Source organism: Emys orbicularis, chromosome 6 (assembly GCF_028017835.1).
Source record: "Emys orbicularis isolate rEmyOrb1 chromosome 6, rEmyOrb1.hap1, whole genome shotgun sequence".
NCBI lineage: Eukaryota > Metazoa > Chordata > Testudines > Emydidae > Emys > Emys orbicularis.
Genome location: NC_088688.1, coordinates 12,736,268 through 12,808,356, shown reverse-complemented (window position 1 = coordinate 12,808,356; position 72,089 = coordinate 12,736,268). Strand labels below are relative to the sequence as shown.

The 72,089-nt window shown below is 41.4% G+C and overlaps 1 protein-coding gene across 2 annotated transcripts; it reads right to left on the bottom strand.

Moving 5' to 3' along the window:
- Window positions 1-14,641: 14,641 nt before the first annotated feature.
- On the bottom strand, window positions 14,642-71,717 carry ARK2N (arkadia (RNF111) N-terminal like PKA signaling regulator 2N). Of its 2 annotated transcripts, XM_065406821.1 has the most exons (4): window positions 70,994-71,717; window positions 48,898-49,080; window positions 35,325-35,451; window positions 14,642-14,831 (listed from the first exon to the last, which is right to left on the bottom strand). In XM_065406821.1, exons 1-4 carry the CDS (start codon window positions 71,715-71,717, stop codon window positions 14,642-14,644), a joined length of 1,224 nt encoding a protein of 407 aa, XP_065262893.1. The 2 variants fall into 2 exon arrangements, with proteins under 2 accessions (XP_065262893.1, XP_065262894.1); XM_065406822.1 differs by lacking the exon at window positions 48,898-49,080.
- Between the last annotated feature and the right edge of the window lie 372 nt (window positions 71,718-72,089).

Below are 72,089 nucleotides of genomic sequence, written 5' to 3'. Positions count from 1 at the left end.
TGAGGAGAGATTAATAAGATTGGGAATTTTCAGCTTGGAAAAGAGACGACTAAGGGGGGGGGGATATGAGAGAGGTCTATAAAATCATGACTGGTGTGGAGAAAGTAAATAAGGAAATGTTATTTACTCCTTCTCATAACACAAGAACTAGCGGGCACCAAATGAAATTAATAGGCAGCAGGTTTAAAACAAACCAAACCAAGTATTTCTTCACACAACACACAGTCAACCTATGGAACTCTTTGCAAGAGGATGTTGTGAAGGCAAAGACTATAACAGGGTTCAAAAAAGAACTAGATGAATACATGGAGGATAGGTCCATGAATGGCTATTAGCCAGGATGGGCAGGGATGGTGTCCCTAGCCTCAGTTTGCCAGAAGCTGGGAATGGGCGACAGGGGATGGATCACTTGATGATTACCTGTTCTGTCCATTCCCTCTGGGGGCACCTGGCATTGGCCACTGTCAGAAGACAGGATACGGAGCTAGATGGACCTTTGGTATGACACAGTATGGCCAGTCTTATGTTCTTAAGTGGGAGCTGAGATCTTTTGAAAATCTGCTCTGAAAAGTCTCCTATGGGTACTGTCCTGACCCCCCACCCCCAGTCAAAACGTTCTCTAATGCCTTGTTTTCACTGGGGAACAAAAATTGTATCTCAACACTGGTTAGCTGGTAAATCCTAGGCTTCTGCTAGGATTTACCTAGACCAGCTAACAAATGTTAAAATGGCAACTGTTCTTGTCCACATGAGGCTTTTAACACTTGCTAGTTAACCTGTGTTAAAAATATACAGTTTTCCCTCAAGTGGACATGGTCTTATTCTTCATTTTGCGTTTTATGCCATCACTGCAACACCTGAGCACACTCCTCTAGATTCCCTTTTCCTTCCTTCACTTTGAAAAGCTTTCCTGGTGTTTCACTTTGAAAATCTGACCACCCTGTGTCTCCCTGACATTTAATATTCATTCTAGGATTGGAAAAGCTCACACTAGCAGCCCAGGGCCAAGACCTTGATACACAGAAGAAAGGTGCTAAAAAGATGAGTGATTTGACAAAAAAAACCCCACAGAGAGCTGATTTCTTTTTCTTCTTCGCTTGTTTCATTCAGCTTCATCACATACAGATGACTTCAAATACTACTTTTAATGCTCAGGGCCGCCCAGAGGATTCAGGGGGCCTGGGGCAAAGCAATTTCGGGGGCCCCTTCCATAAAAAAAAGTTGCAATACTATAGAATACTATATTCTCGTGGGGGCCCCTGCGGGGCCCGGGGCAAATTGCCCCACTTGTCCCGTCCCCCCCGGGCAGCCCTGTTAATGCTAAGATCCCAGTTTTGCCACCCTAAGTCAGGGTGAACTGCCCCTGACTCTGTGCAGAAGCCCTGTTGATAATCCACAGGCAGAACACAATCACGAAGCTCCGAGAGGATGCAGCTGTGTCCTGCATCTCCTCATTCAACACTCCAATGATATTTACAGGCACTCCTCCTGTGTACAAAGGCTAGGTCATCCAATCAAAGAACAGAAACCAGAACCTAGCTGAAGCTTGACAAATTCAGACTAGAAATAAGGTGCAATTTTTTTTAAATCAGGGAGGGTCATTAATCACTAGAACAACTTACTAAGGCACAAAGTGGATGGTACCATGGTGGTCCATCACTTGTAGTCTTTAAATCAAGACTGGATGTCTTTCTAAATGACATATAGCTCAAAGGGAAGTTATGGGCTTGATGCAGGAATTACTGGGTGAGTTTCTATGGCTTGCATTATGCAGGAGGTCAGATTAGATGAGCATAATGGTCCCTTCCAGCCTTACTGTATATGAATCGTGTGATTTAAATTACTAATCACACAGCTCAGTATCTAACCCCAAATGCTCAGAAGAGTCCACAGTATGAACTGTTTGCCCAAACCATAGAATCAGAGAATATCAGGGTTGGAAGGGACCTCAGGAGGTCATCTAGTCCAACCCCCTGCTCAAAGTAGGACCAATCCCCACACAGATTTTTGCCCTAGATCCCTAAATGACCCCCTCAAGGATTAGAACTCACAACCCTGGGTTTAGCAGGCCAATGCTCAAACCACTGAGCTATCCCTCCCCCCCCATCTATTCTGAATAATGAAAAAGTCACAATCTGTTCAGGGACAATGCACAACCAGAAGAAAACTCCGCAAAGAAAATAGCTTGTAATGAGTAGTCAGCCAGTTCTCTGCATTGTTAAACAGGGCTCCTCTTTGGCTATTTGTGCAGGTTACAGAACCCATTAAAGCTGTAAAATGTTGGCAGGACCAAGGTGTTACTAAGATGTCTGACAATAGAGCACCAGTGTTTAGCTTGTGATTTGTAGCTGGCTGCTCATATCCCATCAAGGAGTATTTTTATTAGGTGTTTTTGTCACACAGACCCCAGGGAGAGTGTTAACAAATGGCCACAAATGGGAAATGTAATCATGTGGAAAAGCAATACAATTATCCTTTCATGAATCCCGGTCGTATCCTGCACATCCACTCGAGCAGATGAGATGAGCTTAGAGTAAGAACACATCTCATAAAGCAGTATAATAGCAACACATTGCTCATCAGGCTCTTAAAAGCATAACTCCAAGACAAATATCTCTGACACTAATGGTCCCCTTTGGGTTCATATAATAATGAGGCCATCACCAGAGCATAATACAAAGGATAACAGAAACACATCCCGATGGAGAATTTAAAATGTATACCTGCTGTTACAAAGTCAGTTAGTCCTCAGCCTTATCCTGGAGGTTACAATTTGCAGAGCTGTAGGGTTTTCCAAAGGGTTATCATTAGGAGTATTGGGATGAAATTGGGCTATTTAAGGCTATCATTAAAATCTGAAAGATCTTCCAAAGAAAATGGCAGGAAGACTATTGCTTAACTCATTTAAAACATGCCTGACAACACATCATGAGAGGAACAATGGTTTTGTGATTAGGACGCTGGACTGGGATTCAGGGGATTTGGGTACAAATTTGTGGCTCCACCAGACTGCCTGTGTGATCTTGGGCAAGTCACTTCATTTTTCTAGATCTCAGGTCTCCATCTGTCCGTCATGTAAACACTTTGGGGAAGGGACTGTCTCCCTTAGGTGTATGTGCCGTATCTAGCACAAAGGGGCCCTGATATTGAATGGAGCCCTTAAGGCAACTACGGTAATACAAATTATCATCATCCAAACTAGAGGGAAAAGTTCTATGATGTTATCTAGTCCATTTCCCCAAATAGCACCCAGAGTAAACCCAGGATTATTCTAGTATTTAAATAAGAGAGAATAAACTTGCAATGGGCAAGGGACATACCAGATGATGTTAGGCCTTTTCCACCTCTTTCAACTAACGGTAACTAACAAAGTCAGAGGGCTTGACATAGTTGTTTTAATAAGGTGAAGGCCAAATGAGTGAAAGGCTACATCTGCTGAACAGGAAGCGATCTAGCTAGGTTTCTACATTACATTCAAGGCCATAGTACTTGAATGCCTACTGGAATACGTGAGCCCTTACACACAACTATAAACTAAGTGTGGAAACAGATACTGTAATTTTCTGCATCTTCACTTGAGGATTATGGTTTAAAAAGAGCAAAGTGGGACTTCAGCAGGTCTGTGTGAGATTGGTGGCTGGGAGGATGAGGGAGTCTTGGGGAGAAAGCAGGGGGTTTGAACTGCCATGTATAATAAGCACCATTTTCCAACAGGCACCATCTATCTATATCTATATCTATCTATACACACACACACACACACACACACATATACATGCCTCAGTTTTAAACAGGGCTGATGCTTTTTTCATCATTCAGCAGCCATGTTAGCTCTTGAATGTGTGTTTTTAATTTATTGTCTCAGACATACAGTGCTCATGAGAGGTATCCATCGGACAGCCCTGCAGATGGAAACTCCTTTATTTAGCCACAGAAGAGATACTGCCGGCTTCCTTACGTTGCCTCTCCAAAACATGCCTCAATCCTGAGCTGGAGGGACTCACCGCAAAGAATGAGAAGATAATTTCATACCAAGAAAGGTGCCAGTTGTGCTGCAGATACTTATCAGTTAGAAACTAGACAGACTGTAACTCCCTTCACATTGGCCATCCAACAACCAGCAAAATGACTTTCAGTTACTACCACCTTAGTGGGATTCAAACAAGAATCCTAGGTAATAGGCTCCATACCCAATTACCTTTCCCTAGCCACTGAACACACAAGAAACACCTTTAAATAAAATCTTTCGGCAGTATGACACAATAAAGGTCCTGGGAGGGCAGCAGTTTTAACGTGATGGAAAGGCAGGACCTTCAGTAGGTTAGGAACGTGTAGTAACTCCCTGATGGATGGATGGCACGTTGTGATTCTCCCTTTCTTAGGGTATGTCTACACTACAGGATTAATTCGAATTTATATAATTCGAATTTAGGAAACCGATTTTATAAATTCGAATGTATTCGGCCACACTAGGCACCATTAATTCGGTGGTGTGCGTCCAAGCTACCATAGTAGCATCGATTTCCAGAGCGTTGCATTGTGGGTATCTTTTACATAGCTATCCCATAGTTCCCGCAGTCTCCACCCCCCTTGGAATTCTGGGTTGAGACCCCAGTGCATGATGGGGCAAAAAACATTGTCGCAGGTAGTTCTGGGTACAGCCTCCCCCTCCCTCCCTGAAAGCAACGGCAGACAACCATTTCGCGCCTTTTTTCCTGAGTGAACTCTGCAGACTCCATTCTGCATCAAGCATGGATCCCGTTGTGCTCCAGAACGCAGTCTTGAACATTATAAACACCTCGCGCTTTCTCGTGGAGTTTATGCTTACACAGGACCAGAAAAAAGAGGCGAGGAGGAGGAGGAGGCGGCGATTGCAGCGCAGCGACCAGCGTGATGAGGACATGGACACGGACACAGAATTCTCTGAGACCGCGGGCCCCGGTGCTTTGGAGATTATGATGTTAATGGGCCAGGTTATAGGCTTTGAACGCCGATTCTGGGCCCGGGAAACAAGCACAGACTGGTGGGACCGCATAGTGTTGCAGGTGTGGGACGATTCCCAGTGGCTGAGAAACTTTCGCATGCGTAAGGGCACTTTCATGGAACTTTGTGACTTGCTTTCCCCTGCCCTGAAGCGCCAGAATACCAAGATGAGAGCAGCCCTCACAGTTGAGAAGCGAGTGGCGATAGCCCTGTGGAAGCTTGCAACGCCAGACAGCTACCGGTCAGTCGGGAATCAATTTGGAGTGGGCAAATCTACTGTGGGGGCTGCTGTGATGCAAGTAGCCAAAGCAATCACGGAGGTGCTGCTACGAAAGGTAGTGACTCTGGGAAATGTGCAGGTCATAGTGGATGGCTTTGCTGCAATGGGATTCCCTAACTGTGGTGGGGCAATAGATGGAACCCATATTCCTATCTTGGCACCGGAGCACCAGGGTACCCAGTACATAAACCGCAAGGGGTACTTCTCAATGGTGCTGCAAGCACTTGTGGATCACAAGGGACGTTTCACCAACATCCATGTGGGCTGGCCGGGAAGGGTTCATGACGCTCGCGTCTTCAGGAACACCAATCTGTTTAAACGGCTGCAGCAAGGGACTTACTTTCCGGACCAGAAAATAACCGTGGGGGATGTTGAAATGCCAATTGTTATTCTTGGGGACCCAGCCTACCCCTTAATGCCATGGCTCATGAAGCCATACACAGGCAGCCTGGACAGGAGTCAGGAGTTGTTCAACTACAGGCTGAGCAAGTGCAGAATGGTGGTAGAATGTGCATTTGGCCGTTTAAAAGGTCGCTGGCGATCCTTATTGACTCGCTCAGACCTCAGCCAAACCAATATCCCCATTGTTATTACTGCTTGCTATGTGCTTCACAATCTCTGTGAGAGCAAGGGGGAGACCTTTATGGCAGGGTGGGAGGCTGAGGCAAATCGCCTGGCTGCTGATTACTCGCAGCCAGACACCAGGGCGATTAGAAGAGCACACGATGAAGCGCTGCGCATTAGGGAAGCTTTGAAAACCAGTTTCATGACTGGCCAGGCTACAGTGTGAAATTTATGTTTGTTTATCCTTCCTGAAAACCCGCCCCCTTTATTGACTCATTCTCTGTAAGGAACCCACCCTCCCCCTTCCCCCAGCTTGCTTTCAAAGGAAATAAAGTCACCATTGTTTAAAAATCATTTATTCTTTATGAATTGATTATAAAAAGAGGGAGAGAACCTGAGTGGGGTTTGGGAGGAGGATCAGCGGGAAGGAAAAGCCCAGTAAAAAAAGGTTAAGAAAATGGCAGCCTTTTGCTTGGGCTGTCCACTGGGGTGGAATGGGAGGGTGTACGGAGCCTCCCCCCCCGTGTTCTTACACATCTGGGTGGGGAGGCTATGGAAAATGGTGAGGAGGTAGGGGGGTTATACAGGGGCTGTAGCGGCACAGAACCTGAGTGGGGTTTGGGAGGAGGATCAGCGGGAAGGAAAAGCCCAGTAAAAAAAGGTTAAAAAAATGGCAGCCTTTTGCTTGGGCTGTCCACTGGGGTGGAATGGGAGGGTGTATGGAGCCTCCCCCCCCGTGTTCTTACACGTCTGGGTGTGGAGGCTATGGAACATGGTGAGGAGGTAGGGGGGTTATACAGGGGCTGTAGCGGCACTCGGTTCTCCAGCAGCCGTTCCTGAAGCTCCACCAGACGCCGGAGCATGTCTGTTTGCTCACGCAGCAGCCCCAGCGTTGCTTCCCGACTCCTCTGATCTTCCTGCCGCCATCTCTCATCTCGAGCGTCTCTCCTCTCCTCACGTTGGTCCCTTCTGTCCTCACGTTGGTCCCTCATGTCCTCACGTTGGTCCCTCCTGTCCTCACGGTCACTGGCTTCTTTCCTATACTTGCAAACCGTCTCCTTCCACTCATTCAGATGAGCTCTTTCATTCCTGGTGGATTGCATGATTTCGGAAAACATCTCTTCTCTCGTTTTTTTTTTACGACGCCTTATCTGGGATAGCCTTCGGGAAGGAGGAGGGAGGCTTGAAACATTTGCACCTGCTGGAGGGAGTGAAAAAAGGAGAGAATTTTTTTAAAAGATACATTTTTCAGAACAATGCTTATACTCTTTCACGGTGTATACTATTCACATTACATAGCACATGTGATTTCTGTGCAAGGTCGCATTTTGCCTCTTAATATTGAGTGCCTGTGGCTTTGCTGCTAGAGATCACAGACGCAGGTCGGGGCAACAGAATTCACCTTGCATGCTGCCATGGTAAGCCACTGTCTTTAGGCTTCTGCGCCCTGCTTTCCCACATACCAAGCAAAGCCCGTTGTGCTGCAGTTTTCCTGTTAGCTTGTTTTCTGCTGCTGAAGGTTAACACCCCCCCCCCCCCATCCAATTCTCTGGGATGAGTGCTTTATCCCTCCCCCCACCGCCTGGCTGGTATCAGGGAAGATCCCAGCAGGAACCAAACTAACACCCCCCCCCCACCCGCCATGAATTCTCTGGGATGAGTGCTTTATCCCTCCCCCCACCGCGTGGCTGGTATCAGGGAAGATCCCTGCAGGAACCAAACTAACACCCCCCCCCCACCCGCCATGAATTCTCTGGGATGAGTGCTTTATCCCTCCCCCCACCGCGTGGCTGGTATCAGGGAACATCCCTGCAGGAACCAAACTAACACCCCCCCCCCCACCCGCCATGAATTCTCTGGGATGAGTGCTTTCTCCCTCCCCCCACCGCGTGGCTGGTATCAGGGAAGATCCCTGCAGGAACCAAACTAACACCCCCCCCCCACCCGCCATGAATTCTCTGGGATGAGTGCTTTATCCCTCCCCCCACCGCCTGGCTGGTATCAGGGAAGATCCCTGCTAGCAAAACGCGAAAAGCTCTGGGCCAATCCTCCCCCCCCCCCTTGCACTTGGCTAAATGCAGGGAAGGATTTCTTTTCAGCCACAGGCAAACAGCCCAGTAGGAACGGCCACCTCAGTCCCCTTAATTAAATTCCCTTATTTCAACCAGGTTACCCTAAGCGATATCACTCTCCTGAGGATTACACAGCAAGATAAAGAACGGATGTTGCTTGAATGCCAGCAAACACCGGGACCATACGCTGCCAGGCTCTGTCAGGCAATGATACCAGATTACTTGCTACTAGCATGGCGTGGTCAAGTGTCCTACCATGGAGGACGGAATAAGGCTGCACTGCCCAGAAACCTTGTGGCAAGGCTTTTGGAGTACCTCCAGGAGAGCTTCATGGAGATGTCCCTGGAGGATTTCCGCTCCATCCCCAGACATGTTAACAGACTTTTCCAGTAGCTGTACTGGCTGCGAATGCATCCCAAGTGCTCAGGGCAAATTAATCATTAAAAATGCTTGCTTTTAAACCATGTTTTATATTTTAAAAGGTAAACTCACCTGAGGTCCCTTCCATGGGGTCATGGTCTTGGGTGCTGGCTTGGGAGGCTTGGGAGGGTACTTCAGTCAGGGTGAGAAACAGTTCCTGGCTGTTGGGGAGAACGGAGAGCTGGGTGCTCTCTGCCAGCTCGTCCTCCTCCTCCTCCTCTTCCCCTTCCGCGGAATCATCAGGTGTCCCTGATGAGATTATCCCCAGCTCGGAATCCACAGTCAGAGGTGGGGTAGTGGTGGCGGCCCCCCCTAGAAATGCATTTAGCTCAGCGTAGAAGCGGCATGTCCGCGGCTCTGACCCGGAGCGACCGTTTGCCTCCTTTGCTTTTTGATAGGCTTGTCTGAGCTCCTTGACTTTCACGCGGCACTGATCTGTGTCCCTATTGTGGCCTCTCTCCATCATGCCCTTGGAAATTTTTTCATAAGTTTTGGCATTTCGTCTTTTCGAACGCAGTTCAGCTAGCACTGAATCCTCTCCCCATATAGAGATCAAATCCAGTACCTCCTGTACGGTCCATGCTGGTGCTCTTTTTCGATTATCAGCCTGCATGGTTACCTGTGCAGATGAGCTCTCTGTGGTCACCTGTGCTCTCCACGCTGTGCAAACAGGAAATGAAATTCAAATGTTCCCGGGGCTTTTCCTGTCCACCTGGCCAGTGCATGCGAGTTCAGATTGCTGGCCAGAGCGGTCACAATGGTGCACTGTGGGATAGCTCCTGGAGGCCAATAACATCGAATTGCGGCCACACTAACGCTAATTCGAATTGACAAATTCGATTTTGGCGCTACTCCGCTCGTCGGGGTGGAGTACAGAAATCGAATTAAAGGGCCCTTTAATTCGAATTAAATGGCTTCGTTGTGTGGACGGTTCCAGAGTTAATTCGAATTAAAGCCACTAAATCCGAATTAAAGGTGTAGTGTAGACCAGGTCTTAGTGTTCTGCAGAACTTTGCTTTCTAAACATTCAGTCTAATCAGGGCTTCCCACTGGAAGCAACAGCAGATCAAACACTTAAGATTTTTCATCAGGAACTTGGGAAAAACAACATGTGCTCTAGTTCTTTTGCCCTTTCATCTCTGGCATGGTTTCTCACTTGCCTCTTGCCAATTTCTCACGTGCGATCCCTAAATCGGCAAATCAAGGCAGCAACATGGGAGGTTTATCGGGGGTTAAATGAGTTCATCGGGTTTACCGCTTCCCATTTCACCCCTTTTGCCCCCTTAGAATTACCCTTTGAAAAATGCCATCCCCCCTATCAGCAGCTGGCAGCCAATTTTAATTTTAAGCTGAATTGTAAATACAGCTGAATAACCATCTCCAAGAGAATGCAGGCAGGGTGTGCGGGGGTGTTTTCTACACGCCAGTGTTCTCATCGAGTCTGTACAGAACACACCCATCTGCTCAGGAACACTTGTGAATTTTGCTCAGCCCTGGTATCAGGAAAGACTCAGGGCTCTGAACTCCTGGACTTTGCCATCTGATTTCAATATTAGGTGGAGACTATTCTTCTTTTTACCTGTTCCAGATCACTTTAAATGCAGGACCTGTTGGTGGTAACCCAGTACTTGGTGGAGTGCTGCTCTTTTCCCAATGTAAACTGTAGTCGTAATTCATTGATGCTCTGGGAAACAAAGTGATAGCAATTGTCATTCAGACTATGACACTAAGAAGGCGGGAGGGAGGGGAACAGCATTTCACCAAAGGACACAGAGGTATTTACAAATGCTACTGTGAAAATAGACCACCTTTCAATCCATTTACTTTCAATTCCCATTTCATAGCAGATGGAACAGCTTTTCAGCCAAGAAATTAATTTGCAACCAGAAGATCCGGGGAGCGAGGGGGGGGGAGGGGAAGTGAGGAAGGGAAGGAAAATCAGGACTGATCTATTAGCTCTTGTGTTGTCCCAGGAATCATGATTTTCATAAAGCAATACGAAGTGGATCAGCTTGAGCCAGGAGAAAGAGGTAGGTGACTGGGGTGGAACTTCAGATGCTGTATATTTCAGTTTATGAAGGCTTAGTTTATGGTACCTTCTGGGTGTGAAGAAAGCAGATTTTAAAAATATAAATGATAAAAAATGGTTAGAAACATATCCAGCCTATTACTGAAATCTTTCAAAATAAGCATCAATATCAAATCAGGAGCTGAATGACTGGCAGGTGCACCAGTTGTCCTCTCTAGCTTTGCATCAAACTCTAAAGTGTCAACCTCTCTTCTGATGCCCGATGTGAAATTAGTTGGAGTCCTGTACCAGTGTCCACCACACATCACCACCACCACAATTTGTAATTTCAATACTAAGGCATGAATGGGTATGAAGAGTGAACTACCCTCAGCACCTTTCCTGATTTATCTTTGTATTTAGTATATATGGCACTTAGTGTAGTACCAGCTTGCGCCCTCATCTAACAAAAAGACTGATACTAAACAAAACTCTTCCTCTACCCTCTTCTCCTGCAGGAATAGCTTGAAAGGTAGCAGGTTTCTTTTCTTTCCCTTTGCTTCCCTCCTATGCACGAGCAGACTGAAAGGTAATGGGAAAGTTAAGTCAAAGTAAGGAAATTTGCATTTAATTCTGAATGTGGAGAGGCCCATGTCATTCTTATCTACTGCAGGAGCAAGTTCCATAGTCTAGATCAGGGATCAGCAACCTTTGGCATGCGGCCCGGCCGCGCCGGTTTGTTTACCTGCCGCGTCCACAGGTTTGTCCGATTGTGGCTCCCATTGGCCTGGAGTGGCGAACCATGGCCAGTGGGAGCCGCGATTAGCCGAACCTGCAGACGTGGCAGGTAAACAAACCAGCCCGGCCCGCCAGGGTGCTTACCCTGGTGGGCCGCGTGCCAAAGGTTGCCAATCCCTGGTCTAGATCCAACTCCAGGGGAAGTTTTGTCTTCCACATTCAGAAATTCAGAAGTCTCCTCCTATTGGTCAGTTTCATGGTTCCAATAGAACTTGGCTGACATGGGTGGTCACAGAGGAAGAGGTGTGACCCCCCAGGTAGCTGGGGTGAATCCTATGGAAGGCTTTGAGTATCAGGCCTGAGACTGAATTGGACATGGTATTCTCAACCCTACGGGTGGGTCCCTGCCTGTAAGGTTTAAGGCACATGGTAGGAATAGTTTGTAGAAACCTGTCTTGCTGGTACCCATGGTGTACCTAGGTCCTATCAGTACTATAATCCCATCCCATCAGTACTATAATCCAAAATTGTTGTGCTGGACCAAGTCTTTGAAATGCTGGATAAAGGAAAGCTTTTGTGGTGAAGAAATAAAACATTTAACATACTAGACATCAAACTGAATGTCAGAAAAGGGAATAGTGCTGAATTCTAAAAGTATATAACCCACTCTCAGAGCTTAAAGGCTTTATTTTGGAGGCACTTCAAATATCACAGTATTAAATGGAAGTGGAAAAAAACTCCCACACAAGGTAATATTGTTTAAATAATACACTCTATTTTATTTTGTCTTAAAATAGTTTAACCTTTATGCTACAGACTTGTTTCAAAAAACAGAAGGTCTCATCTTGCACCAAAAATATATATATATTTATTTATATATATATATATATATATACGTATATAACACTCTTTTATTATTATTTTTTTCCTCCAAAGACCATTAAATACTAGATGGAAAATTAGAACTAAATGAGTGTCGAGAAGAACCCAATTTTTACTAGAGTTGCACATTTTAAACATTAAATTCTAAGCAATGATTTGTCTCCACTGCAGAAGATTCCAAGTTCAAACGCTAGAACTGCTGAACCATAAAGGGCTTAAGACGGTGCCCACTGAAGTCAATGGAAAGCCTCCAATTGCCTTCAGTGGGCTTTGGGATCAGGCCCCAAGTGCATTGGTTCTTAGCCATACAATGGCTAACATTTCACTTTCCTGTCGAGAAGAGCAAAATTGTCCAGGCGCCTTTTGCTCTCTTAAAAAAAAAATCCCCCAAAACAAAAGAAGAAATACTTCCTAGCTCTCCAGTGATTGTGGTTTTTAGATCACTACCCTTTAAAATTGGTTACAAGAATAAAAGAAATATGTAGTGTTTTAAATAAAAGAAAAGAAAACCAGCATCAGACTAAAATACATGATTTGTTTAAAACAAACACAGTGCACAATTGAAGGAAGTTTGGTTAGGATGCAGTCATTTATATATATACATGGAAGTCACATCATATACAAACGGAGAAACAGAAAGTCTGTTTGCAATTTTTTAAATGGAAGGACTACAAATGGGTCCCTGCAGCTCTCTCAGAAACTGATCTTTTAAAGACAACTTCATGAAACAGTAAAAAGCAGCCACACGACATCATCTTTCCAAGTTAACCTACAGCATGGTGCTAATCTGCTAAAATGATGGATGAGTTACGAAATTAACCAATTAGGAAAAAAAAGATCAATAGTCACTATTAATATAGTGTACCAATATTACAGGACAGTTCTCTATTGCAATGAGTATGGATTCCATTCACTACACTCCCTCCCACCCCCAAACAAAGAGACCAATTACTAGAAGCACCAAATACATCTTAGAGGTTATGGTCATGCAACACGCTGATCACCGTTTAATGTTTTAGAATCTTTTAAAACAGAACATAAATCCTTTACCTATTTGATCTTTAAAGTGCAGTCACAACCTTTCCACTTTTTGAAGCAAAGCAAACTGTTTACTATTAACAATACTAGAATCAATTTTTTTTCAACAAATCTGTGCTACCAAAGGCAAAATTCTTGTCCATACAGCAAATTTCTGGAAGCCACCCTGCACTCTTGAAAACTGACACCAAATCAACCAGATCAGGACTCATGGTGTCCTTTCTATTTGCTGTGTAACCCTAGCTGGTAAAAATTCTGTGTTGGAACTGTAGAAAAATTCCATTAAAAGCATTTTGAATACAAAAGGACACATTTCAATTGCACAATAGATATTTAAAGTGAACATCCTCTTGTTTTGAAGTTTAGTCTTTGGTTTTTACCTTGAACAGGAGCCAGTGTGAGTGATTAAGGGCTACTTCAATACTTACTATAGGGACTAATGCTTACTAGAGTGTCTTGTCCAATTGATTTCACTTTAGTAAACACCCAGCTTTGGTAGGTAAGTGTTTGCAGGATCAGACCCTAAGAGAGGTTCAAACACAAGGATAGAAAACATGACCTAAGAATAGGCAAATGGGGCAGAACTACTTAAAACCAAAGGATAAGCGTAGGCCCTGATCCTGCGAAGTACTTAAGCACATTTACAGTTTTAAGCATTTGAGTAGCTCCATTGATTTCAATGGGGCTACTCTAGTGCTTAAAATTACACATCTGCTTAAGTGCTGTGCTGGAATGGGGCCTGACAGAGTAAGTTTTTGGAGAAGAAGATGATTGAAGGAAAGAGGTGAAGTACAAAAGGAACCTTTCAGAAGGAAGAAGATTGAGAGGCATGGTTAAAAAAAAGCAGGATCCTATAATGCAAGGGATTCAGATCCCTTTAAAATGGGCAGGGAGGCTGTCTCTTTTTATTACTATTTTCTTATGCTTTTGTGCTGATCAGCTGCTATTAAGTCATTGTTATTTGGAAAAAAAAATTAACATGCTGTGGCAAATGACCAGTAAAACACCATAGCCAAGAAAGACAGAAGACACAGCACTGAACAGAATGTAAACTATAAATTACATAGAAAACAACAAACCTTTAATTAAAAAGTTGTCCAGTGCACATGTTATGGGCCTTTCTATAAAACGACAGTCCTGCTGGTGAAGAAACCAAATCAAATTGGGTTAATACTGTTGGTCCAATTTTCAGAAGGGCTGAGCACTTGTAGTTCCACTGAAATCAATGGAGGGGGCTCAGCACCTCTCAAGATCAGATCACTGTCTCCGATGCTCACACAGCAAAAACACTAGCTTCTACAAACAAAATCAATTGACTGGTAAATTAAAATCATTTTGATATCAGTGGTGGGAGAGGATGGGAGCGTGTATCCGTCTGCACAATTATTTCTTTAGATTAACACACAATGCATAACTGTAGGTGTCATTTAAATTCAGTGCTATCAAGTTTTCATACTAGGAAAAATCCTCCTTTGAGAAGGTAAAATATTTGAAGCGATATTAAAAGGACACTGCATTCTGATGGAAAAGGAAATTCTCCAGGAGTTTGAAGTCCATAATGCTAAGAACAGGGCTTCTGAAGCTGAAGCTAAAACAATGAACTTCCGTGCCATAAAGAGGGGAAGGGATGGGGGGCAAAACCACAGTGACATTGCATTACAGTAGATATTTGCGTCTGGTATCCTCGTCCAAAGTGAGATCAACTACTTCTGGGGGTGAAGACCAATTCTGCTGGGGGGCCACCGCTGTCCATGACTGTGTTTGCCGAGTGCTAATGTACTGCGAGCCTGAGCCATGCTTCCAGGAAGAGACACTCTGAATCACACCTCCCCTAGGATGGGCACACCTGCAACAAAGCGAAGAGCAAAAGCATTAACACTACTGTCAACTCTCCATACAAGATCCTTAGTTGCAATATTTCAAGGTGTTAATTTGCATCTGATTAACAGGTCTCTTCAAAATTTGCTCATGCCTTTTCCATTTGTGGAGTCCATGAAGGCCTGCCAACATGACGTACTACAGATTTTATACACACACACACACACACACACACACACTGAACAGTAAACCCTTGAACTTGAGCTCACAAAATCACAAACAATGTAAAGCCTAGAATGAAATTTCCTTGCACTCAGTTACTGAAATACAAAGGATCAAATTCTGCCAGTAGAAGTGAGTGAAGCTCCCAGGAAGTCATGCATGCATGGCTCCCAATATTGCAGGGAGACTATGCTCCATAATGTGTAACATCATGTACTGTTCAGATAACTGCATTGTATTGGGGGGGAAATTGGGTATTTTTTCTGCTGGGAATTACAGCCATTAGTCTTTTTAAAGAGGAAATTTTTCAATAGGAGAAACCTTCATGAAGGAAACAGGAAAAAAAAAAATTATATGAGACCAGATTCCCATTAACAGAGGAGATGATACGTGCCTTACAGCGATTATAGTAGAAATCTACCTATGTTTTGTACAATTTTTTTTTTAATTAAGCCATTATACTTTATTTCCTTTGTAGCCCAGTGGGCCAGCATACCTGTATTATATTCACTGCTTTGTATTATATTCTGCTTTATTATATTCAACAGTAATGCAAGGAACCTACAGGCTTGTATCTTGTAAGACATTGGCTTCAGCAGTTAGCATGAGGATTGAGGCCTATGAACTTTGGCATAGATAAACTTAGGTAACTCATAAGTTTTGGGGAACTGGCAGTAGAAAGTAGGGGGGGGATTGGGTCTATAATGACATCAGCCAACAATAGAAACATGGACTAACAACAGCTTCTGGAAGGTTTTGGACAGAACATCCGACCGCAAGAGTGCCATGGCAACGAATTGTCCTACCTGATGAGTTAAAATCATAAATATACTAACCCATAGAACCTAAAGGGTGGAAATACAAATAAGGAAGAGGGGAAAAACTCCTACTGAATATGCATTAGATATGGTAACGTCAGCATAACATCATAAAATTGGCATCCCAGCATGTGGTCAGTTGGAGGGGGAGAGAGAGAGAGAGATGTAGCCCTTGGGAGCGGTCAGAATGATGGCCACTGGTGAAGATGAGGAAGGTGATAGTGATGAGGAAGATAATGGCTAACATTTCAGGCTGTTCTGCAAGGGAAGGTGTGAGTATGGATGTTCAGATGTACTTTCTGTATTATCTTTATTTACCTTACTGAGTTAGAGTGTGTGTGACTTTGCTAAGTGTATTAATAGATTATTTGTAAATATAAAAGAGTTCCTATAGTGTGAGTGTTGCACCTGTGCACATCGGGGTTCCCGATTATATAATAATTTTAATAATATGGGGCTTGATCTTGGTACAAGAACCTGTCTAACCTTAAGGTGATAACTGGGCATTCTTATTCATAATCAATAGGATCAGGCTACAGATTGGCGCCCGAACAGGGGCCCCAAGGGCATACAGCCATAATCTCCCTACCTGGCATAGGTAAACTCACCTCTGGTAAAATCTAAATTAAAGTCTAGGTAAACTCTCAGTCACAATTTGGTTCCTGTCAAAAACACTCACTGTAACTCACCAGGGACTTCCTCTTTCCCCCCCTCAGCTATTGTTCCTCTTTTCTAGTTCTTTGCCTCTAGTCTACTATTTCTGCTTTTCTTAGCAAGAGGGGGGAGGGTATGCCCTCCTGGAGGACAGTAGTAACACACACCCACATCAAACAGAGGAGCACGCGATTTCTTGACCATCACATTCACTTGGCACGCCAGAGGCAATGTAGGACACTCGTGGGTAAGCACTTGTCTCCCACCATTAGATGCCCATGGAAATTGTAACTGTGTAAGGATGCAAGTGGGTGATGCGGAACATCAGCCTGATTGCACTCCTCATTGGGTATTATTGACCAGTCACTGGGGTTTAGAATCACGCAAGGAGGGGATTCCTTTATACACATGTTAAGGGGGCTTGTAAACTGGTTGTAATTTTGAGGTACCTATAAGAGTTACAATGGCAGTTGCATTTGGCCCAATGACCCACACTTTGAGGTGGTGCCAAGAGGCCGCAGGGGCTCAGAACTTGTACGGTCCGGGATACCTTATTTTAGTCCCCTCAGCTCTCCCGGGCTGAGCCCAGATCCATCTATCAGCAGCCTCCCCCTTGCTGCTCTGTAGGTCCCGACTGGGTAATTACCTTTCGATCAGCTAAGAGCACATTAGCCATAGAGGGAAGAGAGAGGGAGCAGAACCCCCATCCCCTCCGCTTTTCTTGAGACTTGTTCAAGTAATTGTTGAAACCGGTTAAGGGGTTAATTATTTAAGAAGGGACGCTTCTACATATGTACAGTGCTAAGTGCTTATTGTGCAGAGTTAGAATGAAGCTAGCTAGTCAGATTTAATTGAGTTTGTTTGAAGTAGGAGTTGGAGGTAAGTGTAGTAGAGTCAGCTCAGAAGTCCGGTTGTGGTTGACCAAAACATAGCATACAAACATATTAAAGATTATGGAGGAGGTTTCATACGAATGCAACATAGGCTAATTTTTAATCACCCTAACTTGTGGGTTTGTTCATATGATCATATGTCTAATGTAACATAACAACTAATGCTTGTCAGTGGGTAATGACTCAAATGGAGAAATGAGAAGCAACAAGACTGTAAGCACAGCTGTAAGTATAACTCCAACTTCCACCAAAGCAGAGTGTTAAAATCCCAGAAGACTAAATTAAACAGCAATATAAAGGAATGGTTGAATAAGAAGTATCAAAGTAACAAGGGAAAAACCCTGACTTACCAGAAAGTACCGAAAGCTTCGTCTTAGAGACTATGCATTTAGCCCATACCCTGTAATCCACCAAGACAACAGGCTCTGTGCCTTTAACTTGTAATTTCTAAGTAACCCTCAGCAGCAAAATCACTTAGGCTTTGACCAGCAACTAACATGTTGCTGAAAGGGGAAGTACTTCTGCACTCTGTGCTTGGGAGGAAAAGGGGAAGCAGGAAAAGAAAATTGCTTCTAACTTGAATTTGGCAGAATATTAAAAAGTAGGGACCCATAAAACATCTAATTATATATATATTTTAAAAATATATATCCCATAAATTAAGAGATAAGGTTCAGCATCCTTTAGACATATTAGACAGAACCTTGTCTAAATGTGCATGTACAAGGTAAAGCAAACTCTGTTTACTACTCCTCTAATCTGTAAGTGGTGGGGGAAGCAGTGCATAAGAACGGCCATACTGGCTCAGATCAAAGGTCCATCTAGCCCAGTTGCCTGTCTTCCAACAGTGGCCAATGCCAGGTGCACCAGAGGGAATGAACAGAACAGGTAACACTGGTCTACAATTTTTGAGAAGTCGTCTGCTTCAGAGATAAAATGTGCTATTTATTATGTATTTTGATGTGCTGAATTCAAATATGACAATTAAAACAAATGATTGGCTACTGTTTCTAAGATACTTAAGTTTTTACATTTTATGTCTATGTATATTGTGTAGATAGAGTTTTAATCATAAATTGTAAACCTAGGTCTTTTCATGTGTTTATGGTTGCTTTACATGATAATATTTCACCTGTCCTGTTTAAGTAACACTTTAAAAATCAGCAAAAGGGTTATATAAATAAAATGTATTATGAAACAAAAGGCAAAAAACTATTATGTACATAGTTTAGTCCTATTCAGTGTCTACTCGGCGCTTCTTGGCTTGTCTCTTGTATTCATTAAATGGAGCATCTCTTGTCACTGTCCAGCAATAGTCTGCAAGCATTGATGGGCTCCATTTGCCCTGATAGCGTTTCTCCATTGTTGCAATGTCCTGGTGAAATCGCTCGCCGTGCTCGTCGCTCACTGCTCCGCAGTTTGGTGGAAAAAAATCTAGATGAGAGTGCAAAAAATGTATCTTTAGTGACATGTTGCAACCAAGGCTTTTCTATGCCTTGAGGAGGTTTTCCACCAACAACCTGTAGTTGTCTGCCTTGTTGTTTCCGAGAAAATTTATTGCCACTAACTGGAAGGCTTTCCATGCCGTCTTTTCCTTGCCACGCAGTGCATGGTCAAATGCATCATCTCGAAGAAGTTCACGAATCTGAGGACCAACAAAGACACCTTCCTTTATCTTAGCTTCACTTAACCTTGGAAATTTTCCACGGAGGTACTTGAAAGCTGCTTGTGTTTTGTCAATGGCCTTGACAAAGTTCTTCATCAGACCCAGCTTGATGTGTAAGGGTGGTAACAAAATCTTTCTTGATTCAACAAGTGGTGGATGCTGAACACTTTTTCTCCCAGGCTCCAATGACTGTCGGAGTGGCCAATCTTTCTTGATGTAGTGGGAATCTCTTGCACGACTATCCCATTCACAGAGAAAACAGCAGTACTTTGTGTATCCAGTCTGCAGACCAAGCAAGAGAGCAACAACCTTCAAATCGCCACAAAGCTGCCACTGATGTTGGTCATAGTTTATGCACCTCAAAAGTTGTTTCATGTTGTCATAGGTTTCCTTCATATGGACTGCATGACCAACTGGAATTGATGGCAAAACATTGCCATTATGCAGTAAAACAGCTTTAAGACTCGTCTTCGATGAATCAATGAACAGTCTCCACTCATCTGGATCGTGAACGATGTTGAGGGCTGCCATCACACCATCGATGTTGTTGCAGGCTACAAGATCACCTTCCATGAAGAAGAATGGGACAAGATCCTTTTGACGGTCACGGAACATGGAAACCCTAACATCACCTGCCAGGAGATTCCACTGCTGTAGTCTGGAGCCCAACAGCTCTGCCTTACTCTTGGGTAGTTCCAAATCCCTGACAAGGTCATTCAGTTCACCTTGTGTTATGAGGTGTGGTTCAGAGGAAGAGGATGGGAGAAAATGTGGGTCCTGTGACATTGATGGTTCAGGACCAGACGTTTCATCCTCTTCCTCGTCTGACTCAAGTGAGAATGATTCTGGTGCATCAGGAACCGGCAGTCCTTCTCCGTGGGGTACTGGGAGTATAGCTGATGGAATGTTTGGATAATGCACAGTCCACTTTTTCTTCTTTGACACACCTTTCCCAACTGGAGGCACCATGCAGAAGTAACAATTGCTGGTGTGATCTGTTGGCTCTCTCCAAATCATTGGCACTGCAAAAGGCATAGATTTCCTTTTCCTGTTCAACCACTGGCGAAGATTTGTTGCACAAGTGTTGCAGCATATGTGTGGGGCCCACCTCTTGTCCTGATCTCCAATTTTGCAGCCAAAATAAAGGCGATAGGCTTTCTTAACCATAGTGGTTATACTGCACTTTTGTGATGCAAAAGTCACTTCACCACAAACATAGCAGAAGTTATCTGCACTGTTCACACAAGTACGAGGCATCTCTGCTCACTTTGGCTAAACAGAAATGTGTCCCTTTGCAAAATCAAACACTGACAAATAAGAGAGCACGACACTGTATGATTTCTAGAGCTGATATAGGGCAATTTGTTCAGCAGAGTGATGTAAGCTTCGTTATGATTGCATCATCCATGACTTCTAGGAATAACATGATGCAATTCATATCATGTATGATGCAATACCAGCTTCAGATTGCATCATTCATTGCCTAAAAAGCAAGTACTGTCCAAACCCAGTCATAGATTTATTCATAGATCCAGTCAAAGATGTATTTTAGTCATTTCTGGTTTAAATTGAGATCCCTTCCCCTTATAACTCACTTATCCTCCGCCATTCCCAAGTCAAGGGTCGTATATACTGACACAATAGCATATCTTGAAAACTAGAGCCAATCAACAATTTTAAGCATCATTTTCGTTCTCAGTGACCCAGAATTAGTAAAGTTTGACTACATTTATTTCAGAAGCATTTTGGCTGTAGAGCAGTGTAATCATCAAGTGATCCATCCCCTGTCACCCATTCCCAGCTTCTGGCAAACAGAGGCTAGGGACACCATCCCTGCCCATCCTGACTAATATCCATTGATGGATCTATCCTCTATGAGAAAAAGTAGAAAAAGGAGTGAGGTAAAGCCTTTAGGGAATAGTCAAGCATCAAGTATTTATACTGTTTTGTTACTTGCGTGTTTGTATTAGGTATATTCCTAATTTAACTGATCGGTTGTGCATTATTATTCCAAAAATAGGTATCAAGTTGGATAAGTCTGAAATTGCAACTAACATGGTAAAGGAAGTCAGCAACATATTATCTTTCTGCTTCACACACGAATTATTATTTTAAGGAACTATCAAAGTCTCTCACAAGCGACAGGTAGAAAACTTTGCTACTACAATATAAATCATGCTTATTATTATAGGTCCTAATTCACAAAAATAAAATGTTGAATCTATCTAATTGCAATTTTCCCTTTATATTTCCTAAATAAAGCATGTGTTAATATTTTTCTTTTTCGCCCATTTCTGTTTTAATCTAGGATCTAAAGACTAAAGAAAAGCAAGCTCCTGACTAAATCATTAAACTTATTTTATAGACAAACCAAGGTTGTAAACCCAGGACAATTAATAAATTTCAACCTTTAGGTTTCCTGGACCTGCTCTGAACAGCAATATTTAATCCATTGGTGGTATGGTTTGTGGTATGTTGGGATTACTTATTTGGATTAATTTTTATGTTTTGTGTCACTGACTAGGTTATGATTTTTCATACTTTTGTTTTTATTGCAACAACAATCTTTTTGCGTGCAAAGGTGTAAATAATAAAATTATCATCAGTAAAACATTTTTCTTTGTGGTACCACACTATTTCAGTATTAGAATTAAAATCTAATTACGATGGGTGTGTCCCTATATGACAGTTGGGATGGTTCAATCTTTGCAGAAATCAGTCAAAGATAGGTATGTTTGTCTCAATGAATAATTTAATTTTAACTAATTGATATATATATACACATACACACACACACACACACACACAATTTTGATTTGGAGTTTGTCAGGCAACGTGGCCAGTCTGGCAGAACCCAGATTAAAATTCAGAAGTTCATTGAGCAAACCACCATCATATTACTGTAGGATTAATAGCTATCTTACAGCTACAATGCAGCAGTCTTGATGTCCCGACAGTTTATTCAGGGAAGCACCTGGCCAATTACATGCAGACTTGCAAGCTCCAGTGTTTGTACCATGTGAAGGAAGCAAAGAAAACAGACTTTGTTGTAAACCTCCAAATGATGACCTCTAACGCTAAAGTAACTATGGTCGGGAGTCAATGGCAGCAGCCCGGTATAGGACACTCTTTGGTGCACTGGTATCATCTTCAAAGCCATATTATTTCGTCCCCAAATGGCAGTATACTGAACTTGGGGAGGACGAATTATCATGGAACAGTATTGAATTTATTGCCTGAACTGATGGTACCAATGTATATATGTACTAGAAAACAATATGTACAGTAACTCCTCACTTAACGTTGTAGTTATGTTCCTGAAAAATGCGACTTTAAGCGAAACGATGTTAAGAGAATCCAATTTCCCCGTAAGAATTAATGTAAATGAGGGGGTTAGGTTCCAGGGAAATTTTTTTCACCAGACAAAAGACTATATATACATATATATATACACACACACACATACATACACATACACACACACACAAAGTAAGTTTTAAACAATTTAATACTGGTACACAGTGATGATGATTGTGAAGCTTGGTTGAGGTGGAGGAGTCAGAGGGTCGGGGAGGGATAGCTCAGTGGTTTGAGCATTGGCCTGCTAAACCAGGGTTGTGAGTTCAATCGTTGAGGGGGGCCATTTGGGGATTTAGTTGGGGATTGGTCCTGCTTTGAGCAGGGGGTTGGACTAGATGACCACCTGAGGTCCCTTCCAACCCTGATATTCTATGATTCGATATTTCCCTTACTGCTAAATGATGAACTAGCAATTGGCTGAGCCCTCAAGGGTTAACTCTCTCACTCTACAAGGCAGCAGGAATGGAGGGAGATATGCGCATTTCCCCTTTAAGTGCACTGCCTTGTTAATTAGATCAGCTTGCTGAGATCGCAGCTGCTGCAAGCTCCCTCCCTCCTGAGTCCTGGTGTGTCCCCCCTGCTCTATGGAAAATAGGGTAAGCGGGGTGCAGGAGGAGGTGGACACCCTGACATTAACCCCCCCTCTTCCTTCCCTCCCCCCCCCCGCACAGCAAGCAGGAGTCTCGGGGAGCAGCTCCAAGGCAGAGGGCAGGAGTAACACATGGCAGTGGGGGGAGGGACAGCTGCAATTGCTAGCCTGCTGGGCAGCTGCTGCACAGAGAACTTAGGGGAGTGGGGGGCTGCCGGTCCACCCTGGTTCCAAGCCCCCACCAGCTAGCTGCAATGGGCTGCTCTTCCTGCAAGCAGTAGACAAAGCAGGCGGCTGCCAAACGACATTAGAAGGGAGCATTACACAACTTTAAACGAGCATGTTCCCTAATTGATCAGCAACGTAACAACATTAACCAGGACGACTTTAAGTGAGGAGTTACTGTATCTAAAATGGGCCTATTGTAAAGGGCATACCAGGTAAAAGGGCAAACCTTAGCTATAAGCTAATGAATGTAGCTATGTCACTTTTAGTAACCTGCAAAAAAGTCTGTTCTCTAATCAGTAACTCCAGGGTGGAAGGTGGCTACACTAATGCCAGGAGTAGTAATGGATACAATTGTCATATCAATTTCTGCATACAGTACACACACATAGCACAATTTAAAATTAGGAAAGGCCCCACATTTAATCAAGGATTAGCAGTTGCTAAATTATATTGTTGAAACTGTTTTTAAATATGGAACAGGAAGAGCCACTTGCTTTAATTCTTATTAAGACCTGCCACTGAGAACTCAGATATGGGGTCTGTGACACTGCACCCTAATTAAGGCTCTTATTTAACTACGATTACATCATGGCACCTCCTTGTCTGTGTTCAATTCAGATGAGGATGTGTTCGGTCATTTGGCAGCTATTCACTCATTAGGTCATCTTGAAGACAACATCTACGTTACATGCATCAATGTACCTCCTCCGGTAGCATATCACCCAACACGGGAAACTCCATTGATGGCCTGTTGCTCTGGATAGGGGTATCAGTACGTTGGCGGATACAAGATGTTTAAGGTGGACACACAGCAGCGTGGCCAGAAGGAAGGTACCAACAGAATTTGTTGTCACTGTTGTTGGTAGCCTACCAGATTAACCAAGTGAGTAGTGTGTATAAGAATGGTGACGTATAGTGGAGATGGCCAGTATGGTAATGACTGAATATCAAGGTATTTTTATGGTCAATTGGAGTGCAAAGTCACAGGTTTATATTTTTGTTACACCCCACAGGCACCTATACACATATACTTACTGGGCAGATGGCACTTCTCTTTTACCAGTCATCTATTGGGTTATGTAAAGCACAGGTTTTAAGCATATGATAAGGCCCTAAATTAATGTGATAAGCTTCATTAACTATCACCCTATCAAGGAAGAGGTGTCTGTAGCCCAGTGGGCCAGCCTTACCTCTATTATATTCATGGATTTATATTACATTCTGCTTTATTGTATTCAGCAGTAATGCAAGGAACTTACAGGCTTGTATCCTGTAAGACACTGGCTTCAACAGTTAACATGAGGATTGAGGCCTATGAACTTTAGCATAGATAAACTTAGGTAACACATACATTTTGGGGAACTGGAAGCAGAATGTAGGGGGGAATTTTGTCCATAATGACATCAGCCAACCATAAGAACATGAACTAACACCAGCTTCTGGAAAGTTTTGGACAGACTATCCAACCGCAAGAGTGCCATGGCAACGAATTGACATATATGATGAGTTAAAATCATAAATATACTATAGAAGGACACCTTAAGATTAGTAAGGGGAGGAAATACAAATAAGGAGGAGGGGAGAAACCCCTGCTGAATATGCATTAGACATGGTAACATCAGCGTAACATATTATAAAATTGGCATCCCAGCGAGTGATCAGTTGGAGAGAGAGAGAGAGAGATGTAGCCCTTGAGAGGGGCCAGAATGATGGCCACTGGTGAAAATAAGGAAGATGATGAGGAAGATAATGGCTAATATTTCAGGCTGTTCTGCAAGGGATGGTGAGAGTATGGATGTTCAGATGTACTTTCTGTATTATCTTTATTTACCTTACTGAGTTAGAGTGTGTGTGACTTTGCTAAGTGTATTAATAGATGTATTTGTAAATATAAAAGAGTTCCTATAGTGTGAGTGTTGCACCTGTGCACATCAGGGTCCCCGATTATATCATAATTTTAGTAATATGGGGATTGATCTTGGGACAAGAACCTGTCTAACCTTAAGGTGATAACTGGGAATTCTTATTCATAATCTATAGATCAGGCTACAACATTAACTCAAGACTACCTGCATATATGTGAATATATGGATATTGTAACTGTCCAAATATAAGGCACTAATTTAACAAAACAATTAAGCTTGTAATGATTAAAGACAATGGGATTTCAGCATGGGCTTGAAGTTAAGCGCATGCTTGAGTGCTTTGTTAAACTGAGGCATAAATATGTTACCTTACAACATACTTCCAATTGTTATACTGCATTACTGACAGACAGCAAGAGAAGTACCTGGTAATATTTAGGAAGAAACAAAACAAAGCAAAGCAAAAATATACAGATATATTTTGCTACAAAATGGAGTGGTAAAAAAGTTTTTACTGGCACTGATTTAGGATTGTCGCATCTCTTGCCACTGATAACCTTCTTTAAATAAGTGCTAGTAAATCTTTCAAACCACTCCATGTGTTCCAAATTTATATTTTTAAATTCTGTATGATGAAAGATAGATGAATTTTCCCAGATCTATTCAAGTTACATTCCCTGCATTTCTCTGTGATGGGAGACTGAGATTTTTCTAATTCTATTTGATGAAAATCTTCCTTGTCCAAGCTGATTTTTTTTAATGTTTCTTTTACTGCTCTTTAAAAGTACTGCATTCATGTTTCCTATTCTGCCTGCGACCTGCTATTTAACCTTAGATTTAAAGTTCAAGGTGGCATTTCCATCAGTTTTCTCAAATCTTTTGGAGTTCTATATATCTACTAAAGGTTCATTATAAGAAGAAGTTTAGAGCTCTAGCTAAATCTAGATTTTTTTTTTTTTTTTTTTTAAGAAATGCCTTTAATAATAATAATTAACAAGACAAGACAGTGGCCAAAGCAGAAGTATCTCATGATGCTTGAGTCTGCACGAACATAATAGTTACGGTGCATCGTTCCAGTGTAAAATTACAATCTCTTTGGGCTAGTCTGTACTGCGTGCTAAATCGGCGCTGCTGCAATTGATGCAGCGGTGTCCATTTAGTGGGTCTGGTGAAGACACAATGAGTCAATGGGAGAGGGCTCTCCCGTCAACTTCAATACTTCACCTCCCCGAGAGGCGGAAGGTAAGGGTATGTCTACACTACGAAATTAGGTCGAATTAATAGAAGCCAGTTTTATAGAAATCGGTTGTATACAGCCGATTGTGTGTGTCCCCACATAAAATGCTCTAAGTGCTCTAGTCGGCGGACCGCGTCCACAGTACCGAGGCTAGCGTCGACTTCCGGAGCATTGCACTATGGGTAGCTATCCCACAGTTCCCGCAGTCTCCGCCGCCCATTGGAATTCTGGGTTGAGATCCCAATGCCCGAATGATGCAAAACAGTGTCGCGGGGGGTTCTGGGTACATGTCGTCAGGCCCCTCCCCCTCCGTCAGAGCAACGGCAGACAATAGATTCGCGCCTTTTTACCTGGGTTACCTGTGCAGACAACATACCACGGCAAGCATGGAGCCCGCTCAGCTCAGCTCACCGTCACCATATGTCATCTGGGTGCCGGCAGACGTGGGACTGCATTGCTACACAGCAGCAGCAGCTAACTGCCTTTTGGTGGTAGACGGTGCAGCATGACTGGTAGCCTTCATCGGCGATCTGGGTGCTGGCAGCTGTGGGGCTGGCAGCCGTAGGGCTGCATTGCACCAGCCCTTGCCTTTTGGCAGTAGATGGTTTATTACGACTGGTAACCGTCCTCGTCGTACAGCAGTGGCTGGAACTCCGTATGTCCCCCAGTCCCCCATCCCCCCAGTCATATTCTGCTGCCTTCACAATGACGATGATGGCTATCAGTCGTAGTATGCCATTTTCTGCCAAGCGCCCTGTTGGATCATTGCACATTAGCAGAGTCTTCCCTGAGCAGCAGATCGTGCAATAGGCCTGAAGGCCATCGTCATCATAACTGCCAAGCGCCCAGTATTTGCTGCCAAGCACCCAGAAGATGCCGAGGGCTATCAGTCATGCTGCACCGTCGTCTTAAGATGTAAAAAATAGATTTGTTCTGTATTCATTTGCTTCCCCCCTCCCTCTGTGAAATCAACGGCCTGCTAAACCCAGGCTTTTGAGTTCAATCTTTGGGGGGGGCCATTCTGTGTGACAGTTGTTTGTGTTTCTCCCTGATGCACAGCCACCTTTGTTGATTTTAATTCCCTGTACCTGTACGCCATGTCGTCACTCGCCCCTCCCTCCCTCCCTCCTTCCCCTGGTCCGTCAGATACTAGTTTCGCGCCTTTTTTCAGACCAGACGCCATAGCTAGCACTGGGATCATGGAGCCCGCTCAGATCACCGCGGCAATTATGAGCACTATGAACACCACGCGCATTGTCCTGGAGTATATGCAGAGCCAGGACATGCCAAAGCAAAACCAGGACCAGCTGAGGAGGCGATTGCAGCGCGGCCACGAGAGTGATGAGGAAATGGACATAGACCTCTCACAAGGCACAGGCCCCAGCAATTTGGAAATCATGGTGTTCCTGGGGCAGGTTGATGCCGTGGAACGCCGATTCTGGGCCCGGGAAACAAGCACAGACTGGTGGGACCGCATCGTGCTGCAGGTGTGGGACGATTCCCAGTGGCTGCGAAACTTTCGCATGCGTAAGGGCACTTTCATGGAACTTTGTGACTTGCTTTCCCCTGCCCTGAAGCGCCAGAATACCAGGATGAGAGCAGCCCTCACAGTTGAGAAGCGAGTGGCGATAGCCCTGTGGAAGCTTGCAACGCCAGACAGCTACCGGTCAGTCGGGAAGCAATTTGGAGTGGGCAAATCTACTGTGGGGGCTGCTGTGATCCAAGTTGCCAGGGCAATGAGAGACCTGGTGATATCAAGGGTAGTGACTCTGGGAAACGTGCAGGCCATAGTGGATGGCTTTGCTGCAATGGGATTCCCAAACTGTGGTGGGGCCATAGACGGAACCCACATCCCTATCTTGGCACCGGAGCACCAAGCCACCGAGTACATAAACCGCAAGGGGTACTTTTCAATGCTGCTGCAAGCCCTGGTGGATCACAAGGGACGTTTCACCAACATCAACGTGGGCTGGCCAGGAAGGGTACATGATGCTCGCGTCTTCAGGCACTCTGCTCTGTTTCGAAAGCTGGAGGAAGGGACTTTCTTCCCGGACCAGAAAATAACCGTTGGGGATGTTGAAATGCCTATCGTAATCCTTGGGGACCCAGCCTACCCCTTAATGCCATGGCTCATGAAGCCGTACACAGGCAGCCTGGACAGTAGTCAGGACCTGTTCAACTACAGGCTGAGCAAGTGCCGAATGGTGGTGGAATGTGCATTTGGGCGTTTAAAAGCGCGCTGGCGCAGCTTACTGACTCGCTCAGACCTTAGCGAAAAGAATATCCCCATTGTTATTGCTGCTTGCTGTGCGCTCCACAATATCTGTGAGAGTAAGGGGGAGACATTTATGGCGGGGTGGGAGGTTGAGGCAAATCGTCTGGCCGCTGATTACGCGCAGCCAGACACCAGGGCGGTTAGAGGAGCACAGCATGGTGCGGTGCGCATCAGAGAAGCTTTGAAAACGAGTTTTGTGACTGGCCAGGCTACGGTGTGAAACTTCTGTTTGTTTCTCCTTGAAGAACCCTCCGCCCCTCCCCCCCCATCCGGTTAACTCTACTTCCCTGTAAACCAACCACCCCACCCTCCCCTACCCTCCCCCCTTCAAGCACCACTTGCAGAGGCAATAAAGTCATTGTTACTTCACATTCATGCATTCTTTATTAATTCATCACACAACTAGGGGGATAATTGCAAAGGTAGCCCGGGATGGGTGGGGGAGGAGGGAAGGAAAAGGACACACTGCAGTTTAAAACTTTAACTCTTATTGAAGGCAAGCCTTCTGATGCTAGGGCAATCATCTGGGGTGGAGTGACTGGGTGGCCGGAGGCCCTCCCACCGTGTTCTTGGGCGTCTGGGTGAGGAGGCTATGGAACTTGGGGAGGAGGGCTGTTGGTTACACAGGGGCTGTAGCGGCGGTCTCTGCTCCTGCTGCCTTTCCTGCAGCTCAACCATACGCTGGAGCATATCAGTTTGATGCTCCAGCAGCCGGAGCATCGACTCTTGCCTTCTGTCTGCAAGCTGACGCCACCTATCATCTTCAGCCCACAACTTGCTCTGTTCATCCCGCGATTCAGCACGCCACCTCTCCTCTCGTTCATATTGGGCTTTTCTATAATCAGTCATTGACTGCCTCCACGCATTCTGCTGTGCTCTGTCAGCGTGGGAGGACATCTGTAGTTCTGTAAACATGTCATCATGTGTCCTTCGCTTTCTCCTTCTAATCTTCACTAGCCTCTGTGAAGGAGAAACATTTGCAGCTGGTGGAGGAGAAGGGAGAGGTGGTTAAAAAAAGACACATTTTAGAGAACAATGGGTACACTCTTTCACGTTAAATTTTGCTGTTCACATTACACAGCACATGTGCTTTCGTTACAAGGTCGCATTTTTCCTCTTATATTGAGGGCCTGCCGGTTTGGTGTGAGAGATCACTCACGCAGTGCCAGGCCACAGATTTCAGCTTGCAGGCAGCCATGGTAAGACACAGTCTTTTGGCTTTTTTAACCTTCTTAACATGTGGGAATGGTTTCAAACAGTAGTGCTCTCATTTCCCATACCAAGCACCCGTTGGGTTGGCCATTTAAAATGGGTTTGCAATGTAAAAGGAGGGGCTGCGGTTTCAGGGTTAACATGCAGCACAAACCCAACTAATTCCCCTCCCCCACACCCAATTCTCTGGGATGATCACTTCACCCCTCCCCCCACCGCGTGGCTAACAGCGGGGAATATTTCTGTTCAGCAGAGCTGGAACGGGCACCTCTGAATGTCCCCTTAATAAGATTGCCCCATTTCAACCAGGTGAACGTGAATGATATCCCTCTCCTGAGGATAACAAAGAGCGATCAGGAATGGATGTTGTCTGCATGCCAGCAAACACCGGGACCATACGCTGCCATGCTTTGTTATGCAATGATTCCAGACTACGTGCTACTGGCCTGGCGTGGTAAAGTGTCCTACCATGGCGGACGGGATAAGGCAGCCCTCCCCAGAAACCTTTTGCAAAGGCTTTGGGAGTACATGAAGGAGAGCTTTCTGGAGATGTCCCTGGAGGATTTCCGCTCCATCCCCATACACGTTAACAGACTTTTCCAGTAGCTGTACTGGCCGCGATTGCCAGGGCAAATTAATCATTAATCATTAAACACGCTTGCTTTTAAACCATGTGTAATATTTACAAAGGTACACTCACCAGAGGTCCCCTGTGTGCCCTCAGGGTCTTCGGTGAGTTCGGGGGTTACTGGTTCCAGGTCCAGGGTGATAAACATATCCTGGCTGTTGGGGAAACAGGTTTCTCCGCTTCCTTGCAGCTGTGAGCTATCTCCTCCGAACCCTCTTCCCTGTGTGTTTCTCCAGTGAGGGAGTCATAGCACACGGTTGGGGTAGTGGTGGCTGCACCCCCTAGAATGGCATGCAGGTCCGCGTAGAAGCGGCATGTTTGCGGCTCAGCCCCGGACCTTCCGTTTGCTTCTCTGGCTTTGTGGTAGGCTTGCCTTAGCTCCTTAATTTTCACGCAGCACTGCTGTGCGTCCCTGTTATGACCTCTTTCCTTCATGGCCTTGGAGACCTTTTCTAATATTTTGCCATTTCGTTTATTGCTTCCGAGTTCGGCCAGCACTGATTCATCTCCCCATATGGCAAGCAGATCCCGTACCTCCCGTTCTGTCCATGCTGGAGCTCTTTTGCGATCCTGGGACTCCATCACGGTTACCTGTGCTGATGAGCTCTGCGTGGTCACCTGTGCTCTCCACGCTGAGCAAACAGGAAATGAAATTCAAACGTTCGCGGGGCTTTTCCTGTCTACCTGGCCAGTGCATCTGAGTTGAGAGTGCTGTCCAGAGCGGTCACAATGAAGCACTGTGGGATAGCTCCCGGAGGCCAATAACGTCGAATTCCGTCCACACTACCCCAATTCCGACCCCCTAAGGCCGATTTTATCGCTAATCCCCTCGTCGGAGGTGGAGTACAGAAACCGGTTTAAAGGGCCCTTTAAGTCGAAAGAAAGGGCTTCGTCGTGTGAACGTGTCCAGGCTTAATTCGATTTAACGCAGCTAAAGTCGACCTAAACTCGTAGTGTAGACCAGGCCTAAGTCAGCAGGAGAGCATCTCACATTGACACAGCGTGGTGTAGACACTGTTAGGTCGATGTAAGCTACACTGCTCGTAGTGTGTGTGATTTTTTCACACTCCAGAGCAACGTACCTTACATTGACTTAAGCGCCAATGTAGACTGGCCTTTGGGACCTATGCAAAACTAAAGGTAACTTTTCACCCTGAAGATGACAAAAATCTAGCTATAGATTACTACGTGGAAATGATTCCTAACAAAAATTCATATCCTTGAACAAATCACACAAGGCAGCCAACTGCAGAAGGTTCAATCAAACATTAGCTCAGGAAACATGCTTGACAACCTGAGCACAAGGTGAAAACATCATGAAGTAAATGCAACAAAACCAAAACAGAAAAGGAGAAACAGAGGATTTATTTTTTAAATACATGCATGGTAGGAAATCCATTCAACAAAATTAAACAAAAAACAGCACATAGCTACCAAAAGGAATCAGTGCTCTAAGTAAATGCCAAATAGTTTCTAATGATGAAAAATGTAATCAAATCACTAGAATCTAAACCACCACAAATGAAAGACAAATTCAAGTTTCACAGCCCACACCAATCCAGCAACACTACAGAGTATGGAGCAAAGAAATATAGTGCGAACAACAGAACTGAATCCAATCATACAAACTAAGCATGCAAAAAAATACTGATCAAAAACCTAAAACCTTTTCAACATGACAACCCTGCCAGAAGCCCATCAATACTTCATAACTGCAAGCCTAGACCTGCAAGAGAAATAAAATTCTAAATAGGAAACAACCAACCAAAAGGTGCAAGTTTCAAACAGAACTGATGAGAGATGGTCTCCCCAAAGATGGCAAAATAGTTATAAGCACAAAGGAAAACACAGCTGAGGATGACTTAAGAAAAACGTGCTGGAAAAACAACATCCTCTCTCCTTCCTTTCTGAAGTGCAGGAAATATTTCCACATTAGCAAGCCTATGTCCACTAAAACTAACTTTCACTAGTAATTGTGCATTGAATTTAGAAAGGTTTGCATTTTAAGTATTACTGAGGCAAACAACTTAGAAAGTTAAAAAAAGAGAGAAAGGGATGAAACATGAATGTAATTCGTGTTAGCATTTACACAAACTAGTAGTGGAGGACAAATACATTTAATTTACAATGGAGGAGAAAGGTCTTCTAAATAGTAGATCTGCAGTATATAGAAACCATGTATTCCAATGGCTCAAATTTTTTTTTACTGGTGATCCCTTTCACATAGCAAGCCTCTGAGTGTGACCTCCCTTATAAATTAAAAACACTTAAATATATTTAACACCATTATAAATGCTGGAGGCAAAGCGGGGTTTGGGGCCGAGGTTGACAGCTCACGACCCCCCAGGTAACCACCTCATGACCCCCTGAGGGGTCCCGATCCCCAGTTTGAAAACGCCTGATTTATTCCAAGTGAGATCGTCTTTAAAAGAATTATCAATATTCCATAAGATAAGGCTTAACCTGGACACAAAATGTCATCCGTCTGTCTGTTGTCGTCCCCCCAATCCCACAGGGCTAGGTTTAGGGTGACCAGATGTCCTGATTTTATAGGGACAGTCCCGATTTTGGGGGCTTTTTTTTTTTTTTTTTTTATAGGCACCTATTACCCCCCCACCCCTGTCCCAATTTTTTACACTTGCTATCTGGTCACCCTAGCTAGGTTGTGCCTCGGTCCGATGGCATCAGACCAAGTAAGGCCTCCTGCATAACTACAAAGGCCTGAGATCTTGGGTACTGCATACTTCATACGTCCCTTCTCTCACCAGCACATAAGTGGTGAAGGAGCAAAGAGGGTGAAGAGCTACCTCCCCACCCCCAACATCAGACAGCAGAGCTATGCATGTTCCAAACGTAGCTTTGTGTGGACAATAACGACTGATTTGTTTTCCCAATTTAGCTTCCCAGAATATAGGAAAGTCTCTATGTGGGCCTCAATCTGTTAATTACTTCATAATACCTGGGTCCAAAGATAGATATGGGAAGGCATTCAAGGAAAGAAATATGTAAGGCTTAAAGATTATAAATTAAAACAAGGTGGGACTGCCACCTATTAGGATTTTGGTCCCCAATTCTCATCTCAGGTTGAGCACATGAAATGTGCTGAAATAAAATTACGACTCGTAAAAACATATTGGCTAATTCTTAAGCTACAGTGGGTGTGATGGGCCCACTGGGGAGCAACCTGGAACTGGGATATCACTGAGCCCTCTGTCTCACCAGCCTGGGCTCCCTGTCACACTGTGATGCTGTGACATGCTACAGTCCTCTCCAGGACTTGCACTTACACAGACACTTACACAGGCAGGGACACACCCAGCTGCAGTTACACAAATGCTTCTCCTCGGCCATTCATGAATTAACAATAGAGAGGCTACAGCCAGTAACCTCCCCAGCCCAGCTCCACAGCCTAGGACCCCAGAGCTGTAACGTCTTGCCCTGGTCAAAAGCCTGACCAGTAAAGAATACCACCCAGTCTGCCCCTCCCTCGATGTGGAGAAGACAATGCACCAGTCCCCATTCCTGAGATTCCCCAAGCACTTCAAGCAAAACACACTGTTTTAGGTAAAAATATAAAACACATTTATTAACTACCAAAAGATAGATTTAAGTGATTATAAGTAATAACGTACAGTAGAAATAAGAAATAAAACAAAAATGCAGTCTAAGTTGTCTATACTGGATAGGATTTGAATCTCACCCTGTTAAATTGTACACACAGTCCACCAAGCTTCCATACACAGGCAGGCTTCCTTCTTTCCCGCCTGGGACCCCCCCTTCCCCAGTTCAGTCTTTGTTCCTCAGGTGTTTCCAGATGTTGTCTTGTAGGGGGAGGGAAGCCTAGTGGTCATGTCACCTTCCCCTTTTATAGCTTCTTCCATGTGGAGGGAACTTTTGTTTCAAGCCAAGCCCCAAAGCACAATTTGTGAAAAAGTACAAGCAATGAGATGAAATTCAGTATCAGATGATTTAGTCACATGCCCTTGCATGCTTGGATGAGTAATGGCAGCCTATATTACCTATATTTTGGCTGAAGCATTCACAGGAAAGCTTATCAGGTGAGGCCAAGCTTTTCCCATGGCCCATTGTCTTCGCTGATGAGCCATTACCTTGGATAGCCCCTTCATAAAGTGCTAGCTAGACTGGATATAACCAAACTTTGGGGGTGTTACCCAGGAGCAAACACATTTGAAATACAGATGCACAGTCAACTCCAGATACAAAAATGATACATGCATACAAATAGGATAATCATATTCAGCAAACCAAAACTTTTCCATTGACCCCTCACATGACATATTTTGTCATGCATCAAAATACAAGATGCATCATAATTATATTATAACCATATCATAATAATATCACTATGGTGAATATGAAGTGCAGTGTCATAGTGAGCATCCTGACATTTATCACATTGACCATGCAAGTATTTAATGGTCAATGTTCTTAAAATGGGGAATTAAATCAAATATCCAAGAAACCATTTCAATACTGAAATGCAGTAAGTGCACATTTTTAAGGGCACTGTGTACATACACGGTGGAAGCCCTTAAAACACCTATTTTTTGTAAGCCTATTAGTGTGTTCAGTTGTACATGGATTAAACATGTGACATCATGCTTAATCTGTGTACATCTGAAAACATGAATAGGCTAAAAAAGATAGGCAACTCTGATATCACAATGATAGGTAGAGTATAAGAACCTAAATAAAACAGTATATATTTTGCATGTTTGGCACTGGTCATGTCTGAAGAACTAACATCAGAAGTCAGTCAGCATTTTCCTTTTTCATTTATTTTGGCTATTTAAGAGTTTGGATAAAATGAAGAATTCAAAATTAAAATATAAAGCAAAAAATATAATAAGTACCTTGCATGTTCTTGAACTCCCACGATCTCTACTTCACTGTCAGAAGAGGCAATATTAATTTCTTCATTGATCTGTGCATTGCCAGAAGAGGTTCTCTCACTTGCTAGGAAACCTGGATCCAGATGACCTGCATAGAAGAAAAAATACTCATAGACTCATAGACTTTAAGGTCAGAAGGGACCAATATGGTCATCTAGTCTGACCTCCCGCATGATGCAGGCCACAAAAGCTGACCCACCCACTTTCCCTTGAAGTCTTTAAATTAAGTCGCAGAGAATCCTCCAGCCTGCGACCCCTGCCCTATGCTGCGGAGGAAGGCGAAAAACCTCCAGGGCCTCTGCCAATCTACCCTGGAGGAAAATTCCTTCCCGACCCCAAATATGGCGATCAGTAGAACCCCGAGCATACAGGCAAGATTATACAGCCGGACCCTCATTTTACCAGCGCTGGCACGTTAATGCTTAATTGACTAAAATCACGTTATCCCATCAAACCATTCCCTCCATAAACTTATCTAGCCTAATCTTGAAGCCAGAGAGGTCTTTCGCCCCCACCGTTTCCCTCGGAAGGCTGTTCCAAAATTTCACCCCTCTGACGGTTAGAAACCTTCGTCTAATTTCAAGCCTAAACTTCCCCACGGCCAGTTTATATCCATTTGTTCTCGTGTCCACATTAGTACTGAGCTGAAATAATTCCTCTCCCTCCTTGGTATTTATCCCTTTGATATATTTAAAGAGAGCAATCATATCCCCCCTCAGCCTTCTTTTGGTTAGGCTAAACAAACCGAGCTCCTCGAGTCTCCTTTCATACGACAGGTTTTCCATTCCTCGGATCATCCTAGTGGCCCTTCTCTGTACCCGTTCCAGTTTGAGTTCATCCTTTTTAAACATAGGAGACCAGAACTGCACACAGTACTCCAAATGAGGTCTCACCAGCGCCTTGTATAACGGAAGCAGCACCTCCTTGTCCCTACTAGGAATACCTCGCCTAACGCATCCCAAGATCGCATTAGCTTTTTTCACACCCACGTCACATTGCCGACTCATAGTCATCCTGCGATCAACCAGGACTCCTAGGTCCTTCTCCTCCTCCGTCACTTCCAACCGATGCGTCCCCAGCTTATAACTAAAATTCTTGTTAGTCATCCCTAAATGCATCACCTTACACTTCTCACTATTAAATCTCATCCTATTATTACTACTCCAATTTACAAGGTCATCCAAGTCTCCCTGCAGAATATCCCGATCCTTCTCCGAATTGGCAATACCTCCCAACTTTGTGTCATCCGCAAACTTTATCAGCCCACTCCTACATTCGGTTCTGAGGTCAGTAATGAATAGATTAAATAAAATCGGACCCAAAACCGAACCTTGAGGAACCCCACTGGTGACCTCCCTCCAACCTGACAGTTCACCTTTCAGTACTACCCGCTGCAGTCTCCCCTTTAACCAGTTCTTTATCCACCTCTGGATTTTCATATCGATCCCCATCTTTTCCAATTTAACCAATAATTCCTCATGCGGCACAGTATCAAACGCTTTACTAAAATCGAGGTATATTAGATCCACCGCATTTCCTTTATCTAGAAGGTCTGTTACTTTCTCAAAGAAGGAGATCAGGTTGGTTTGGCACGATCTGCCTTTCGTAAACCCATGTTGTAATTTGTCCCAATTGCCATTCACCTCAAGGTCCTTAACTACTTTCTCCTTCAAAATTTTTTCCAAGACCAAGACCAAATACAAACACAACCTGAGCCTAAATAACTCAGGAAACCAATGCTGAAAGATAATTCCCATCAAACTAACTACAAATAATCAATGAATCTGAGATAATCTATTAGATCACCTATTAGATCATCTCATGCAACCCCCTCCTACTGCAGGACTGGTTGATACTGTATATTGAAGTGATTTGTCCAATCTTGTTTTGAATGACTCAAGTGATAGGGCTGTCGCACAAAAGGTCTTACCCAATTACTGTTATGAGAGCTTTCCAACTCTAGAAATAATTAGATTCTTCACCTGTAGTACTTCAGAAGTGCCTTAAGAGGCAGACTGCTCCTGACCAACCCTGAGGTAAAGCCAAATGAAGGCCAAATTATGCCTTATCCTAGAGAAAAGGAAGTTCCTTCAAGTCAGTTACTAAAGTAGCAAGAGGGAAATTTACAACAATTGTTTTCATTGTACCTTTTCTTAAGATTAAGCCATTTACTCTAAGAACTATTTTTGAATGCAACTTCCAGCACAAGCAATGAATGCATGAAAATCACTAGACAAGGAATTAGCAGTGCCATAGTCATAAGCCCAAGCTCACCCATCACTCAGAAAAGGAAACATTACTGTGAATAAATCAAGAGTCACAGGTTAAGCAGAATAAAATCTTCTGTGGTGTTTCAGGTTTATTTTTTAAAAGTCAGGGAAGGGGAAGGAGAAATTGTGCAATCAAAAAACAACATAAACCATCAGTCCCTTCTTCATGCAGCTTAAACCCTTCAACTCCAACATGTACAAAAAGCAACCAATATAAGTAGTGTAGCTCTTCTGTCGGCAGAGTGCTCTCTCCCTAATTCTAGGAAACAAATTTCTCTCTCACATGAAACTAGTCTAGCCCCTCTACAAGCTGACTGCCAGTACCTCATATCAATGAGGCCCTCTTAGGTGGGACTCTGAAACCCCTGCTAGGATTCCATCCCAGGGCCCTATGCCATTGTCTTGCTGGACAGGACTTCCCCTAGGAGGCTGCGGGAGAGGGGTGTGTTATGGCAAAAGGCCCTCTTCCAGAACATGCCAAACGGTCTGTTCACTGTCACAGACTAACAGGCAGTTACAGTATAAATAGTTTTTCTGGTGACTGATGAGTGAAAGGGTTGGAGAACAGGATACATTCTGCCACCTCTTGGCTGTCAGTGAAATCCAGCCAAGGTCAGCAGAGGTTTTTTCCACATGAGGCTGTCTGGTGGTTTAGGAAGTGAGTTGGTGATCTTTGTCTCTAACTCCCAATGGCCGCATCATAAAAACCATCATCACAATTGGCCCTTATTAGTCTAAGCAGAGAGAATGGACATGAAAACTGAACTATTCTATTGCCCACATTTGAAAGGCATTTAGTGTCTCTTTCAAACAGAGTCAAAGCAGAGGGGTTGGAAATGTGGACAAACTTTCACTGCTATTACCTCTCTGTATCTGCTATGCAGATGATGAGAATTTTGGTTGAAAGGGTACCTTGTCCTTAGCACTAAATTCATTGGGAAAGGATCTGAGAGGAAACATGATGCTAAATACAAGAGGTAGTAGTTGTTGTTAATGATAATACTATGGTAGTTATCAATTTCAAATTACAAAATTCAGATATTTAAAATACAGATGGCCCCTGAGAACGTAAAATACAGTCTGAAAAATACAGAATTGGCAATGGACTCTCCTGAAATGCATCTCCTGCCTACAAACACACTATCAGAGAATCTTTTAGAAAAACATTCATGAAAAGATCTGCAGGCGTGTACAGAAAAGTTGTCCTTTAAACAGTATCATTCACTGGACATTCACTTGAGTGGTTCACCAAACAAACAATAAGGATGTTTTAAAAGCTGTTTTACATACTGTGCCAGACACCACATTACCATGACACAGTAGGTAAAGTCCTAGCTTTGAACTGGAAAACACTAAATCTTTAGCATAATTTAGTGAAGATGTGTTAGTCTTCAAAAAACACCTAAAATAGATTCCCCACCAAAAAAGCACTCAGGTGCTCTGGTGATAAGTTCTCTAGAAAAAAGTCAACTACTACCAGGGAGTGCTCCAAGGAAAGTTAAAACCTGTATCTCTTTTTAGTGCATACTGGTGAGTTGGGAGAGGTTGGGCAGCCTAGAAGGAGACTGCTTGCTTTTCCAACTGCCTGAGGAAACAGCTGGTTGTTGCACTAGCTGCACTACACAGTGGGAGTGCCGTTCACCCAGAGGAAAAGCACTCAGATAAGAAGGGAGGGGGTGTGTATACATCTAGCTTGACTGAACATCTGCTAAACGGACAGAGGAGGAGGAAGGGACATGATAACTTCTAGTATTTGAAAAGATCTTGAGAAATGGTTACACGTTAGGGTGATACAAGGAAAGGGTGATTAGGAAGAGCAGGTTTAGAACCTGCTGGACACTAGAAAAACTTTCTAATGGGATTCTATTAATTGTAAAGATCTCTATTAGATGGTGGAATGACCCCTTGGGGAAGCACTGGAAGCAATATCACTTGAGATATTTAAAACTGTTCTAGACAAAGCACAACAGCAGAGAATACACTGTAGAAAACAACCCTGCACTAGGAACAGGACTGACTAGATCAGGGCTCGGCAACCTTTCAGAAGTGGTGAGCCGAGTCTTCATTTATTCACTCTGATTTAAGGTTTCGCGTGCCAGTAATACATTTTAACGTTTTTAGAAGGTCTTTTTCTATAAGTCTATAACATATAACTAAACTATTGTTGTATGTAAAGTAAATAAGGTTTTTAAAATGTTTAAGAAGCTTAATTTAAAATTAAATTAAAATGCAGAACCCCCCAGACCGGTGGCCAGGACCCAGGCAGTGTGAGTGCCACTGAAAATCAGCTCGCGTGCCGCCTTCGGCACATGTGCCATAGGTTGCCTACCCCTGGACTAGATGACCTAATCAGTCTTCCATCCTCAACTTCTATGATGTTATTTGAATGTCCACCTTACCATACCTACTCAGTCCGATCCAACCTTCTTGATCACTGCTTTTGGGAAGTGAGGGCCGCCGCCTTGGCACAGCCTCTGATCAGGGTCGGAAGGGGTATGAAAGTGCTGGGCTCAGATGTGGGGTGGGGCCTGCCACCTCACAAATAAAATATGAAGATAAAAGAAAGATGTCTTGTCAGCTGAACTTTAAATGAATAGCAGCTAAGGCCAACTACTTTGACCATTCAAGTTCAACTGAATAACCCTTGACAATTGTTATCAGGCTGTCAGAACTTCGAGTATTTTGTTATATATATATTTCGTATGTAATAAAGTGGAAGAGCACACTGTGAAGCATGAAATGGAAGTGCTAAAGAATAGGGCTATATATTACCATGGCTCAGCAATTCACCCAAGAAAGCATGATTAGGACAGCAAATACGAGGAAATACTACAATGAGAAGCTTGGGTACAGGTAAGGGTTGAGGTGCAGAGGCAGACTTGAATATGCAAACTCTTATAGACACAAATGTCATGCCTGGGCTGTTAGTTTCTCACTTTCACAAGCATCAAACTAACACACACAGAAGGTATTTTGTTTACCCTCCAAGATCAACACTTGCAGAACAACCCAAAGTATTTGCATCCCCATCAAAGAGTTGTTACCACTTCCTCGAAGACATTTTTCACTTTAACACAAAGAAAGTTTCTCATATAAGCCCACAATGTATGATCTGCTGGACTCTAACTCTCTTCAATGGAGGAGCTAGGTTTTTTGGCAAGCACGGTGCAAGCATTTATCCAAAGAAACCCAAAGCCTTTAGGGTATGTCTACACTTACCAGGGATTGACGCTGAGGCGATCGATGCACCGGGGGTTGATTTAGCGGGTCTAGTGAAGACCCGCTAAATTGTCCGCAGATCACTCTCCCATCAACTCCAGTACTCCACCAGAACGAGAAGCGTAAGGTAAGCCGACGGGAGAGTTTCCCCTGTCAACCCAGTGCAGACACTGCAGTAAGTCGACCTAAGCTACGTTATTCACGTAGTTGGAGTTGCGTAACTTAGGTCAACTTACCCCCGGAGTGTAGACAAGGCCTCAGATAAAGAGGGGGTTGGATGAAGATGAAAGCCAATTAGGGGAGAAAACACTGTGTTCCAAATTCCCAATCCTGGAGCACAGTAAAGAGAAACCAGTGAGTTTGGAACACAACCAGCTTACAAAATGTTTGGGGCTTGGAACCCCAAATAAATCCATGAAATGAGTCCTTCATATGCCCTATATGACTAGGGCTTTCCTCTGAAGTGAAGCACAGTGCCCTTCTGCTACCGAAAGGGCTACTGCATCATTCCTGATGGATGTGGTCAAAGAAGAGAGTCCAGAAAATAAGACTGATTTCCTGAACATTTGGACATTAACTGGAAAAAAGTACAGAGCTGGTGCAGACATTGATGAAAAAGAGAGTACAGATTTCCTGCTTTCAAGATACCAAGTGGAATGTCTCTTGAAGACAAAAGATATTGAGGAAGGCTATAAACTACTATACTATGGACGTTGAATAAGAGAAACGGAGTTGGTATGGTTTTAGACAAAGCAATGCAGGAATGTGTAGTGGTTGTGGATAGGAATGGTAATATGAGTGTACAGATAAATTACTTCCTGATAAATCAAGCCAAGCAGAAGAACATGAAAAACTGATCTTACATTACAAAAGTGAAACTGTTTGAGCAGCATATTGCAGAAGTCTTGAGGTCTAAGTGTAGCCTTCATTGATTTGAGATCTACCATACCATTCTCTCACTAGAAGGGAAAACCTATAATGGCAGCAGGCCACAAAAGAGACCCAGTTTGGGAATATTTTAATGAAGTTCCTCTAGCTGTGGGTAAGACAGCGTGCATGCAAAATGCAAACAGTGCAACAAAGAAATGCAAGACCTGGTTGCCCAAATGAAACAACATCATTGAAGATGATGAAAGGAACATGTCTGAACATGCAGGATCTTCAGGTTCGTAAACTTTTTTATTTCATACTTCTTTCTTAAGGACTGCCTGTCTTCCTTCTGGACTATTTTTGAATTCTCACGTTTGAGCAAAAAATATAGTTGCTACTCTATGGTACTATCATTTTAGATGCAGTTGTGATAAAAAATAAATAGCTGAAATAGGCAGATCTTCCTTTTACAATTTCACCTTTAAAAGGAGTACTGAGTGTCAGTGAATGAAATGAGTACTACTAAATGAGCAGTATGGTAATAATAATTAAATAACTGCATTGACTTATTTTGTTTAGGACAATCCATCCTCAACATACAGGATTCTGAAGACTATCCACCTTCAATATCACCATCATTTTCTACAGTTTGAGTTATCTGCCAATGATAGTGTTTCAGTCACATCATGTATGTCACATAACCACAGTATATCACCTGTAGCAAAACGGAAAAAAAATCTCCATCATCCAGAAACAACCATAGAGAAATTTGTGTAAGAACCAGCAGACTACAAAAAGAGGTAATTGATGAAAAAATTGCCCGGTTTGTTTATGCAACAAACTCTCCTTTCTGTATGATTGAGAACCCACACTTCATTAACATGGTTCAGTCATTAAGACCAGGATACAGTCCACCCAACAGAGCAGATGTCATAGAATCATAGAATATCACAGGGTTGGAAAGGACCTCAGGAGGTCATCTAGTCCAACCCCCTGCTCAAATCAGAACCAATCCCCAGACAGAGTTTTGCCCCAGATCCCTAAATGGTCCACCTCAAGGATTAAACTCACAACCCTGGGTTTAGCAGGCCAATGCTCAAACCACTGAGCTATCCCAGATAAATTGTTGGATAAAGTGTATGAAAGAGAAACTGAGCAGTGTGCAAAAGGTCTAGAGGGTGAAATTGTTAACCTGAGTCTTGATGGGTGGAGCAATGTCCACAATGATCCTGTTGTATGTGCTTGTGTGACAACAGAAGAAGGGAATGTCTTCCCTACAGAAACAATTGATACATCAGGAAATGCACACATAGCAGAATACTTACAAGTAGCAGCAGTAAAAACGAGAAACGGTGAAAAAAATTCAAATGTCTAGTATGCAGCTTGGTCACAGACAATGCTGCAAATGTATCCAAGATGAGAAGAAATTTAGAAGAGAGTCCCAAGCTAACAACATACGGTTGCAGTGCTCATTTGATGCACCTCCTAGCCAAAGATCTCACTGTTCCAGAAATAAAGGCTAATGTTCTTGAAATTGCAAAATACTTCCGTAATAACCACTTTGCAGCGGCTGCAGAAGTAAGGGTGGCCTGGTATATGGTGTATTGCCACCTTTCTGCACTGCTGCTGTGGCTTGTGGTACCCGATGCTCAGCATGTGGCTCAAGGCGGGCTTTGTGCTGTCACATGGGGGCTGTAGCTTGCCAGAGCCCATGGCCCTCCTGGCTCACCCAGAGCGCCATTTCAGATTTGGGGGGGTGGGGGGGACTTTAACCATGATTCTAGGGACTACTTAGGCACCTGAAATCTCTAAGGTTTTGCAGATAACTTAGAATATAAAGAAAAAATATATACAAACTCCAGTGAAAGCCATGTTTAAAGTTTACGTGTAAAATTAGAATAATGAGATACTACAGCAAAATATTCCCAATCCCAAATCTTGAGGTATCAGTGCTAGAGCTTTAACACAGATATCAGAAACACACGTTTGATACTTTGTACACTATCTTTATTAGAGATACATAAAAATAAATAAAATCCGCTTAAAATCTGTGTTACTGCCATTATCTACTCTATTTTAGTCAACTGTTTTTCACTAAAAACAATTTTAACATATGTGATTAAGGGTTTTTTCCTCTTTTATTAAGAAAGGGAATTTTTCTAATTATTTTGGCATTTATGTTTACCGATCACAGTCATGTATGTGACTCACTAACATTTGATTCCATCATTGCTATTGGTATCATAGTTGGAACTGCATTTATTTTTATGCAAATTTTAAGTTATTTTACAGATATAACTAAAAATACAATTTGAAAATAAGCAACCTTCATCTGTCCAGTGTCTAAAGTTATGTGTTTAGCTAATGATTTTTAACATTAAAACTGCTAAGGTTAGTACAAGCTAAAGTTACATTCTAGAAGGATACTATTATTTGATTGCAGCACTTTAAATAATGAATGACAAAGCAAAATATGATAATAAAAGTAATAATGATAATTACTCCAGCCAGGACAGGTTAGGCATTTTAGAACTCACTACTCAAAGAATTAAATTTAAGCAAGAGAGAGAAATAAAATTATAAAATGCACAGACCAGTCAAAAAACTAAAATAACAGCACTTTGAACAAATAAAATTACAGAGAACATATGCGCATTACAGGAAGTACCAACAAGTAACAACAATAGAAGTATGTGTTGGGGAGTGAGTGTGAAAGAGAGCGCGTGTGTGAGCTGGGGGAGTGCGAGACCAGGCGCTGCCCCTTTAAGAGAGCGACACTCACCAGCCTGAAAGAAAGCTCCTTCAGACACAGCAGCAGCCGCTCGCAGAGCCATCCCTCTCTTGGTGATCCCTGTCCTCACACACCCCGCTCTGCAGAGATGGAGTACATGGGCTGGAGGGAGGAGGGGGAGGGACACCCTGACAACAGCACACACACCCCGTACAGCAAACGAGAAGCTCCCAGGAGCAGTTGGCCAGGGGCAGCTCCAAGGCAGGGGGCAGTGCCGTGGGGCTGCAGATGCCAGCAGAGCAGCAGGAGGAGTACCACCCCTCCTCCGGAGGTGCCCCGTTTATAAAAGCTCCCTGGGCTTTCGCCCAGTTTGCCCCTACGTAAGGCCTGCCGTGCTGTGGAGTTTCCAAGGAACTGCTTCAACATGGACTGGAATGGAGAAGACAGACTTGAAGAGCCAACCCCATAAAATTGAGACTAATGCTAGAAGATGATGAAGGGCTCGATACCCAGCCACTGAGTTCAGTGAAAAGAACGTCAAATTGATTCACAGACCGGTCTTCTCATCTTCAAGGGCTTTAGTGGACATCACTAACTTAAGTTAATCAAGAGTCTATGTTAACCAACTTATATTTTATGCACTTGTGTTAGTCCTGCTTCTTTGGAGAAGTTTCAAGCAGCTGTCTTTCCTGGAGCCTGACTGACACTGCAGAGTAGCTCAGGACTCACAAGAAGAAAATGGAAATGCTTCAGGTGGCTGGTTTTACCACCATTATTAGGACAAAGAAAAGAAAGCCCTTGACAGCTCAGATTAGTCCAAAAGTATCTTCGACTTTTTAAATACAGAAAATAGATTGCATTTATAGGATGTTTCCACCAGAATGCAGACAACATCACTTCAACATTTTCTAGTTTTCCACTGGCTTCATCTTCATGGGTGGATTTGTGAACAATATTTGCACTAGTGTGCGCTAAGAGACTGACCATTTGTATTCATCTGCCTTGAAGATACATTTTAAAATCACTGCATAAGGAAGGCCAAAGCTTCAGACTCTCATGCCATCAGTACAGCCAAATCCCCATGTCCTATGCAGCTCAAGACCTAAATATGCAGTAAGGATGCTGGATTTATGCCATACTACCTACCCCAAACCCGCTTACTTCTCTGTTTCTCCCCTCTCTACGCCCCTAGTCCAATCCACTACACCATGTATTATTTATTTTTATATTCAATTCAGTCCATGTTATGCTGCCCCCAAATGTTCAATGTGCTGCAGATTTTTTGTTGACAAAGATAACTGCATCACTGAATTTGCCTGGGAAAAGCTGGAGGATTCAATAATTCGATAGGGGACACTTGGCTATGGGAACAGACATTTTGGAGCTGTCCCCAAGAAGCAGTTAAGGTTTCTGGGACTGAGGAAGGAATACTTCTCTTCTTTCCATCCCCATTTTAGGCAAGAGCAGTAGTGACTTTCAACTTAGAGAAAGGGATGTTTGAATTACTTATTACCTTCTCCAGCAAACATTGACAGCGACTACCTGCCTCATTGCATTGTGTCACAAACACAAATGGCCAGGGTGGGCCAAGGGTCTGAAGTGGCACCAAGCTGGCTGGTTCTTGCTCACATGTTCAGGATCTAACAATGCTATATGTGGCAGTTACGTTGGAGGTTTTCCACCTTCCTCTAAAGCATGTGGGTGCAGGTCACTTACCCGGGTTATCTGGGTATATCTCACTTAACCATGTCCTTACCACTGCAAGGGCCTCTGCCTTTCAGGCACCTCTGTCCTAGTCTCTCCCTGTGGCACATCTCGTCTAGTCTCCTGTGAGCTGTAATACTTTGGTCTAATTTCAGTTGCTGGGTTTAATGTGTGGCTGCTGGGGGGTGGCGATATACAGACTAGATGATCCAGTGGTCCCTTCTGGCCTTAAGCTCTCTGACTAAATATCTACCACTATATCCAACAACAATGGATAAGCATTAGCTTAGTTCTGCTAAAATGATCTGTAGTGAAACAATAAATGGTGACATTTAAATTGTCATCATTAGGTTCCTGTGTCAACTGCCCATTGAGGTAAATGGAAGCCATTCACCTCTATCATCCCATCCCATTCAACACTTCCCACTGCCCACTCTGACTTGAAGTGGATTTGGCCCATTCTCCGTGACGTGTTTGGAAATGTGGGCAATAAGAGGGAATAAGTAATTTTGATATTAAGGGGACAATAAGAGGAGTAGGTCCAAAATCTGACTCCCTCATGACCTTCCACCTGTTTGCAAGATCCATGTAATTTCTTGAGATGTGATTATTTTTCTCAAACCAGATGATTCAATGGTGCGTTGGCTGGTTGGTTTTTTAGGAGAAAAAAAGTTATAGCTCAACACAGCCAACCATTCAACAACAAGGCTAGTCTGCATGCAGGATGTCAGAAAAAGCAGACTTCAGTTTTAAGGTTCCAAGCATTGTTTTGGGGATGGGGGAAGAGAACAGATTCCCAGCAGTTTTGCGATGAGATAAATCAGAGTCAGGCATTTTTCTAAGTACTAATAAATTTTTCCTTGTGATTAAAAAAAAAAAAAAAAAAAGGTATACATGTTGCATTTCTACAGCTTCTTCCATCCAAGCTCCCCATAGTGCTTTAAAAACTATATAAATACTGGAATTCCTTCATAGAGCATTGAAATGCAACCAGGTCTTTGGTGAATTGTAAGGCGAAGGGGGAATTTTGGCATAAAAACACAGGGGCAAACTTTTAGGATCTTTAGTGTCCATGTGCACACACAGGATATAAGGCCCAGATCCTCAAAGATATTTAGGTGCCTAACTGCCACTGCTTTCAAAGGGAGGATCTGGTTAGGTCCCAAACCTGCAAACTCTTACGACTAATTATAGTGCATAGTACCATGAGTAGACCGATTCTTAAATCAAAGTAGGAGTAAAAGTGTTTTCAGGATTGATCACCTAGGGCTTGAACCTTGCAAGACGCTGGGATTCTGGCTCTGATCCAGCCAAGCACTTAAGCACATACTTAATTTTACTCACATGATTAGTCTATTGGTTTTAAAGGGACTACTTAAGTACTTAAAGCTAAGTACATGTTTAAGTGCTTGGCTAGATTGGGGCAAAGGTGCTCAGCATCTTGCAGACTCGAGTTCTTAGCTCTCAACGGTGTCATCCAAAAGACCTATATATAGTACGTTTCATGGGAGTTATTTTATTTACCTTGGAAGATTGAAGGGTTGAGTTTGACCCTGCTGGGATCTGAACTTTATGGTTACAGATAGCGTGGAGTATATCTAACATAGTACTCACAGGCCTGATTCAGTTTCCCCTGGAAACTGATTCCAGCTGTCTTCATTTGTAGCTGATCACATCCTATGTCAGTAGGCAATTTCCAAGCTACTAACTGTGGTCAAAGCATGATGATGTCAGCATATATCCGCCTAAGTTTGTACATTGCTCATGTGTGTGCACACTTGGCAGCTTGTGTCATACTCATTAGGAGTGCTTGTGTGGATGTAAAGTGCAGTGCACCACAGGTTAGTATCCCAGTGTGCCACGTGCCACCATCCAGTGCATTGCCTTTTGGGAAATTTTTGCAATGGGTTGGTGGGATAGAAATGACATAATCCCTAGCTCCTAGATCCCTGGGTAAGTTCCCAGCATTCAACTTTCTCCATCCCATAATGCCATCCATATCCCATAATTTTCACACTTTTTAAAATCCCACAAACCCATGCAGCATTTTTCCATCTCCGCTACTTCTGAAAGAAGCATGGAGCCTGCAGAGCTCTGCACTACTCTCATGAACGTTGAAAATACAGGATGCATAATTCTCCTGTACTTGCAGACCCGCAGGAAGTACCACAACAACTGGGGACATGAGGATGTCTTCAAGGACAGTTTGCTGAGGGACATAGCAAAAAACAATTCAAGGTTGTTGGTAGCATTCACAGAGCTGCTGCAGACAGTGGAGCGCAGCCTTCTGGGGCCTAGAAATGAGCCCTGACAAGTGGGATCGCATTGTAACGCAGGTATGGGATGACAAGCAGTAGCTACGCAACCTTTGGATTCCTGGAGGTAGTTTTATTGTGTCGCTGTAACAGGGCGCTTATGTCGGCCAGAGGCAAATTTGAGCACAGACACATGCACAAATAGGTCGGTGCAAGGTGATTTACATCAATGTAACTTGGTAGTACAGACCAGGCATGGGCAGTCCCTCCATTGATTTCAATGGAACGAGTCACAGAGTAACAGACTACTCAGCATGAGACAGGATGGCAGAATCTGTCCCTAAATAAGAACCAAGTACATTCAGGACACACGTTTCTTCAACATAACCTTTTATACCTGATCTGTACTATTCTATACTTTTTATAACTGGTGTCAGGCCACATACATGCTACAGCATCAGAGAAGGAGGTTAATTTAGACAAACCTGTATCAGCATTCAGTTCCCCTAGCAGACCTCTGGTCCTCCAGGTAGCTCCTGTGTCCTGGTTTCCTACAGAATTATTGTGCTCTTGAACTACTGCAGCCGCCAATAGATTGTCCACATTTACCACTTCAGAGTCAGAGTTTGTGTCCGATATATCATAATGAGCTACAACTGGAGGTCCATCTGAGGAGGAAAGGAAAAGCAATGGACATAAGATGAATGCATGTTGTGAAAGACACTTTTAAAACAAATCTCTAGCTCTAGAATCATCACATCTTCCTAAATATGTCCTCAAGGAACAGTCAGAGTCACGTATGTTAACAATTAAATTTCAACTGGAGGAATGAAGTCTGACACCAGAGGCATTTTAAGTTTTGCATAAATAGAAAAGATACAGAATAACCATCCATTTAAGCTTGCCCTCTCATATCTGCTAATTACATATTATACTTTACATTAACCCAGCAAAATTCTCCATATTTAACAATGTTACATTTATAACACTAAAACGGATAAGTTTAAGGAAAGAAATAATATTCTGAATGACGGGACATTAAGTATGGCAAGAGAAAATGTTTATGGAATTGTACCTAATTCAAATGACAGCTTACATTTTTTAGGGGTTAATTTGGATAAAACTAACTACTTTTTTTTGTAACTGATCAAACTACAATACATCTAACACCAGGCAAGTTTCCTTACATAAAATCCATCTGCCAAGGACACTGGCATTTGTCAAAACTGCAGTGGCTTTTTTCATATACAAGTGCAAAAAAAAGGTAAAAATATACACATGAATAATACCCTTTCAGGCAGAGTTTTCTCTTAAAAGCAAAGCAAAGCGACAAGTATGCTTTTAGCACCGTGTTTTCACAGTATGAATCTACCACCACCAAGGGGTGGGGGGAAGATGTAAACTTTCAGGATTTTGCAGCAAGAAGAGGGTTTTTTTTGGGGGGGGGGGGCGGTGTTTTTGCTTTGCTTTGTTTTCTTGCATAGCGGTGGGCACCATATGCCAAATGCCCATTTTCTTTCCTTGAGGGATGAAAATAACGTGTAGCTTGAGGGGGTATCAGAAGCAGCCCATCCTCAAAATAAAATCAAATTCAATTTAAAGGGTCATATGGAAGCAGAAGAATAAATAATCATTAAGAAAGTCCCTGTTTTCATTCAAAAAAGCCTGCGTCCCTTAATAGCTCTAATTAACTGATCTAGACAGTTTTGAAGGCATTGTAAAGGATGAAATCTTCGCTCCATTGAAATCAACTGTAAAACTCCCATTGACTTCAACAGGGCCAATATTTCCTCCAAAGGAATAATGCCTTTGAGTGGCACATGTACAAATATCTGAATATCCTGGATCAAGACTCGGCTGATGTCAGCATAGCATAGCTTTTATTTGCAGTAGGAATAGGATACATTGACAAGGCTACTACTACTTTTGTCATATAGAACCTTCTAAATTATAAAACAACTAAAATACAAATAAAAAAAGCAGTTCTCTAAAAGAAACATTTGTTTCAGGAAACTCCGGCTTATTTAGGGGCATAACATGAAAAGTGTTTGGCACTGAAGAAAAAAAGATAGTGTATAATTAAAGCTTAAAACTTGGGTCACTGCACGACTTATTCCACCAGAGCTTGTTTTGTTTTTAACTTAATCCTTCAGAAAATCATCCAACACAATAATTTTAAAGAATTCTTATTCTGCAGTTACCCACTTCACTAAAGCACATTATGAAGGAATCTTGCTTAAACTGTGCTGAAGATCAGTTCTGCAACCTGACATGAAAAAAATCACAAACCATTTCAAGTCAGAACGGCCCCCAACATCAGTTTCATAAAACAAAGTTGTTACATTACAAATTCAAAACAGACCCAACGTAAAAATAAATGGATAGTTAAATGCCAATGTATAAAAGAGCAAATATGTCACAACATGAAATACTGATGATTATTACTGGGGAAAAAATCCTGATGACTAGTGGAAAGACAACTGTTTTCTTTTAAAAAGGCAAATCCAAAGTACAAGATTACCAACTTTATGGTTAAATTGGTTGTTTTTGAAGTTTTTTTTGCACATTTTAGACTAAATTACATGCAGAATTTACAATATAATTGAATGATGCAAAGGCATATTTTCACAGTCTTATCATCAGAGTTCAGTGTGATATGGTATCAATATATTGTGTGATCTATAAAAATAAATACTTGAGTGCAGAAGATACGAGGGTCAAGTACAATATTGACTATTTGACCATGTTTTCAGTAAGAATGTTATCTAAAATTTAAGGAGCTGTGTATAAATCCTTCAATGTTTGGTTTCTCTTTTGGTTATTACTAATCTTTCTAAGAGCAGAAGCCAAATTTAAATTAAAGTAGGCATGTCTACACGAGTCAAATTATAGTTGGAAAATGGCATCAAAAGTCTCAAGTCAAAATTGTACCACTCCTACATGTATAATCATGCAAAAATGTATAATAAATGTATATACATGCAGAGTGATATTCTCTTCACCTACCCATAGAAATAACGTGTGTGAAAGTCTTCATCAGTAGGAAATACAAGCATAAACTTGTTATCTGTAGCTCCACTCTTGTATCTTCCACACTTCCAAACAGCACACCTTATAACTTAGCTTAAATTTAGTATACATCAAACAGACAAATATCTTCAATATAATTTACATTACTGTACAGTAATTTTGTCAATTTGACAGCCACCATTAAAGGATCTTTAAAATCCACATAATCACAAGCGGACTATTTACAAATCATCCACAAAAAGAGAGAGATTTTTGCTTTTCTCAGTCTTGCCTTTCAAAATCAGATTTGGAAACAAAAGCTGCCGTGAATATCAGGGCTATCTAAACCTATCATCAGTGAATGACTGATTACGCCAACTTAATGACTGCAAGACTGGAGCAAAACCCTGAGATTGTCAGCATGCGTGAAGCTAGAATATACACCTTATTGAAAAACTGTGATGCCCTTTTAAAAAACAAAACAAAAACAACCAACCCAAGACTTTCTCCTTAAAAAGAACTCTAGAAGGACTAGAGCACTTAGAAGATTTGTACAGTGATATGTAGCATTTCCCCCCTCGGTAGCCGTTTTAAATCCAGTTCATATTGGCACAGACTGAAAGTTGCTGCAATTGGATAGCTGTCAGTGGCCTATGTTAAAAGAGCTGATGTTTTCAGTCTGATTTCCTAGGAGACAGACATACACATGACCAAAGCCACCATTACAAATGGAATCCTTGATGGCAACCTTGACGAACTCCATGCCCTCATCCATGGCAAGGAACAGGGCAGCATGGGGAAGCTAACAGTGCTACTGTCAGTGCTGTACTTCTTTCAAATGGATAAAAAGAATTCTCTAGGTTAGGGCTGTCAATTTGGCATTTGCCATCACAATCTGGATAAAGAAAAAGTTATGGGCTAGATCCTGCGGTGCAGCTGATAAGCACAAAGGGTGACATTAGTGCACCCTCTGCAAAGGGACAAAAGATCTATGCACTATTTAAATCTCCCTTACACTTTATATTGAGGGCTGAGGCCCAGAACCTCAAAGGTATTTAAGCTCCTAACGCCCATTGATTTCAATGACCAAAGAACAGCTCTGTGAAACTTGAAAGCTTCTCTCTTTCACCAACAGAAATTGGTCCAATAAAAGATATTACCTCACCGACTTTGTCTCTCTAATATCCTGGGACCAACATAGATGCACCACCACTGCAAATACCCATTTCAATTGAAGTCGGAGCACAAGTACTTTGAGAATCTGGGTCTTACTGCATTGGCCTTGTGTTGGTTCTCTGCACAAGGGCAAAGTTCACCCAGACTGGAGATTGAGGGTGCTTATGAAGCTCTTGCACTAGGTTAGGGCAGCCTGGCGGATATGACTCAGCTGCAGCCAAAATTGCACCCAAAAACTGGCACAGTATGAGATGTCCTGGCCACATCCCCTTTCCTTCAAGCTGGCTCTCTTTTCCCAGCAGAAGTGGGAGTTGCATAAGGGCTCCCACGCTAGCTCCACACCACTGATGGATTCCCCCCGCCTCCTCCTTACAAGCCAGTTCTGCCAGCTTTAGGGCCAGTTTACACTAGTGGTGCAATGCAAAACTACAATATAGCACCAGAAAAATCAGGACATCAGAACATAAGAACGGCCATACTGGGTCAGACCAAAGGTCCATCCAGCCCAGTATCCTGTCTACCGACAGTGGCCAATGCCAGGTGTCCCAGAGGGAGTGAACCTAACAGGTAATGATCAAGTGATCTCTCTCCTGCCATCCATCTCCACCTTTTGACACAGAGGCTAGGGACACAATTCCATACCCATCCTGGCTAATAGCCATTAATGGACTTAACCTCCATGAATTTATCTAGTTCTCTTTTAAACCCTGTTATAGTCCTAGCCTTCACAACCTCTTCAGGCAAGGAGTTCCACAGGTTAACTGTGCGCTGTGCGAAGAAGAACTTCCTTTTATTTGTTTTAAACCTGCTGCCTATTAATTTCATTTGGTGGGCCCTAGTTCTTATATTATGGGAACAAGTAAATAACTTTTCCTTATTCACTTTCTCCACACCACTCATGATTTTATATACCTCTATCATATCCCCCCTTAGTCTCCTCTTTTCCAAGCTGAAAAGTCCTAGCCTCATTAATCTCTCCTCATATGGGACCCATTCCAAACCCCTAATCATTTTAGTTGCCCTTTTCTGAACTTTTTCTAATGCCAGTATATCTTTTTTGAGATGAGACCACCACATCTGTACGCAGTATTCAAGATGTGGGTGTACCATGGATTTATATAAGGGCAATAAGATGTCCTGGCCACGTCCCCTTCCTATTGACTCTAGGTAGGGAATAACAATTAACTTTACTGAAGAAAAATTCTGTTTTTATTACAAATATCCTTATGAAAAGGATTAAAGGAACAAATTCAACACACTTACTTTTTCCAGTTTTCTCACAAGAATTAGGCTACTCTTTCGAAGGAGTGGATTGAGTAAAGGGAATTCAAAAGGCACAGAGTTATTAAAGCAGACTCTGGCACAATCAGAAATGATATTCCACATGAAAGAAACAGGAATATTTTTAGTCAGCTGACAAAAGCTAAACAATTTTTTTCTCTTTTTAAAAATCAGACTTATTGAGACTCAATTTAGGAGAAATGCTTAAAAAGCTAAATTGGTGGAAAACTTAAATCCATGATTAATGCAATAAACACACGGGAAAAGACAAGTCTAAAAGTTAACATACATCAGCAGCAAAATACAGCTGTTGACATTTAATATTAATGCTGCAAAAAACAGAGACCATTTTTTTCCTTTCAAAGGCAGAGGCCATCCCTGGCATAAAAACATCAAGGGTCTGAGTCTGTTCTCACCTACACTGATGCAAATCAGAATTGTCTACACCAGCGTCAATGGAATTTCAACCAGTGTAAAATCAGGCTCAGGCCTCAATTGTCAAATTTTTATATTTTTAAGTTTGCAATATAGTTAGTTCACTATCTCACTCATGTTTACTAATCACTTATAGTGCCGCTCTCCCTGCTGGATCCCAAAACACTTTGGGCCAAATTCAGCCACCCTTGCTCTCTAAGTCCCGCTGAAATGGTACTGAGCCTGAGCACGGGTGGCAGAATTAAAATTTCAGTGGTGGGTGATGATTGTTGTATATAAAATTCAGCCTTTTTGTGATGAAACCCAACAGCTGTTTATCGACACACATAATACTGTAGAAATTTAGGACAGGAAGCAAACACTAACTAACTAATGCTGTAGGGAGAATTTAGCCACTACATTTTTATATATAAAACAGGTAAAACAATCTCTCAAAGTGCTTTTCATCAGAAGATCTCAAATCGCTTTACAAAGGATGTAAGCATCATTATCTCCATCTTATAGACTAGAGAACTGAGGCACACAGCCGTGACTTGCCCAAGGTCAACCAGCAGCCAAGCTGGGAATAGGTTTCCTGAGTCCTAGTCGATCACTCCAATCAGGATGCTGGAATAGTTCTAAACAGTAAATTACTAATGGTTAAAAAAAATTAGCTTCAGAGTATTTTCTTGAAACAAAAATTAAAAAAAGAGTGACAAAGAAGTAGGAGAGGCACTCTGTTAATGGCAAACCAATAAAGATAAGACTTCTTTTATTCTAGCAATACAGCAATACTTTTGGATCTTATTTATGGGTATTCATAATGCTTTGTAGTATTTGAACTGCATTACCCCACAACAGAGGTTTAATTTTTTTGTATCTATCACGTGAGGAGAATATTAAAAAATTTAAAAGAAAAAACCCGCAAGAATAAAAGGTCAGATTCTGCTCTCATTTATATCGGGTATAAATCCAAGGTAACTTCGTTTACATCCATGGAGTTACACCAAAATTTTAAAAAAGTGGCATTTCATAGATTTACAGTTTTTAAGACCAAAAGATCATTAGAATCATCTAGTCTGACCTCCTGCATAACATAGGCCAAAGAACATATAACATAGGTTATGCTTAAGAATATTGCCCTACATGACTTGCAACATTAATTTTAGGCAATATAGAATTTTTTCACTTCAAGGTCCCAGAAACAAAGACAAGGTTTTCATCTCGAGGCCAAAAGACCAAAAACATCAAGACACTTGATCACGGCCTTGGATAGACCAAGAGACTACCTACACTTGACCAGAGCTCGGAGAGCCGATAATGCCTCTGACTCCATAGAAGGATTTTTTTTTTTTTTTAATGTAAAGAGTTTGGACTGGATAGATACTTTTTTTTGTTTTAAAAAACACAATACAAGTTTGATATTACTCAAGACATGAGTCAGAACAACAGTTTCATAACACATGCATGGTTCAAGTGGCATTGAACCAGACTAGCTGAACAATAAAATGATTCCCAAATGAGAGGAAAAAAATCTTGCCCATTGTCTATAATTTAGTAACAAGAAACATTTTATTACTATTTATATTTATTCATTCTAGGTTACAGTAGTTACATTTCAAAATTTACAGGGTTAGGCAAAAGATACACACTGTGAATACAATAAAAACAATAGTGAAACTACATTCTCCCTAAAATCATAAAGCGAACAAAATTATTGAAATTAGTGTTTTTCATATTTTTCCTTCATTTAATAAGATACTTAATTTAATTTACACCATGGCAACAAAATCAGAAGAAAAGTAGATAAGTATCTGTTATGAAATTCGATTCAAGCTCATTTTAAGATACTATGCCCAGATGTTCAAGCTTTGTAGATCAACATTCATACTTTCAGGCTATTTGATGGCTAGATGGAAAATATCTTTTTTGGGGGGGGGATAATACACAAGCGATAAAGTCACTTAGTTGTGCTCTGAATAAAGGCACATGGAACATGGCTATGTCCTGAAGATTCTAGGAAATGGTGCATATTGTTTTACAGTGCATGTTTATCTTCTGATGGTATGTTCTGTTTCTATTGTTATTGCATTGTGAGCTAAACATTACAAAAACTGAATGTCCAAGCACTCTAGCTGGCCAGTCTGTAAACTTCCATCTGACCTTTTGAGTCCCTTTCAGCCAACGAAACTATTTTCCATGTGCCCTCATTTTCCCAAGCTAATACTACATGGGATTAATAGAATTTGTAAAAAACACACAGAAGTGGGTTTTTGTGACTTCACTTTTTGCTAGGTACTGTCCACCTTTATCAATCAGCCTGAATATTTAGCTTATACAGTACATATCATACAGCACTCTCATTCTAATGATTTCTTGTAACTGTAGTGTCGTCATGTTGCAGACCTTTGTTATGCTGAATCTAATCAAGCATCCACTTAGGAGCCTGACCTGCAGACCTTATTCATGCAAATGCCCCATTAAGGTCAATGGGAGTTTTCCTTGAGTAAGAACTGCAGGATTAGCTCCATCATAATTAAAAATAAGATTTGAATACTGGTTCCATGGAAATCCACTTTTTTCCACTGACTTCCATGAAACCAGGATTTCACTCTGTGTTAAAATGGCCAGTAGAGACATACAGTATGTGATACAGGAAAAGACAATATATAACTTTAACAACAAAATCATTTAAATAAATTTAAGGTTGTAACAACTGCCACAAATAATCCCAGAAAATTTTAGGTTCAGATTGATAATCCATCCTTAGCTTTAGCAGCTCTGAAAAATAACCAAAATATTCCTTTCATAGACATTAAATAATATTAGACAAAAAATAGTATTTCTGACAATCATTTTTTACCTACCATTGTTACAAGTCACACTGAGGATCAGTATAAGTGAAAGGTATTGGGCAAAATATTTTTTCCTCTATTTTCTCAGGGGTTGTCTACACTTGAAATGCTACAGCATAGCGCTTCAGTGTAGACAATACCTACACCAACGGGAGGGGTTCTCCTGTCACTGTAAGTAATCCACCTCCACAAGAGGTGGTAGCTAGGCTGATGGAAGAATTCTTCCATCAACCTAGCGCAGTCCACAAAGAGACTTAGGTCGGCTTAACTCTCAGGGATATGGATTTTTCACATCCCTGAGCTTTGCATCTAGATCAACCTAATTTTCTAGTAAAAAGCAACAAAGAGTCCTGTGACACCTTATAGACTAACAAATGTATTGGAGCATAAGCTTTCGTGGGTGAATACCCACTTCGTCAGCATCTGAATACCCACGAAAGCTTATGCTCCAATACATTTTTGTTAGTCTATAAGGTGCCACAGGACTCTTTGTTGCTTTTTGCAGATCCAGACTAACACGTCTACCCCTCTACTAATTTTCTAGCGTAGACCAGACCTCGATTTCTTTACTTTGTGAATCTGACAGCACTTTTTGTGTAGTCCGTTTCATGCTTTCACCTGTGGAGTCCCAATAGCCAGTCAGTTTCAGGTATTGCACCTGGCCAGAGTCCTTCTGTGAGTTCTGTGGTTTTACTATCACATTTTCCTATTTATTTTAACAAAAATATTCTCTCACATGTTGCTTTGTGACTACACAAACAGGGAAAACTGTCTCTTTTAAAATGACTAGTTCTCAAGTTGATGTTGTCTCTCTAATAAAATATCTATTAATTAAAATACTAGAAGAACTCTTCCAACGGCATTCAGCTCATGTAAATGTATGTTTAAGAAACTTTATGAACTTTATGAACAAAGAGGCAGATTCAGGCCTTGGATGTATGTACGGACTTCTCCTACTAACTTCAATTAGAGCAATGCAAAAGTATCAGAATTCAATGCATCACATGAAATCATAAGAGCTATCTCAGTAGTATCATTGGGCACGTCAACCATTTTTTAAATGTCCCTATCACCAGTATATCAAGATGCCTCCTTTGGAGCTCTTGCTGTGTATAAGCGGAACAAAGAGGGTAGACCCTTCCCCCGTTAAGAGACCTATTCATTTAACTGGGACTCTATATGGGGGTAAGAGTCTGTTCACACAGATCAGATCTGCAGGAGTGGGGCCAAAGGATGCATGTTAAAAATGCATAGCAATTTAATTGGTTTTGTGTTTAAATTTAGTTTTTGTGCATTTACAGCAACCATGGCCACATGTCAGATTTTAGTGTCTTAGCCAAATTAACCCTTTGTCAAATGTGACTTCTGAAATCAAATGATACTTTGGAGAGATAAGAATAGGATCTAATAGCATAAAGTTATCAGTGTATTAAAATTAACTTTTTAACCAGATGTTTAAAAAATTGCCCTCAGGTGAAGTCGATGTATGACAAATTTCAGCCCAGAGTAAAATGTTTAGAGTTAAATTATGGAGACTGAACAACATTAGGCTACCTTGCTTTAAAAATACTTTTCCTTCAGTCCCAGAGACAACTATTATGTTTTATAACTCTGGACTTCAGGGTAATTTGTTATGTTACAGTTTACTACACTTTGTTTTGCTATGTACTATTTTAAAAAAATCTAAAATATTTTAAAGTTATAAACCTTTTAAAATAGGACTCTAACGTGAACAATAATATATAATTTATAAAACATTAAACCAGTGTCAAACTATCATTTGTATGCTAAGTAAAACAGAAACTCTTTATTTAAATAAAAGACTTGTGTAACAAACTAGTAAAAGACAGGAAATGCATAATTACAGCCAACACATCCTTCTTAACTTACCCCACTTGTGGGGGGAGAGAAGTGGCTCCAAGCCTCCATAAGGACCTACAGGAAAACTTGAGCTTGCAATCAACTGAACTCCAAATCCTCTGAGATTTCAAAGGAGTTCTACACATAGACCAATTCCAGTATCTGAATTTTGAATTTCCCGATTCATCAGCTTGACACATATCCTCAGTGGCAATTAAATTAAGAGAGCGTACAAAGATTTAAGTTTCATTTGCACTTTTGTTACAAAAATCATAAATGAAGTAAATGTATTTCAAGTGCACAGAAGCACCAATTCCTAGTTCCTGAATTTCCAGTTATACGTGTACTTTCATTATTCACATGCATAAATGTCTGCAGTATTTTAGGTGTCTTTTTCATTCAAGATTTTGCATAAACGAGCATATAAAATTTAATGGCCTCATCTGGTTTTGAATAGGCACTGACTTCAGTGGAGCTATGCCAATTTATACCAGCTGACAATCTGTCCTAACGTATTTATTCTTTCACAGGAGTCTGTAAAACTGCAAGTAATATTTTCTTAAGAAACTAGAATGTTTCTTTACTCCATTCTGAAGCAAAAACCACAGGGCAATCAAAGGCAATCTAGACTCCAATATGCTGTTCCCCCAACATATGTAGCATTCCTACTGGACTCTCCCACAAGTGTATTCATTAAACACAACAGTTAATTAAATTTCATTTTTAAAGGCAAGGCTCATACTCTTAAAATAAAAAAGGCCAGACTATTTTATTAGCAGGACGTCAAGGTGGGGGCCAGACCTTCTATACTAAAATTTCAGCTCAGAGCAAATTTTAATTCCCTGAAAATATTAATTTCAAGTCAAAATCTTTGAAAATAGGAGCTTATAGCAGAAACCGTGACAACCTTAACTGCAGCTGTATGAATATATCACCATAAAATAAAAATACTTCCAGTTTTTCAGAAATACTTTCAAACTGTATAATGAAACCGAAGTCCAGAACTCCATTCAGTTAAAAAGATGTCAAGTGCTGGCATAAACAATTCAAATACAAACTCAACACTAATGTCAACATAAAAAGGTCAGTTTTCCCGCAGCACATCACATCTTTTTAATTCATAATCTAAAGCAGCAAGATAGATACTTTTGTTTAACTGTACAACCAAAATGATTGTATATTTTCCAGGAGCATAAAAACAGACCATTCTTTGTCTCAAATATCATATTTATACCAAAACAATGCAAGTGGAGTTTCCCCCCTTATATTCCTATATCAGGAATATAATTCTTGAAACCAGAACACAAGCTAATGGGCCAGATCCTCAGCTTGTATAAAATGGCATTGGATTTGACTTCAAGGAAGCGATACTGATTTATGCCAGTTGAGATCTGACTCAATATGTTTTGGAGGCAGATAGAGCAACTGACCAAACTAAAACCATTTACACATTCCAGATATTTTGAATATTGTGTAGTTCATATGTGGAAATACTGTTAAATTCTACATCTCTAATCTGAAACATTTTCCTAACAATCAACTGGCTGCCTTTGAACTAACCTACCCTAAAAAGGGCACCATCTTAAAAAGCATCATCCCATATGCATCAAAATATATATATTCCACCACTATTATTTTCTGATTTGTTAACATTCACAGTAATTTACAAGGTAAAAAAAAAATCAAGTAATGTGTTGGTGGTGAAAAGGTTTTTTGAAGCAGAAAGCATATTTTTGTTGTTGCAGGTAGTAACCAAAGCTAGGAGTACTGTTTATTAACACTTAAATTTCAAAGGTCAGTTTCAATAAAAAAAATCCCATCCAGCTTCAATGCGAAGATTTTTTTCCCAAGGTTCCTATGACCTACACAAGGCACAGAAGTTAGAGAGAAATTTAATTGACTACAACCATTGCAAAGTTATTATCCAGTTACAAGAGATTTCTAATCAGTATATAAAAGTCTGTATAACAGAGATGAACAAATTCTGCTCAACTCTTAAGGCAATTTGTTTTCAAATGCCTAATTGCTCCATTTTTTAAAAAAAAGTTATGTTTCAGAGCATGCTTAACATACTGAATGTGTCTGTATATATATAAAATCTATGAATACTAAAGATTTTTTTTAAATCAGCAATCAATTTTCCCTGGAAGATCTTAACTTTTAAACAGATGAGGACAAGTTTGTTAAATTGGCTGGGATAGGAAAAATATTAAAAACACCATGGTTACTTTTATTTTTAAAACAAGTTAAAAAAAAAGTTATTAATGTAGGGCCTGATCAGAAGGCTACCTAAATTGATAGATTCCCACTGACTTCATCGGACTTTGTATCAGGCCTATAGAATACACAATGGTACTTCTAACTGGAAGAAAAAGCTTTATTGAAATGATCTAAATACAAATTCATGAAGTCACCATGGTTTAAAAACTGAAATTCTAAGAGCCCCAAAAGACCTGTTCCATTATTTTTACTTAAAAGACATCTAGGTAGAGACTTTTAATTCCCATTATTACAGTTTTGACTTTATATGCATTAGAAACATCTCACCAATACTAAGGGATAATAAACTATATAAATGTATACTTTTGGAAACTAAGGGGAAATTATTCTCTTATGAAGGCCCAACTGTAAAGTCAACAGAAAAACACATGTATTCTGGCAATGGTGAGAATTAGTTATTTCTATAATATATAGCTTAATCCTAATTTAAACATCAAAGTTTCAAGCCTGATTACTCAGAATAACTAATTATCAGTATAACAATTAAAACAAAACCCACACAGTAGACAGTTGTTATATTATTTAAACAAAACTAATGCTATGGCATTCCCAATCACAGGTAATCATTTCAATGGCAGTCAGAGAGGTGGCTCAGAAAATGCTCTTGCTTTAAGACCCACAAGCAAACAGTGCATTAAGTCCACCAGTGTTTACCAATCTGAATGTCAGACATTCGGTTTTAAGTTCTTGGCCCAAGACTCAAATCTACCTACAAAGTTTGCTTATCTCAGGACTGACACTGCTCTTTTTATTTCAGCATGAAAGACATAGTTTGACCATATATATACACACACATAAGAAAGCATCAATGTTTTATTTGTGTGCATATATCGCACACACACAAAAGTGTATGTGTATACATAATTATATATATGCAAGCATACATACAAAACTGGTGCTTCCTCTAAATATGAATGTTGTATGCAACATGGCAATGTCATTAATAGAAGCTCTTGTGAGGAAAATTAACTACCAAATGGGACATGAATATCAACTATTGAGCACATTCAGTATGTATAGCTAATCTTTAGGGTAGGCTTATTTACGACTTCTGCCAAAAAAGGAGGAAGGAAGGTCAATATTAGACAAGTTTAAGCTGCAGAATTTAGGTATAAACAGATATTTAAGTATGTATTAATTGTTATTATGTAGTCAGGTTCACTAAGATTCCTTAAATCTTTAAATTTAAACTTGTATTTCCCTATATAAACTTTTTGGCATGCAAGAGGAACATATAGATGAATACACTGATTGCTTCTACTATAACAAACATAGTTCTACCATTCCAAGGGTATGTAACAAGGATTCTAATTTACATCTTGCCAAACGTTGGTGACAGGAGGTTTTTGTTTTGAGTTTTGCATGTGTGTTTGTGTATGTGTGCGTTTTCCTTTGTTTGTTTTTTTTAAAAAACCACATAAGTTTTCTTTAAATAAAACATTTACGGTATAATGTTAAAAACCCATCACGGAAAAAAAAAATACTTGCATGGAGAAAAGCAAATTTTGTTCTTAGCACAGTACAAGGTAATGTCAAGATTTTAAAGACTAAGTTTTTGATTGATTCAAATCATGCTCTGCAATATTCCCATTCTCTGGAAACACAGCTGGAAAATTGTTATTAAAAGTTGCTGGAAACTCTAATGTAGTGTCAACATTTTGATAGCTCACATAAGAATTAAAGGACTGCTGTGGAAGTACTTGGCTATCAGGCATCTGCATGTATGCCCCTGACTGTGTGGTAGGGGGAATTCTTTGGCCAACTAGTTGCATTTTAGGTTCCCTGGGCTCCAGTTGTTGCTTGCTTTCTTCATCTGTGTCAAGACGGGTTAGCTTTTCTATCCACATGCGAAATTTCTCCTCTGTCTGCCTCTGCATCTCGGCAAAGCAGTTCATGGCCTCTTCCAGGACATTGCCTATGCAGTTCCTATCCCACACGGTGCCCCTGTCAAGCAATCCTGGAATTTCCCTGGTCGCTCCTCCAGATCCCCCAGCACGACTGTAGCCAGCTTTAAAGACATTGAGGCCATTTGATAAGACAACGTTAAGTAAGAACATTATAGTGTTTATTAAGGCATGCTAACTCAGGAAATAGTATAAACTTTTCTAACTATGGCCAGATGGATACAATATTGGGAGACCAATCTGCAGCCTCCAAATTAACCAGAAGCATTTACTTCAAAGTAAAAACCCACTGGGCACCACAGAGTTATTACTTCAAGTTCTTGGCTTTAAAAATATTTCATTCTAGATTTTTCTGGTAACTCTGCTGTCACAATGTGCTTGTAGGTTTTGGAAACCAAATTTACTCCGATTCCCACAGAAACTTTAGATGCTTTCACTGTTGATTCAAAAATCAAAACATCGTACAATATTTAATGATATAATGCATACCTCCATTAAACTGCAATACAAAAATATCATAGATTTTAATGGATAAACCTCAATTATACACATTTTACTTAAATAGTTAGCCCCCCCCCCACCACCACCACCATCAAGGGATGGGTAAACACACACACAACTGTACACATAACAGAGATAGAGATTGATACTAAAATTGTACTGTTTCAAGTAGCAAAACCCAAATTTTAGCCCTGTCAGCCTTTACTTCTAAAACAACACTGGACACTAAAGGAAGAATAAAATATCACACAAAAAAAACCCTGATCTTGCATGTAGTATGTAAGTAACACCATGCTGCTATATAGGGAAAGGAGTGAAACAGCTTCTGTTTGTTTCTGATGGCAGGAAAGACTAAACACACCACAGGGGTAACCCATGCAAAGCCCAAGCCTGCTCAAATTGATATCAGTGGCAAAACTCCCTTTGACTTAAATGTGAGCAAGACCTGACCCTTATTCTCCACAGTATCAGAAAAATGGCATTTTGTTTCTAGGAGTCCCTCTTTCCTGGGTCCAGTGAGAAGGAAACTGCTTGCTCTCCCCTTCTCAGTGAGGTGCTAAAATGACTGTCATTGGAAGGGTCAGAAACAATCTAAGCAGAGGAGCCCATCTTAGATTATTTTAGCTTCTAAACAAAAAAGAAAGGCAGCGGTAACCTATGCTTTGGTGCGCAAACTCCTCAAAATGCCACCTCAAAAAAAGACAGTAACATGAGGATCTGAACCTGTATGAGGAAAAGTCAACAGCGTATACCTGGAACAGTTATGTTGTCCTAATACATAAAGGGTTACTTTATTTAGATGTTTTCACAACTAGACAAGGATCACATTAAGCTATTAAAAACAGGTAATTAACCAATCGAGTTTACATTTAAATTATTAGTATTTACTAATAAATTAATAAATACGTTTAAGTGACTTTTTTCATGCAGCTAAATTTCTGGAAGAGTCTGTTTGGATGTTTACAATTTTCTTTATAAACCTAATGACTTGCTATAGGATATGGGTGTCCTAGTAAACAAAGTCATTATTGTTTACAAAATCCATAGGCTATCATATCTTATGAACAACAGAAAATACCTTAAAATGCAGAGAATCACTGGATGACCTAGACCCAGAATGTATTGATAATGAGATACAGTAGTAACACATTATTGGGGCTTTATCTTTTATAGGAAATTACAGTGTCATTTAAACAATACATTCTCTGAGAAGCCATTTAAATGAGACATGTAGAAGAATCCTTAAATTTTGGATAGCTACCAATAGTTAAGATTATTCTGTTCTTATTTTCTATTATTAGCAATACTATAGTTAAGGGTCACAGGGCATTTCCACTACGAGCCCCAGTTTTAAGGGCTTATCACTCATCTGTTTTCATATTAAACAGGCTAAAACTCAGCATTCAAGTTCTCTATTCAATAGCAAACTGTTTTGTAATATTTGGTCTCAATTGTGTGGGCTGCATTTTATTTAAAACAAGGTTGTGATTAGAAAGTATAATTAAAAATGGCATCTTGCTCAACAGATCTGCTTCCTGTGTGTATATTCAGGGTCACATCTATTTACTGACAAAACTTACATTTTCTTCTTTTTACTTCCAAATATTACTGGAGATCAATATAATAAGAGTAAGCTGAACTCTATTTATGCTTCCTCATCAAGGGCTTGATCCAAAGTTCAGTTAAACCAATGGGAAACTTCAAGGGGTTTTGGATCAGATCCTAACAACTTGTTAACTAAGTTCTAACTGCCCAATCCTTTTTTATTATTGGTGATGATGGGTAAGAAATAACCCAGACTGACGTTCAAAACCCTGGGATGAGTTTGCAGGGCTAGAAGCTAGAAAAAAAAACATGCTTTTTTAACTTGTCAGCTGAAGGAATTTGATATGATAGCTGTTGAGACACAAATATGTAATCCTACACTAGTTTTAAAGAGGCACTATTCAGAGTATAATTACACTTTAACTTAATAGTAGTAGCAAATATATCAGTTTGATATACTTCTTTTGCACTTCTAAGTAAAAGCTGATGTATGATTTTGTACATGAAATTTTACAGGAGGCTTGTTTGCAACATGCCTCAGTCAATCTTTCAATTTTATTGGCAGATTTGCGTGCCATAAAGTCTAGTTTCAAGGTGCTTTTTGCATGATATTAAAACAATAACATTTATCTAATAGATCTCTCTGCACTCTGTAAACTTTATAACTTTTGAATTTGGCTCGGACACCAAACAGCCTTGGAAACTTTAATGACCATAAAGGGATCAGGATATAAATACTATGCCTCAGCTGAAACACAGCCGCTCCAGCAGAATAACATCCCTCAGCTCTGCACTGGGGCAGTGGTTTCAACACTGACTTAGAGATTAGAGCACCAGCTACTGAAATCACCAACACTGTCTATGTACAATAGATTCCCCTTATTAGTAATCCTTCGATTGCCAGCGAAGAGTTGCTGTTACCCATCAGTTGCTGATAAGCAGAAGGCAGCAGCCAAGGAAGGAAGTTCTGCTGGGGGCAGCAGCCTAGATGCCAGGGCTTTCCTTAAGGAGCAGGGGTGCTGGGACCCATGGAGCTGCAGTCTCTCTCCCTGAGCTTCCTTCCCTGTGTGGGGTCCCCTGGTATGGCACAACCTGGAGAGCACAGGGGGAGGTACCGCAGCTCTAGCATCCAGGCTGCAGCCCCTCTTCCTGCTACTGCTCTGCCCACAGCTCCCCCATCTCCTGTGTGAAGGAGAGTTTAAGAGGCTGAAGCCCCAGAAGGAACTGCTAGGATGTGCTGTATTTTTGCAGGGCTGCAACCGGAGAAAAGAAGTCCCAGCACTACCTTGCCAGCCTCACAAACCTGCCTGCAGGGGGTACTCTGCGCATTTTCAAATTGATGTTAATGGGATGGGATTGGTTCCTGGAAATATGTTGCCATTAACCGGAAGTTGCTAATATCAGGATTGCTATTAAGCGGAATCTACTATGTGCGTTCTTTAGGTCTCCCACCCCAGTAACAACTAGGATCAATGTTGTTTAATTTATGAGATCTGGCAAGATCAGTTTAAGATGGTATGCTGCATCTTGTCCTTAGCTATTAATAGTGGGGGGTCTCACTTGTTGATACACTAGCCCAGTACTTTTAAGGGAAATTGCATACTTTACAGCTAAATCTTTCCAAACAGATTTTTAAATATATCTGCTCTTGAATAATCATCCTCAGTTATTCTCTTCGGTTAAAATTCATTCTTTGGCAGAGTGCCAACAAAAGACCTAGGTACGAAGCTTAGGTGAAACTGAAATGGTTCATATGCTTTGCACTAGCCCTCTGCACCGATGTAAATTGCACCATGTGTTAGAAAGGCCTGCATACTAAAAATCCTTATGAATATACAGGTAATTTACATACATGAAATGGCAACTTTTCCAACTTTAATATTTCAGCTTTTAACAATATTCCCCCATATATTAGCCTAAAACATGGATTAATGCTCTTTTTAACATTCAAAACTGTTTTTGACTTATAGTAGCGCACAATGGTGAGTGGAATAACAATATTATGTTTTTATAGTTTAAGAAGAGTCAAATTGTTTTAAGCCAAATATTGATTCCTAGGATCATTTTGCATGCCGAGTTTTCTTCATCCAGAGCCAGTTTGTACGGTGAAATTGGAAATCCACAAAGAACAAAACCCTAAACAATAACAGAAGTGCTAGCGGAAGCTGCTGTATCATATTTGATCAGTGCCCAAAGTGAATGCCATCATGTATCCAAGGATACAATGCATCTTGTATTTTAAAGATTGAACATCAATATTGGCATACAATAGAGGCATCTTAATTTGCATTAATTAGCAAGCCATTGTGGTTTACTGGACTGGAGCCCAATTCAGATAAATGAAAAGGTTCTCACTAACTTCAATGGGTGTGAGATAGTGCCTATAGTGTGTAAAGGAAAAACGTCAAATATTCAAGAATACTGCCTCACAGAATGTACTTTTGTCATGTATGCCACTAATCTAGTTATAATTGTAATGAACTATTAGTAATGAAACCTCATCATAATACTTTGCTATTCAGCCTTTGCTGAGAAGTGAAATAAGACTGCTAATATTTTAATGAAAATTATCGAGTTTGCAGATTAGCAGTGAGAATTGAAATTCTATTGCAAAATAGTCTGGTTCAGAAATCGTGTGTTTGAGTGAAAGCAGAAAAGCTAGTAAGATTGTTTATGTTTATGGCATCATTATGCATTTATTGGGACATTTTTCTTCTTAATAATCATCCCAAACTCATTGCAAAAGCAATCATATTGTGGGGTTCAAAAATTACTTATCTTCACTCTTAAAATGGAAGATGTTCAGTGAAATCCTTTAGCATTAAAGACCCAATTGTATCCTATTAAGTACATCACTTTAATTTTCAAACTACCCACAGGTTTAAAACAAACTCTTTTTTCCCTATAACTGTAAAATAATTTTACATGTTTTGACAGACGATGACAGCAGGAATATTTTATTCTTTTTTACTGCATCTCTACATATCTGTGCTAAGAAAAACACCTATAGCAAAGTTATAATCTTGGAGCATCTTTGCTGGCATAGCTATTTTTCATGCTTATGCTAGACATGTCTGCAAAACAGCATCTATGGTAAGCTGCTGAGCCAATTTTGAAACAACAACTCATTAGTGCAAGAGCATCCAAACTTTATGACACTGAGGGTTACGGTGTCATAAGTCATTTGCATGAAGAGGTACAGAATTTTTCAAAATAAGTGAACGCATTTGCTCATTCTTATATTTCCCTTGATAGATGCACAGCAGTTTCTTGTTACTGAAGTTCAGGTGCAATTAAACCTGCAGTTTATCACCCTTTTATCACCAATAGGGGTAAATATGGCTGAACTTGGCCTTCAGGCTGCACTTTGGGCCGCCCTATATTAGTGTCTGAGTGGTCTTTCATTTTTAAAGTCTTTAGAGGGTCCTATTCACAACACAATGTCAACTCGCTATGCTCTCTCAATGCTCTCTATTAAGAGAAACAATTATGACTTTAATATAACCAGTTCACCCAATTCAAAGAAGGATCAAGCAGAATAAATATTTATTTTAAGTAAAAGTAGTCATGCCAGATCATTAGTGAGCCACCTACAATGGGACAGTTAGAAACTCAGGTCAGATTCAAGGCTCAAGTACACCTATTAAATCTATTAATTTTCACTAGCCCACATAGAGCAATAGGATGCATTCTGGATCATCTCTCTCACGACCCTTTTCATTTAAAGGGTAACTGAAATGTGAAAGAATATATTCTAATCACTGCATCCAATTGGCAAGGATTCATTAAAAAAGATGAAGTATGTCTTAAACATCACTTAAAAAAAAGAATAGTCAAAGAGAAACCCACTGTTTAGTGTCAATCAGAACACATGGGCTATGAAAGAAGATACGCAGGTCACTGCTGTCCCCTAGTGTTTTGTATGCTCACTCCTTGTGTCACATGTAAAATTAGGCCTTGATGCAATGTCCACTGAAGTCAACGAGAGTCCTTCCATTGATTTCAGTGGGCACCGGATCAGGCCCTTTGAATGCAAGCTCTTCAGGGCCAGGACTGAGGGCCAGATTTACAAAGTATGTAGGCACCTAAAGATGCAGCCAGGTGCCTAGTGAGGTTTTCAAAAATTCCTAGGCATCTAACTTCCATTGCAATCAATGAGAGCTAGGTGCCCAGGTGCTTCTGAAAACCCCACTCGGGCTTATCTGCAACTTTAGGCAGCTAAATACCTTTGAAAAGCTGGCCCTGGTCTATTTATTTGTTCCGAAGGACCTGATCCATAGCCCACTGAAATCAATGGGAGTCTTCAATGGGTTCTAACTCAGGCCCCAAGTGCTGAGGACGCTCTAAAAATAATAAATAATGAGACAAGTGACTGTCAAAGTTATCAGTTACGTTGTACTATTTTAATTGGTAAATATAGCTACTGAACCACTATTAAATAAACCTCTATTTTTAAAAACAAAAAACAGAATTAACCACATAATTATGGAAGTCTGTACCTTTCCCATACCTTCCAATGATAAACTGCATTTCATGTGTTCAATCTACATCCTAGCAAAGAGATGCAGCCTTACAGAGTATAAGCAAAATATCAGTTTTCAAACAGATAGACCAGCACCATTCACCATTATTAAAGTTGAAACAGTTACAGCTATTTGTAAAATCGTATGTAAATTCATCTTTATATATATATTCATTTAGCTGTCAAAGTTATTAAGACTGCCATTTTCCTTTAAATCTTCCTTTAAACTACAGAAATATGCTGTTATTTAGCATGCAGTTTATCCCCCAAACAACCTCTTTAGTTAGCAGAAAGGGGGAAAAGGCAGATCCACCCAGGAAAGACTGGCAAACCAAAAATTTTATTTTAAATTTTATTTTATTTTTTAAGGTTGCCATACGATGAAGGTTTTGAGGTATAGTATACTGGAAAAATAGTTCACACATAACCCTGACCATGGTATTTGCACCAATTAAATAATGAAGACTCACCAGACGAGAAACTTTAAGAACTTATCTTTCTTCTGCTATAAAAATCATGAGAATGCCCCAATAATTTGCTGCACCCAGCTTGTCAACATGGATATATCGGAGAATTCGGAAATATAAAAATTATAGATTCATAGAACACAGAAGGATGGAACTGGCCTACTCCTAACATTTTGAGACACCAGGAGTGGAATTATTTGTACATGCCCCAAATTGTCCCTTATTTATGCACTAAGTAAGTGGCCAGCTTCAATTTGCATGAATGTAACTAACAAAAAGGTTAAGTAAACTTATAATTTGAAATGTAGAGCTGGAAAGCACAGCATAAGTGCAACACTGAAGAATGGGGTCTTATGGTAAAATGGGCAATAGATATGCCATGTTATTTCAAACACAGATGCTGAGGTGCTGTTGTAATATATTAAAGTGCAGTTGCCCACTTATAATAATGTATTGGCTAATTAGGCTGTTATGATTATTACCGTCTAATCAGCACTGATAAGAGTTCATATATGTTTACAAAGAAAAATCTGAAAATTCCAAGATTTAAGATAGTCCTTTCTACAATTTGCTGTTGTGCAAAAGCAACCTGAAAACCTCAGAACAGATTTTAAAATTTGCCATGTCTTGTTAATACACTGCAGTCTTCAAATTTACATAGAGCTGCAGTTCTCCTGGTTTTTCTCAAGGGTCACCATCTAATTTAGCATGACAGCTGAGAAACGATGTCAGGCACTTTACAGTTCAGTTTAAAAAACATCCTCTACCTGGTATCTCTGCAGTGATTGTCTTGCTGCTCCCTGAAACCTCTTCATCATCTTCTGATGAACTCGTGCTTGAGTCACAGGTCAGATCGCTATCACTGGTACTGCTGTCCTGCAGCAGGTTGTATTTCTTGCGAGCAGCTGCCTCCCGTTTCTGTCTTAATAACCGGATTCTTTCTTTGTGCTTTTGGCTCCGATGACCTTTTACCTTGGTGACTCGTCCATTCTGCTTATCACTAGACTGTCGATTCTTCTTGGCAGCCATAGTTGATGTTTCACTTTCAGACCTGGATCGTCTGGATTTTCTCCCAACTGCAGCCCCAGAAACTCCAGAAGGGTCTCCCTCTACAGGAGCTTGAGCCTGACAGGGCTCATTCTCTTCTGCGGAAGACAGCGTATCTGAATCAGCCAAATGCCCACTGGAAGAAGGGGAAAGCATGCAGTGATTAGAAGAGTCACTCTCATAAATTTGGCCTGCTGTTGGCTTATCACTCTCTGTAGAGGCTAACTGAGACTCCGAGGAGTCCCGTCTCAGTTCCATCAGTAAGCATGGCATTGAGGAGAGCACCACAGAATCTGCTACAATGGGCACACCATCTTTCTGAGCACATGTGTCTAGTTCTATAGGTCCATCTTCACCAGGAGCTGCCTCTTGTTTTTCAGAGAGTTTTGGTGAGACTTCTGAGTCAATGAGTTCTTCTACTTTTCCCACCGCCTCCATCTTCATTTCAGAGTTCCAAGCTCCTCCTTGTCTCACAGCATGGAGTCTAGAGGACTGAGGGAACTAGATTAGGTTTTCAACAGCAAAGCAACCTGCATAAGAACAGAACAGTAATGACAATTTACTCAAATAGCAGAATCACTTCTACTTTTTTGGTCATGTCCACAATTTCACCCAGTGAGACCACTTCTTTATTCAGTTAAAGCTTGTATGGTACATTACAATTTTGGCTGTGGTACTTTTCTTTAGCTTCTGCCTTTTCCTGGTTAACTCAGTCTGTTATACTGACGTGCTTAATGCTTTCCCTTTCTTAATGAAAGATGGCACTATCATTGTACAAAATACACTTCAATCTGAGCTAGTTATCACAACAGATCA

Excerpts from the sequence above, each read along its gene's own strand:
- ARK2N (XM_065406821.1), bottom strand. The coding sequence starts at position 71,717 with ATGAAGATGGAGGCGGTGGGAAAAGTAGAAGAACTCATTGACTCAGAA. Across the intron at positions 35,452-48,897 it reads GGAACTGAATGCTGATACAG|GTCATCTGGATCCAGGTTTC; the intron begins GTTTGTCTAAAT and ends TCTTCTATGCAG. Across the intron at positions 14,832-35,324 it reads GGAGTTCAAGAACATGCAAG|GTGTGCCCATCCTAGGGGAG; the intron begins GTACTTATTATA and ends GCTTTGTTGCAG.